Genomic DNA, 72089 nt, shown 5'->3' with positions numbered 1-72089 from the left:
ATGTGATAGTTTGCACTTGGGAGACTGATCTGACAATATTTATATGTCATAAACACCACACTTGTGTTAAAGATTTCAGTTTCCACTTCAACAAATGCTAGTTGTTTGCTCTTAATATACTTACTTAAACTGATGATGCTGGTAAATGTAAAATAATTAAATGTATTAAGAGAAGAAAATTTTTGCAGGAATAGATAATGTTTTCTTTTCTTAAAGAAACACTGTAAGCCATGGATGGATTAACATAGAGGCTAATGAAGCTGAAGCTCCAGGCCCATACCCATGGAACAGGCCCATGGATTTACTACTCTTTACGTGCTCATGCTTTGTGCAGAGGGAATTAAGTATTAGAACTTAGGAGGGATCTAGGGTAACAAAACTTGTGCTAAGGTAAATGCTCTTGCTGCTTCGATCACTCTAACTGTGTGGCATATCCCCTTCATTCTACATTTACTACATCTACTTTTTCATTTATCCGTGGCTGCATACCAGGGGCTTCTGCCTGCTAGTAAGAAGGGAAGGAGACATTGTGGGGGCATTAGTGTCAACCTTCTCACCGTGACATCCAGGCGGCCAGAGGTCTCCCCAGAAGTACCCAACAGGGGATTTGTGGTTCTAAGCCTGTGTCCCTGTCTCTGAGCCACTTCAGTTCTTGTTTTAGCCTGAAGCTTATCCTTACCATTTCTCCAGCACTGGGGGCTGGACTTTACCTGTGACTGCTCATGTAGCTTATATCTAATTAGCCAGATAAAAGACACTGCCTCTCCCTGAGGGCAGTGTCAGTTCATTGACTCTGGTTCAAGTTTGTGGTTCCTGTTTCTGCGTATCTAGATCGTGTGTTCTCCATTTTATTCCTGCCTCATGTCCTTGGTTCTTCTTATCGGCTTCCCCTGACTTTGGCTTTCCACGACTACTCTTCTGCTTGTCCTTGCCTGTACTGCGACTTGGAGTATATCCCTGCACAGCCCCCGTGCACAGAAGCGTAGAGCAAGCTCATCATCAGACGCGTTCATGCCAAGCTCTGGCTGCTGAAACAGCACTGTCTGCAAAGTCCAATGCATTCACAGTAGGCTGATCTTCCAAATATTTGGGCATACCTGCCCCCTTTTTGGGTTAGTCCACCCCTTTGGGCGGTGCCAGTGAAGTGCTTTATGTCCCTTGCCCACCTCCTGCTTCACAGGATACCAATTTTGGGAGATATGGGTTTGGTTGAGAGATGAAAGCGAGAGATTAGCATAATGTGCATTCTTATAAATTCATCATTTGAGTTTCCTCCTGCAATACCTTCACTTGGGATAGTGTTTTCTGTCGATAAGTTTCTATAATTAGGCCCATCACAATTGTCAGCACCAGGCCCAATGTGCTCTTAATCATAACCACTCAATTTCTCTGCAGAGGCTATAGTCAGTGCCATTAGAACCCTGGCAACCCTTCATTGTAAGTAGTAAGCCTGTTTTTGAATAATTTAACATCTTACTTCTTGTCTGATAGACATCGCTTTCCTTCTCCACTAATGCTGGAGAGCCAGAGCTTCCTAAGAACTTACATTAGCTCTCCTGAACCAAACTCTGCAATACAGGGCTTAGCTTATTGGCCGAGAGAGGTTAGCCGACACTCTCAGTTTCATGGCTTAGCTCAGAGGATTTAATGGAATTTACTTCCTCTGGCTAATCCCACATAAGAAATCAAACCATTCAAAAACGGTTTGACTCCTTACATTATGGGGTGCAAGGGCGCTCCTGGCACCATAGCCACTACAGACAGCTGTCAGCTAAAAATAGAATTAAACATAAAGTACAAACACCTCCAGCCACATTGTCCAATTTGACAGCCAGTTCCTTGTTAAGTAAATTGATGTAAAATCAACAGTACTTATATGATGGATTAAGGGTGTAAAAAGCAATTTAGACATCTGTGATCAGGAAAAGATGGTGTGAAAGGCAGCTAGTGGGAGGTGTGAGGAAGCCTTTGGAAACCAGTTCTGAACAGATTTTTTCTCTCTCTCTTTTTAATAAATTAAATATTTGTTCTCTAAGAGTAATGTAAATTAATTTGCTGTGTATAGAGATGTTTTCTCTGTTACATCGGTTTAACCGCAAGAGTGATGTGTAGACTACAGCATCCTGGCAATCTGTCATCAAATGTGATCTGTCATCAAAATCCGACTTTAAAACATAGTCTGATTCCAGGGTTATACCTCAAATAAACAGATCAAATCAAGCACTGTAATAGGCACACAATACGATCCATGTTACATTTAATTATAGATTGATTAATGGCATATTATGGATTTTTAACTAATTACATAACTGAAGTGAATTGAAACCCGAATTGCGTAATTTTATGCATTTTGAACAAAAAGTGCTGATTTAGAAAAAAAAAAATCTCCAAATCACGTGAATTTCTAGCTTTGTTGTTTTAGCCTAAATTTTGTAATACGGTTTCCAATCCACTACAATTAGCTGTTAACTAATTAAATTCTTTATGTTATGAATATTAGAAGTTATCCATGCGGAGACAGTCTTCATATATATTAAATTATTACAGTGAGTTATACTGTATTTATTCATTATATGGTGAACCAAGAAATCAATTGCACAGTATAACCCAAAACAGCCCAGTTTAAAATATCCAAACAGGCCGAGTCTGAAATTTTATTTTATAATATGACTATTTAGAAAATTGGTTTTCTTGACTAATTATGGCAGCATCACTTATGAGTAGCTCCACCCCCAGCAGAAACCATACGGGAGATAGTTAAACAATTAACGAGACTGTAGGCATAACAGGTCCCTCCTCCTTCCATACCACAATGTTTTTGTCTGTCCTCAGTCGGAAAGGCAGGAATTTTCCTACAAGGTTTTATTTTCCTGGGCCCAATTCCCATGTGTACAATGGGTATACCAGACAAAGTTCAGCCTTTCTTTGTCTGAAGAAAGTCTGCCGGAGTAGGACTAACTGAGTCTATTAAATCTATTAAGCATCTGACTGGATTTCTTCACAGGATCTTGTGGTTTGCTTTAAGTTTAAGCTAATTTTGTTACTTAAGAATTTCTCCCAATGAGGCCATGGGAGGATTAAGGAGAGCTAAAGCAATTATACCTTCGATAATTAATAAAAGGGTCAGCTTAGCCTTAAAAATCTCTGCTCTAGTCCCCCTCAGCAATATGTACAAACGTTCTACTGGTATAAAGAAGTATAAAATATACATAGAGTAGTATAGTTAAAAACACCAAAGGGTTTTAATTTACTGGTTTAACTCACAATGTATTAGTGAAAACAGGCACTTCAAAATTTCCACCAGGATGGTCTTCTCTTAATTCCAGTAGCAGACAAGGATATGCAAGAAAAATATAAAGACTATGGTGCAATACATCAGGAATAACACAAAATGTAATGGTTAAAAACACTTACAAGAAGACAAAAAAATTCAAACCTATCAAAAAACATGCAGCTGGGATGCCCAATTCCAAAGAAAAAGTGCTGGTGCAGAATGAGGTAATCCAACGTCAGAAAAATAATGTTGGGAATAAAATAGTCCTCTAGGGGGTAATAAACTAAAATTAATTAATGTAGAACACCCCACGCATTTCGTCTGTGTAGCCAGACTTCTTCAGGGGTTAACTGTTCAGAGTCTATTGACATTAACAACCTAGAAATGCAGTCTGTTATTAAAGGCTTCTATGACCTCCCCCTAGATCATCTTCATCCAATCTGGGGTTAGGTGGTGCAGCCGTAGAAAATCCTTGGTGATTGCACTTTGTGTCCGAAGTCTATGGTGGAATGCATATGCGTTCCACCTTCGTCATCCCCGGGCATTCCACTTCTTTATAACGTCATTCGGTTGCCGAGTGTCACGGGTGGCGGTATGGAGACCGGGACCTCTGAGTGCCTGATGATGGGAGTCTTCAGCATGGAAGTGGATAATCAGGGCCTGGTGCAGGGTAACCACACGCCCCCTGGTGTTGAGCACCAGCGTTTGTGCGGCCACATACCAGGGCCCTGATGCAGCTACTGCGGATCCCAAGAGCTAGGGGCTAGATGATATGCAGACCTCCCAGGAACTGGATAGGGAGGTTCTGCAGAAGATATGTATCCAGTACAGAAACAAGGCAAGACTAGAATAGACACCAAACAAGAACAGGACAGGACTGTACATGAACTGGGAATACAATACAAAATAAAACAAGACCAGAGATGCAAGGCAAAACAAGAGGAGACAAACTAAGTACTATATATGTAAAACATTGGAGATTTAGACATACATAAATGGCCAAGATGTATGCAGCCCACCAACTGCGGCAAAGTACTCCAATTACAGTGGGAAACTACCTAGATATGCATGACTAAATAAACAATAATAAAACACACACAGCACTTACCTGCATGAAAGGGCAGAGGACTTAAAGCAACTGCCTGCAGGAACCAACTGAAACAAAAGGATTAATGGAAAAGGAACGAGTGTGGCAACATAAAACAAACATTTAAAGGAATCCAAGAGACTGGGAATTCCAGGAACGGAATTAAAGAATTAACTCAGAACACCCAACATAAAGAAAACCAGACATGGAATAGAAAACCAGAAAAAATAAGAAAACTAAACAAGAATTGTAAAAAGGATACATGATACCAGAAGCCAAGGCCAGACATCTCCGCAGAACAGGACAGGATGTAACAAAAGCTCCCCTCTTAAGGAGCGACCTCCGGGCACGACAAGTAGCTCTCAGGCAGAGACCAGGAAAGAAGCGAGGATCCAGCAACTAAGTCCTCAAGACTTACCGGAGGCAAGGATTCCCCGACACAGCAGGAAAGTAGTTTGCGGCTTACAGTGCCATTCCGAACTACTTTAATTCCTTTGGAAAGGTCTCCTGCAAAGGAACCACCAACCAGGACCGCGATCGACTACAGAATATGAGCACTGCCACAAAACAGGAACCAGAACAAGGAACCAGGAACCAAGCATCACAAGAGAACACCTGAAGCGACCACTGTACTGGTTAGCAGATCAACCTCCTCCAAGACAAAAATAAGGAAGCCATCTCCAGCAGACTGGTCCAGATACAGGATCTCTTGCATGCCAACCAGGCAGGACAGGAACAAAAGCAGGACAGGAAAGCGGCAAAGTCCACTCCACGAACTCCAAGTGCCTACGGCCATCTGTCAAGACCGGGACCCCTGAGTGCCTGATGATGGGAGCCTTCAGCGTGGAAGTGGATAATCAAGGCCTGGGGCAGGGAAACCACACGCCCCTGGTGTGGAGCACCAGCGTTTGTGCGGCCACATACCAGGGCCCTGATGCAGCTACTGCGGATCCTAAGAGCTAGGAGCTAGATGATATGCAGACCTCCTAGGAACTGGATAGGGAGGCTCTGCAGCAGATATGTATCCAGTACAGAAACAAGGCAAGACTAGAATAGACAACAAACAAGAAAACTAGACAAAACTAGAAGAACCCAGAACTGGAGCAGGACAAAAAGCAGAACCCAGAACATGTACACAAGACATGGGACAAACATGAGCAGGGCAGGACAGGACTGTACATGAACTGGTAATACAAGACAAAATAAAACAAGACCAGAGATGCCAGGCAAAACAAGAGGAGACAAGCTAAGTACTATATATGTAATAAGCATTGGAGATTTAGACATACATAAATGGCCAAGATGTATGTAGCCTACCAACTGTGGCAAAGACTCCAATTACGGTGGGAAACTACCTAGATATGCATGACTAAATAAACAATAATAAAACACACACAGCACTTACCTGCAAGAAAGGGGCAGAGAACTTGTAGCAACTGCCTGCAGGAACCTACTGAAACAAAAGGATTAATGGAAAAGGAATGGGTGTGGCAACATAAAACAAACATTTAAAGGAATCCAAGAGACTGGGAATTTCAGAAACGGAATACAGGAATAAACCCAGAAAACCCAGCATAAAGAAAATAAGACATGGAATAGAAAACCAGAAAAACCAAGAAAACTAAACAATAATTGTAAAAAGAGTACTGGATACCAGAAGCCAAGGTCAGACATCTCCGCAGAACAGGACAGGATGTGACACCAAGCCAGTTTCTTGGAACGCACGTGCATTCCACCATAATCTGTTCTCCACTGTGCTAGCGCTGAGATAGGTTGGAATGCAAGCTGGGTTCCACTTCCACACTGGGGGTTTTCATAAAGAATATCCCGAGAGATGTTGAGTTCATATTCATGTCCATATAAACAAAAAGTCCCTTAAAACAATAGCATAAAGGTAAGAAGAAAACATGTATTATCAATTAAACATAAGTTTTAAAATTTGAAGAATGCTTAATAAAACCATTATACATCAGATGACATATCTCAATAAACAAAATGTAAAATATTTAAACAATTAATGTTAAAATTGTGATTGATAATAGAGAAGATAAAATATCAAGCCAAAGAGGAGGAAAAGAAAAAATGCAGATTTGTAAATATTCAAATATAAAAAAAATATAAAATCTATATAATCTAAAAACTATATAATCTCTCAAGTAGAGACTTGACGGGCTTTGGAGTAATGAATTGGATTTGTGCTAAGCGCTGGCATGCAGCCGGAAAGCTGAAACTGATACATGAACTGAATCCGGAGGGGGACGTCACGAGCCTTCACAGATACCAATACCATCAGATTAAGGACTCTCTGGAAGTTCTCCTGGGAAAACACCTACTTCATAAAGAACTAACACCCTTTGAGAAACTATGTGAAGACAGGACAAGGCTTCTACGAGGGATCACCATCCTATATTCCATGTTGCTGACCGACGTTGCAAGAGCACCCCCAAAGTACATGGCCCAATGGGAACAGGCTATGAACACAACCCTCACAGACCATCAATGGGAAAAGATACATATCCTGGCACACCAGGGCACGACCAACGCCAAGCTCCAAGAACTTAACTAAGCTCATAACAGGCTGGTACATTACACAGCGAGACTCCACCAAATGAACCCTAACATTTCCGACATCTGCTGGAGATGCAAAACTGAGATAGAACAATCTTGCACATATGGTGGACCTGCCCCAAGATAACACCATATTGGGAACAGATCCATAGGTTGATCACAGAAACCATGGAGGGCCCTCCCCGTTCCAGACCCTCTCGAGCCTACTTCATCATTCAACACTCCTATTATCTGTATACAAGAAATTATTGACTAGACACCTCCTGAACACAGCCAAGTCTCTCATACCACTAAAGTGATGCTCGGTGGAACCACCCACAACCAGGCAATGGAGAAAGTGAAAACACACGAAATAGAGTCGCTCATGGCTGCCCTCCGGGGTACCACAGAGAAGAGTCTGCAGAAGTGGTTCCCATGGCTGAAATTCATCTCCATACGTAACGCTAACAGGTCTTAAGACACACAGCCATAAGGTGGATGCCCTTGGATACTGTGCCGATACACCACCACAGAGCTGATAGTCGCTGAGCCCCCACAAGCTGCCCCCGGGAGAGGGGGTGGGAGACCCAAAGGGACACCCTGAGGGGGAGGTGCCCCAGGCAGGGGCATAGTGGCAAACCGGTTGCGGCGGCAGTACCCACTCAGATTATTAGAGGAACCTCCCCACCCTCTTTTTTTTCTCTCTCTCTTCTTCCTTGCCCTGTCTTCTTCTTTCCCTCTCTCTCCCCTGCATCCTCTCTTTCTCCTTCTTTCATCCTCTCTCGTCCCCCCCAGTCCTTCTCCCCCCTTCCCTTTTCCGCTTGCCAACAACCCATTCCCCTCCTACCATTCTCACCCAAAATATACCACCTCCACATAATCGGGTGAAACCTGCTCTGCACTACTAGGGGGAGGGGGAGAGCAACTGGCTTAGAGGGGACCATCTTTCAACACCCACTAAATTTTCAGGTCTACACCTAGCCAGTCACGGCGGATGACAACCAGATGCCAGTGAACATAGACCGACTGCACGACCCAATTCCCACACACACGTCTGAACGACTCTCCCCTTCGACATGTCATGGGCACCAAACTGACAAGTTACCCACCACAACGAACAAAACTGGACATGCCTAACTCAACCCCACCCTGATGGTATAGGTGTCTAACGTTCCCCTGAACAGGGTCCCGATGGCACCACTACCTAAAACCAACACTAACAGACGCAGTATATCCTCTCTGCGGAACTGCCATAGCAAGGAATGCAGCCCGATGCAATGTAACGCTATCAGAGGCACACTGAGCTCAATAACCTGACACTTTATCTGGTTTAGAAATGTGATGTTTAAGTTATTGTATATATTTCTTAATTATCTCTGCTAGGATTGGAGTGATGATACACAAAATACAGATAAATATTGTCAAAGGAAAAGAAAAGGGGCAAAAAAGAAAAGGAAGGAATGAAAAAAAAGGGGGGGGGGAAAGAGAGGAAAAATATATGCATACTCTAGGCCTGGTACATCACACAGTGGTATGCCATCACTCACATATATGCTAGTGTAGATATGTTTGTGCTAATGCTTACCTCCTGGACCGACTTTTCTAATACCTAAAATACAGTTTTCCATTCAGTATAGACAGGTACACCTACCTGGTTCAATTTTATCTTTACTTCTATTCTGTAACTTAAACAGATTAGGTATGTTTATCCAATGTATTTTTATGCACAATGTATGCTTCTCTTTAATGCCTAACTATATTGATTCACTGTACTCATGTTGCATTTACCACAATAAAAAACAGATTGACAGAAAAAACAAAAAAAAATATTATATAGTAATTAAAGATAACAAACCAAATCAAAATCAACATTTAAACTATTTGGTTGCAATGTTTGAAGTTTGGGTATCCAAAAACCTTCCCTCCTCCTCAGCTTCATCAACAGATCGCCACACCTATCATCCAATTTCACCTATTCTATGACTATAAAAGAGAGATTATTAAAACTAAAACTATGGCATTTATTACAATGATATACTACTGTGGCAGACCCATGGTCTGTTCGTGTGTTTCGCGCTTGTAATATGTGTGTCCTCCCTGTGTTTCGCCTATTGTACCTTGATCCCCGTTCAGGAGCGTTCATGCAAAGGAGCTCATCCATCTTTCGAATGGATACCACCCCAATAGTCCCTTTAAAACCCTAGTTAGAACGTCAATTAGAACCTTGACTTAGTGCCAAAACTGCAAGGGAAGCCATAGGCACGTGCCTTCCCCTGCGTGGTCGCCATTTTGTATAGACGAATGCCATCCAGGAGGAGCCTTTGTGGATCGCTTCATGACTTGTATATTTCCCAAACGAGGACCTCCCTGGTGCCCCATTAGAACGTTTACACGAATCAATTAGAACATTCGCACTCGCAACATAAGTAATTAATGAGTGCTCCCCTGGGTGGCTGCCCTTTCGTATAGACGAACGGCACCCAGGGGGAGCGTTCGTATCCTGCAAGAGATGCTTCCCTAGCCTGGTTTCCACACAGGGATCCCGCGACAGGGGCCGTTGTGAGGGTCCCTGAGGTTGCTGTAGGCACTTTTGGGGCACTGGCTAGTTTGGCTGACTTTTCTGTGCCTGGGAGACAAAGGGACGATCCCTTTTCCTGCGCTTTGGCTCCCAGGCACAGAGGCTCCCCCCCTGTCGTCTGATGTGGGAAACCCTGTGCTTGGGTGGTGGGCTTTGAGAACAAAGAGAACAAAGTCCCTTTCCCACGCTGGTACGCCAGGGAAGGGGATGAGCCTGGGATGTGTCCCTGTATGTGTGTGTCAGAAACCCCTTGCATAGGGTTATGCATAAAAGCAGAGTGTAGCACAATAAAATTGTGTTGTACCTCCAGAACTAGGTCTTTTCCAGTTACTGGGGGGGGAATGGGTTTCTTTGTACGTTATGTGGTTCCAGAGCGGTGGATGAAATGGGTTTCTTTGTACGTTAAGTGGTTCCAGAGAGGCGGAAGGAAGGCAATAGCAGAGGTAATCGGTCGGTTTACCTGGAGTCCGCTACAACTACTCTATGTATGTTTTATATTTCTTTACACCTGTATACCTGTAGAACTTTTGTGTTGTGCATTTCTAATTTTGGAACATTGAGGAGTTGCTATTTCCTACGGTATCATAAAGGAAAGAAAAAGGCTAATACCATTTTTTATTAAGGCTTGAGGGTCATAGAAGAAGTCCCTCAAAAGATTCCAAGGTCTATACTCTACAGCAGGCCTGCACAACCTGCGGCCCCCGGATGTGTTGAACTACGATTCCCATGATTCCATGGCTATCTGTTTCATTCAAAGAATCATGGGCATTGTAGTTCAAAACATCTGGGAGGGCAGCAGGTTGTACAGGCCTGCTCTACAATGTTGATGGAATTAATTTTTTCTCTCCTTCCAGACATCTAAAAAGGAGATTGGATAACATCAATAGACCTGAAGGATGCTTATTACCAGACTCCAATGTACAAGAATCGTGTCCAGATTCTGTAATTTTGGATATGATTCTGCCATAGATAATAGACAGGAAAAGAAAATTACGGCAAGTATGGTAACAATTTTCCTTAATCTCACTAATGATCCCTGTTTAGTCAATAAATCTTAAATAAAGTAAAAAAAAAAATTCTGTGACACACTTTTATAATAATAGATACCTAGGGCTATAGAGGGGCTATCACTTCCAACACCCAAGTTAAAATTATTTTTTTAAATCAATTTTTTTATTTAATTTTAATGTCTTAATAACATAAATCAATGCAACTATAATAAAACATCTGAAAACATAACAGCAGATGGGCACAAAGGCCCAGTATTTCCACCCCCAGACCAATTGTCTAGACCTAAAACACACATGCAACATAAAAAAGTAAAGCGATGGTTGATGCAAAATTTTGTTTAGAGGGGTGTGTAGAAATATTTATGGAGTAATAAAATATAAAAAAATATTTCATAAAAAAATAATTTTATTAATATCAAAAATTGATATTTTGTCATTGTAATTCCCCAATTTAATAAGCACTAACCCCATTATCCACCAACCAGACAATAGATTCTAAGCAGTTTAAAATCAAATTTTTGGCTATGCAATAACCACATAACAACATTTAGCATTACAAAATTATGATATCTATCTTTGTAAAAAATGCTGTCTGTTATACAACTACAGATAATTATTAGATAAATTTTTAATATATCTGGACAATTAATTAACATGCTAATATAATATTATAGGCAATTAATATGAATGAATCAATAATCAGGGCCGGCGCACTGGCTGTGGGGGCGCCAGATTTCAGTGACCGGCAGGAGGGAAGCGCTTCCTCCTGCCAGGTCACCTTCTGGATCCCCGGCGGGCGGCAGCATTCTAATGAGAGGCAGCGAGGGAGCTCTAACCTGTCTGCTCTGCTCCCTCGCACGCCCTGTGCTGATTCTGCGGGAGCCGGAATATGACGTCATATTCCGGCTCCCGGCATCAGCAGACAGCCTGCGAGGGAGCAGAGCAGACAGGTTAGAGCTCCCTCGCCGCCTCTCATTAGAACGCTGCCGCCCGCCGCACTGAAGCCCCACTGGACCCCAGGGACACATCCACACCAGCTCTCTCCAGGTAGGGAGGCTGGGTGGATATTATTATTAATTTGTGTGTGTCTGAAAGTGTATGTGTCAGAGTGTGTGTGTCTGTGAGTGTGTGTGTCTGAAAGTGTATGTGTGACTGTGTGTGTCTGAAAGTGTGTGTGTCTGAAAGTGTATGTGTGAGTGTGTGTGTGTCTGTGTATGTGTTTGTGAGTGTGTGTCTGTGAGTGTGTGTCTGAAAGTGTATGTGTGAGTGTGTGTTTGTCTGTGAGTGTGTGTCTGTGTATGTGTTTGTGAGTGTGTGTCTGAAAGTGTATGTGTGAGTGTGTGTTTGTCTGTGAGTGTGTGTGTCTGTGTATGTGTTTGTCTGTGAGTGTGAGTGTGTGTGTGTGTGTGTGTCTGTGAGTGTGTGTGTGTTTGTCTGTGTATGTGTTTGTCTGTGAGTGTAAGTGTGTGTGTATGTGTCTGTGAGTGTGTGTCTGAAAGTGTATGTGTGAGTGTGTGTTTGTCTGTGAGTGTGTGTGTCTGTGTATGTGTTTGTCTGTGAGTGTGTGTCTGGGAGTGTGTGTGTATGTGTTTGTCAGTGTGTGTGTGTTTGTCAGTGTGAGTGTGTTTGTCAGTGTGTGTGTATGTGTTTGTCTTTGTGTGTCTGTATGTGTTTGTCTGTGAGTGTGTGTCTGTATGTGTTTGTCTGTGTGTGTGTGTATGTGTTTGTCTGTGTGTGTATGTGTTTGGTTTCAAACAATATTGCACTACGTTTTCTATTTTTCAATATAGGCAATTCAGCGACATCCCAAAACCCTATCTTCTGAGATATCTATATTATATGGTTACCAACTGGGAGGCAACCGTGGGATGCTGTTTGTACCTATAAGTTAAGTTATTTTAATATCTTTGTGTTTGCATTAACCTTAATTTTTTGGTGGTTTGCAATTGTTCTCCTTATACTAGTGTGTATGTGTTTGTCTGTGAGTGTGTATGTGTGTGTCTGTGTATGTGTGTATGTGTGTGTCTGTGTATGTGTGTATGTGTCTGTGTGTGTCTGTGAATGATTGTATGAATGTGTGTGTCTGTCAGTGTATGAGTGTGTGTTTGTGAGTGTCTGTCAAATCAGTGAGATTATGTTTGTGATTGAGTGTGTGTCTGTCAATGAATGAGTGTGTGTCATATCAGTGAGTATGTGTCTGTCAGTGACGTCTGTGTGTTTGTCATTGAGTGTGTGTGGCTGTTAGTGTGTATACACCACTGAGTGTAGCGTGGCGGAGCGGAGCGCAGTACAGGAGCTTCTGTTTCCTGTACCTGGCCAGACTGAGAGGAGGTGCTCACTGAGAGAGCACTTCCTGTCGGTCCAGCCAGGTACAGAAAACTGAAGCTCCTGTAGAGGGTCTGCTCCGCAACGCTACAAGACAGGTAGGAGGCACACCAGGAAGGGGAGTGTGACCGCTAAGAGGGTGGGGGGTGCACCAAGGGACAGAGAGGGGAGGGGAGAGAAAAACCAAGGGACAGGGAAAGGAGGGGGGAGGGGAGAGGAACACTAAGGGTCAGGGAAGAGGGAGGGGCTGGTTAGGAGGCACATAGGTGAAGATGTTAATTTTAGAGGGGGGGGGTGGAAAAATGCATCTTCGCCTATGTACCCAAAAATCCCTGCACCGGCCCTGATTACTGAACATACATCTGAGCGTCCGGCAGACCGATACAACAGTTCTGTTATTAGTAGGTTTCCCAGTTGACATATTGCTGTACAGGGTATTTCAATATTATATGGTGGTAATTATATTTCGCCTCGGGCGGGCACTGTTCATTTTCTTGTTGCACCGTTTCAATAGCATAGGGGTACAGAAAAAAAAGGGTTGGGGTGCAGTTAAGTTAGCGTTGTTCATATTTTTATAGCGCTATTGTATTTAGGTTTCCCAATGTGATGTTACTTGGTGAAATTCTATTATATCACAGATTAATTTCTTAACGGGAGACTCGGGACTGGAGGGCTGGTGCATGGGTCATGGGCTCCTTGTGTTTGATAGCAATGGGCTAATAGCGAGTTAAATTTATAAAAGTGGCAATTTCTATAATGACCCTCACCAAGGGCCGGCCTAAGGGGTGTGTGAGATGTGCAGCCACACAGGGTACCATGGAGCAGGGGGCGCCATGCCAAACACAGGATCCGCCCCGGGTGCCAAATGCTCTAGGTACGCCCCTGTTAACATGTGAGGGAAAGCTTTTATTAATAAGGGCTATATTAAAATGAATACATGTGTTAGCAATTGCGCCAGCGCAATGTATACATGTAATTGTATGTTCTTTAATTATGACATGTATTTCTATGACATGTACACTTTAAGTTTAACTCTTAAATTGGTTGCTGGAAGGCTCTGTACTAAATATTGACCTTTTGATTCATCACATCTGGTTTTGATTCATCTCATCTGGTATTCACACTTTGGTACTGTATAATGTAACATTGGGATTATCCATACATTTGATGAACTCATAAAGTTTATTATTATTATTTTTTTGTATATTGCTGGAAGGGGCAACCAGTGTTTCAGCATATCTATGGGAGATATCAACCATTGAGGGCTCATTACATAACAGAGTTACAGGGCTTAAAGTGCAAATTCAAAGGGAACCTTAAATCCAAGGAAAAAACTGTCAAACTGGTAGCATAACTGACTTACAAAATATTTCCAATTGGGTTACCTTAACCCCAAACTTGACATTTACCTAGAAATGACTTTGAATTCCTACTTCTTTGATCAGACCTATTAGTGTTGTGGACGTACTTTGTGTTGGTTGACAGGTTCTGAAGAATGTAAAATTAGTGCTTTGCATTCTTTGGGCAGCGACAGCACAAATATTTTTTTTATGATTAATATTCTTTGAAAGGGGGAGAAGTTATTATTCCTCTTTATTTTATCTTTTTTTACATTCTTTATTTTATTTGGGTTACATCATATCATCAATGACAGAAAACAGTAGCTAAAGTTACTGTAACGGACACCTTCCGTTCATGGACGCTTCCTAGCTTGCGCCGAGGACCACAAGCACCCCACTGGACACCACAACCACCGCAGACTCCACAACCGCCGTAGCTTAACTGGAGCCGTGCCGTCTTCCGTCCACCATGGAATTAGCCTCTGTCCTCCAGGACCGTGTGGGGAAGACCTCTCCTCCAGGAGAGCGTATCAGGAACAAGAGCTAAGTGATTAATGCTCAAGGGAGTATGCAGAGCACAGCAATCCCCACTGTGATATAGCAGTTCCCTCCTATAACGAGACAAGGCTACGTATTGAGGGTCAAGAAGATCTGATGTTTAATGGCAGGTACTCTGCTTTTATGCAGTGCTCCCCTGCAAGGGAGACGCCCACAGGCAATTAGGCATTAACCAACGGTTACATCCCACAGATTCCCTCCCCTCTGCTTGGGAGATAATTGAGTTTCTTACTGTATCTCCTCAATTATCTCCAAGCTAAAACGTATACATTTTTATACAATTTTATAACTTTCTCATTTTACATCGTACATGAATATTTTTTTATGAACAACACAACTTGTGGAACAACATATTATAAATTCGTGAAAATCCATTCAGTGGTTCCAGAAATATTAAAAAGTAGACATTTTGGTCCGAAATAAAATTCGTCCGAATTTCAGGTAATTCGGACATTCGGGTACTTCCTAATGTCCGAATAGTTGAAGTGCCGAAGTGCTGAATTGTTGAAGTCCCGAAGTGTCGAAATTACCGAATTTCCGAAGTGTAGTAGTGCCGAAGTGCCGAATTGCTGAAGTGCCGAAGTTCCGAAGTTGCCGAAGTTGCGAGGTGTCAAAGTGCCGAAGTTCCGAAGTTGCCGAAGTTCCGAGGTGTCAAAGTGCCGAAGTTCTGAGGTGTCAAAGTACCGAAGTTCCGAAGTTCCGAAGCACAGTATTGCCTAAGTATGAATACACTTACCCAGTGAAAGAAGAAGAATGTTACACAATTTCAAATAAAAAGTATACAAACATAGACAGGATTCAGCTGTAAGCATTTGCAACACTTACAACAATCAAGTAGCATACATTTATATAAAATGTAAGTTACTAAGCCAGTCAGTGTAATGACAGGAATGAATAAGTAGATAACTCCCTAATTCCCACGGTATTAGGGAGCTATCTACTAAAAGGCTGAAAGACCTAAATTGGTCTTTCAGCTAAATTTACTAATACTAAGTAAAGATTACTTAGTATTAGTAAATTTTATAACATGACAGGAGGCTTCGTATTTGCTTAAGTCTCTCTTTACTAGAACTCCACAGCAGCACAGAAAAAACAACCAATCAGAAAAAAAGTTAGGTACTATAAAACTCCCCTCCCCATGCATCATTTCCTCTTTCTTTGCTGCTCTGCAGTCAGTACAGGTCAGAGAACCACTGCCTCCTGCTTATAGTGGGTGGCTTTAGGTTTTTATTGCTTATATTCAGTCTTTTAGCCTTATAAATGCAGTATTGTTGTAATCCTTAGGGGATTTTATTCTTATATGCAGTATGTTATATCCTTGTGGGATTCTATTCTTATTATGCAGTATGTTCTATCCATGTGGGATTGTATTCATGTAAATGCAATATTTTTATCCTTATGGCATTCTATGTTTATAATGCAGTATGTTTTATCCTTATGGCATTTTATTTTATAATGCAGTATGTTTTATCCTTATGGCATTTTATTTTTATATACAGTAGGTTTTTATCCTTATGGCATTTTATTTTTATATACAGTAGGTTTTTATCCTTATGGCATTTTAGTTTTATATACAGTAGGTTTTATCCTTATGGCATTTTATTTTTATATACAGTAGGTTTTATCCTTATGGCATTTTATTTTTATAATGCAGTATGTTTTATCCTTATGGCATTTTATTTTTATATACAGTGTTTTATCCTTGTGGCATTTTATTTTTATATACAGTAGGTTTTATCCTTATGGCATTTTATCTTTATAATGCAGTATGTTTTATCCTTATGGCATTTTATTTTTATATACAGTAGGTTTTATCCTTGTGGCATTTTATTTTTTATAATGCAGTGTGTTTTGTGCTTATGGGATTTTTTCCTGTAAATGCAGTAGGTTATAGGCCTTGTGGCATTTTATTTGTTATAATGCAGTGTGTTTTGTGCTTATGGGATTTTTTCCTGTAAATGCAGTAGGTTATAAGCTTTTTGGCATTTTATTTTTTATAATGCAGTGTGTTTTGTGCTTATGGGATTTTTTCCTGTAAATGCAGTAGGTTATAGGCCTTGTGGCATTTTATTTTTTATAATGCAGTGTGTTTTGTGCTTATGGGATTTTTTCCTGTAAATGCAGTAGGTTATAGGCCTTGTGGCATTTTATTTTTATAATGCAGTGTGTTTTGTGCTTATGGGATTTTTTCCTGTAAATGCAGTAGGTTATAGGCCTTGTGGCATTTTATTTTTTATAATGCAGTGTGTTTTGTGCTTATGGGATTTTTTTCCTGTAAATGCAGTAGGTTATAGGCCTTGTGGGATTTTTCTTCGGTGTCTGTACTTCGGATCATCGCTGCTTCTACCTCCAAAGCATTTGCCTCCTCTGTCCCCCGAGATCTGGGACCGCGGAGTTAATCTCCGCCAGCCCAGTGTGTTTTTTCCAGCTGCCGGTATGCTCGCGAGTGAGCACGACCACCCGGCGGACGGATTTTCTTTCCCACGTGGCTGCTTCGCTGCAGCCGTCCCCCCCCCCCGTGGGTCCCGTGTGTTTTACCCGGTCGCAGGGGTACTCGCGAGTGAGCACGAGTACCCGGCGACCGGATCTTCTTTCCCACATGGCTGCTTCGCGACAGCCGTCTCCGCCGCGGACCACGTGGGTCCTGTGTGTTCTACGCGGTCGCAGGGGTACTCGCGAGTGAGCGCGAGTACCCGGTGGTCGGATCGTTTCCTCCACGTAGAGGCTTCACTGCGGCCGCCTCCGCCCGCGGACCGCGTGTGTGCGGGGGTGCGGGGGTGTGCCCACGCGCAGCTCCTTCCCCGCCAGTACCGTTCTTGGCGGAGGTCTGTGGAGGGGCTTTCTCCTCCCCCATCTATAGGCAGGGTGTATTCAGACCCCATCCTAATTCGCTGGCAGTCTGGGAGGACCACCTCCCACCCTGCTCAGGGTGCATATCCATATAGAGACATATAGCAATTATGTGACCAAACATATATATTATATATTTTTACTTCTATATTTCTTCAAGGGCTGGAGATCAGCCTGTAGGCAATACACCCTATACTTCTGAGTTTTCCTGCAACAGGATATCCTTATTTTTGGCCACAAGCATTAAGGTCTAACAGTTTCCTGTATATCTGTAGACACATTACCTCTGCCTAGGGGGGTTTGCATATTGGAGTTATTTCACCCTAGGTTCCCTGGTTTTCATTACACATATAGGGGGCTCTACACAGATTGACCCCCTGCTATTGTCGGAATACAACACCGGGGTATGCCCTGCTATGTCTGTGCCCCATTGATTGGCCTGCTATGTCTGTGCCCATAAGAACGGCCTGCTATGTCTGTGCCCATAAGAACGGCCTGCTATGTCTGTGCCCATAAGATTGGCCTGCTGTGTCTGTGCCCATAAGATTGGCCTGCTATGTCTGTGCCCATAAGATTGGCCTGCTGTGTCTGTGCCCATAAGATTGGCCTGCTGTGTCTGTGCCCATAAGATTGGCCCGCTATGTCTGTGCCCATAAGATTGGCCTGCTATGTCTGTGCCCATAAGATTGGCCTGCTATGTCTGTGCCCATAAGATTGGCCTGCTATGTCTGTGCCCATAAGATTGGCCTGCTATGTCTGTGCCCATAAGATTGGCCTGCAATACCTGTGCCCAATAAAATGGCCTGCTATGTCTGTGCCCCATTGGATAGCCTGCTATGTCGGTGCCTACTTGGATGGCCGGCTATGCCTGTGACTATTTGCTTGGCTAACCTTTCTGTGTCCATTCGTTTGACCTGCTGAGACTATGCCCTAAGGACGGGCCTACGCTATTGGTACCGAACCCCTTTTGGCCGCAGGCCTGGGGTAATATCACTGAGGAAAACCCAGTGCACACCAGTGACATGGAGATAGGCAGGTGTCCGGGCAAACACCATTGCCATAGTGTTCGAGAGGACACCAGTATACGGCCATCTGAATATGGCGGGAAGGGTGAAGGCCCTAAACCTCATGCCTGAAGGGCAAAGTTTCTTATGAAGACCCCGGACACATCCACGGTTTACTCCAAACCGGCGACTGCACGTCTCCAAGGAGAACTTCGCACCGGCAGGGACCGGTATTCAGACTCCTTCAGGAGAAAGCTGTGTTTTTCCCTTGTCTTTACCATCTACTCTGTATATGCCTCCCGGAGGCCCTATAGGTTCGGTAGTTTTTTCCTGCGTTAGGTTAGCTCCTGGCCCTGTCCAGTGGGATTTACTTTTCTTACCTTCCGGCCTGCTGTTTACATTCTATCCGAGATAGAATGGGTGTATTTTCTCTTATCTTCGTTTATTGTTGCTTTTTTGTTTTGTTTTGTTTTTTTCATGACTTCCTTTTCCTATTCGCTCGGGTCGTCGTGAGGCCTGACTTGGTCTCCTCCGACCTCCCGGGCACTCGTGGATTGCGGAGAACGTCTCCAGCTTTCCTCGGACTACCAACAGCCTACCAGGACCCCGCGCGCGCGCACGGGATCCGGATAGTCGGTTGATAGTTTTCCATTCCTTGTTTCCCAGATTGCTCTCAGCCTTATGCTGACATTTGTAATTGGTGCGCCCTACGGTTTTGGTCACCCTGAATCTCTAGGGACTCTAGTTTGCACCACAGGAGGGTGTGGCCCTCCATCACCTCGATCCGAGTATATTTATTTTCAGGAGCAGTAGGCGAATCCTCTCATACGGAACCGGATACTGATTTGTTATTAGAGGGCGCAGTCCCTCACTCGTCATCAACCAGATACTGGGCTGGATACAAAGTACAAGTTGGGTGGACCCATTCTCATAGAGAGAACCGGTCTCGGATGTAGACTCTGCTGTTGGTTACTAATGGGTGCGGCCCGCTCAGGCTAGCACCCGGACGCTCTCACGGTATGCGATCACAGTAGTAGAGAGCGCGGCTCTTTCATGCACTCGACGCTCTACAGTACCGGCCATTTGTTCATCACACAGGCTTGTGCCTGTGCAAGACATTGATGACTACATAGAGGGGCGTCCCTCCGGAATTCAATTAGAGCTGCCATCCACGCTACTGGCTTCGTCCTAGAGGACTGCCTGGTCATGCAAGTATTACATGTTTGGACTAGATCCCTCTATTCTATCTCCCGTGATGGATCTACTGGATCCGGGCTGCTGTAAAACACGTGAGAAATACTCAGAGGTATAACGGGGGGAGTCTCCCATTTATTTACACACACTCCTGGAGATGGTACACTAACGGATGGTCCTCCGGTATTTTGAGAGTGCAGGTTTTTGGCATATTCGGCACCATATAATACAGAGTTTGCTTTCTGTTTTAGATATCCAGACCATTACTAGCAAACTGAGCAGAAAGTTTCCCCCATGTCAAGATGTCGGGAGATACGGAGACCTTCATGGAGCAAACAGGCACCACCTTGCTCGGGTAACAACATTAAGGAAGGACTATTGCCCGGTCTGAAGGTAAAACCGTACGTATGGGTCATATGGTAAATCAGGAATCCTCGTTTGTCTTGACTTCTCCGGTCTTTACGATCTTGGGATAAAATCGGAGCGCATACCTGGTGAACATGGTTCGGAGATGGAGGACCCTTCGTCTATACTCTATTCATCCCTCACGGGAGCCGTCTGTTTTTGGATTCGCGCTACCCCCTTTTTTTCAACTACCGTCGAGGGGATCTATGAGACTTTACGGAGGTACCTGGTGTACCCCGACTCCTACAGACATCTTTCACTCTTTGACGAGGGCATTGCTGGATGGAAATCTGCGTTCCGGTTGGCTTTTCCCTTCCTTTGAAGGTTTCCAGGATTCGCTATTCCCAGTATAGTCGACCACCGTCCTTCCACACAAGTTCAGTTCGGAACCCTGAATGGACGTCCTTTGGAGTCTTTCTCTACTGCGTCCAAGGTTTACTCAGTCCATTTGGAATCTTAGAATCACTTAGAATACGGCTAGTTTGGCCACGCTCTTGCCTGCATTATGAAATTATTCTCGGATGAGACATATCACCGGGTAGGACAGGAAGGAACGAAAGTTCCTCCTCGGTTTCTAATACGATTTTGGTAGTGGACTTGGGCGCATTCCTTGAAATTGGAGATCTACCTGCGAGACCGCATCGCCGAATATCCCTGGCACGATCGGAGGAACCGCCTTACGGATCATGAGTTGAGACGGTGACAGTTTCTTCTCGCGTCCCCAAGTCCGAACTTGACCTTTGATATTAAAACTACAGGAAGGTGGCTGATAGGTCAGCTTGCCAGCTCATGGACCGGCTGCTAGGAAACAAGTCGCGACCACATACAATGGATTTACCAGCGGATGGTACTTTTTTCCGTAATTGAGATGCTTCGTCGGCTGGCATTTTCTTTTATCCGTCTACTGTCAATTATTGAACTTGGAATGTCCAATTAGGATTACTCTGATATTTCCTGCAATAGATACCAGCGACACAAACAGCGTTGGATTGGTGAATTGAGCGTTGAAACAGCAAATACGAAGCCTCCTGTCATGTTATAAAATTGTAGATTATGCTAGCTTTAGTGTACCTATAATCTTAATTTTATTAATGACAGGAGGCGAGTATTTCCCACCCATTCTTGTCCCTCCCTTGTTTAATGTTATAGTTTAGATTATCAGGTACGTATACAACTCTGTTTGTTGTCTCTGATACCTGTCGCTTGTTCATTATGTCTGTGTTTCTTTTCAGAAGTAGGGTTGGGATATCTACATATTAAGGTTAATTTTGGTTGCTACATTGGGTACCTACATGTTTATTCTGAGTACATTTAATTGGATAATCAACCTGTTCGATTCTGTTTTTTCTCTCGTTTCAGCTTACAGTCCATCAACACTATCTAGTTTGATGGTTACTCTCGGATGGTGGACGTCATTATATTCATCGTGTCTAGGACTTCGTTTCTTCCCCATGATGTTCTCTGCCTTTTATTCTGTTTTGTCGCAGCTTGAAAGAGGAAATGATGCATGGGGAGGGGAGTTTTATAGTACCTAACTTTTTTCTGATTGGTTGTTTTTTCTGTGCTGCTGTGGAGTTCTAGTAAAGAGAGACTTAAGCAAATACTCGCCTCCTGTCATTAATAAAATTAAGATTATAGGTACACTAAAGCTAGCATAATCTACAATTATGCCCCTACTCGCTATACCGCGAGTAGGGGCATGTCTATTAAACAGTGAGCAGTCTGTGGCTGCTCACTGTTAAAGAAAAAAAATACAAAAAAAGGGTCCCCCCTCCCTGAGTGGGTGGGGGCCCTAAAGTAAAAAAAGGGGGGAAGACCTATTGTCCTCCCCACCGGCCCCCACCCCTGAGCGGCGGGTGGGGGCCCTAAAGTAAAAAATGGGGGGAGGACCTATTGTCCGCCCCACCGGCCCCCACCCCTGAGTGGTGGGTGGGGGCCCTAAACAAGAATAAGGGGGGGACCTAATGTCCTCCCCCCTGGCCCCCACCCCTGAGCGGTGGGTGGGAGCCCTAAATACAAATTGGGGGGACCTAATGTCCTCACCCCTGGCCCCCACCCCTGAGCAGTGGGTGGGGGCCCTAAACAAAAGTAAGGGGGGGAGGACCTAATGTCCTCCCCCATGGCCCCCACCCCTGAGCGGCGGGTGGGGGCCCTAAATACAAATTGGGGGGGACCTAATGTCCTCCCCCCTGGCCCCCACCCCTGAGCGGTGGGTGGGGGCCCTAAACAAAAGTAAGGGGGGAGGACCTAATGTCCTCCCCCATGGCCCCCACCCCTGAGCGGTGGGTGGGGGCCCTAAACACAAATGGGGGGGACCTAATGTCCTCCCCCCGGCCCCCACCCCTGAGCGGTGGGTGGGGGCCCTAAACAAAAATAAGGGGGGGGACTTAATGTCCTCCCCCTTGCCCCCACCCCTGAGCGGCGGGTGGAGGCCCTAAATACATATTTAACCCCCCTCCCCCAGGTGACTAGGGGTCCCCAATCCCCTAATCACCCCCTCCCCCCAAAAAATAAACTCCTACCTACCCCCCTCACCCTAAAAATAATGAGGGGGGACCCTGTGATATTGTCAGGGTACCTGAAGTCTCTACCTCCGAGAGAGGTAGAGACTTAGACGTTCATCCGTCCGGACGCCATGTTTCCTCTGTTCCTCGCGGTCGACCCGGTCACACAAACGCCGGCCGCGAGGGAGTCTCTTCCTTTTGTAGCATGGTGCCCGGAGGCCGACGTCATCACGCCAATCCGGAACGACCTGTCACTCAGTCCGAGACAGACTAATCAGGTTTCGTCGGAGGCGTGTCTATCCTCTCTAGCCAGGGTATTTAAACATACTTCGCCCTGTTGCTCATTGCCCTGTCGTGGTTCTAGCCTGTCTAGTCACACAGTGCTCTGGTGTTTCTCAGTTATCCTTTTGGTTTCGACCCGGCTTGTTTCCTTACTCTGTTTACCTCCGTTATCCTTGACCCGGCTTGTTCCTCGCTTACCTGTCTTCTCGTTCCCTCGACCTCGGCTTGTCTCTGACCATTCTCTATACTCTCTGTACGTTAGCCCGGCCATTCTAAGGACCGGTATACGTATCCTGTACCTGTTTGTACTTTGCGTGTTGGATCCCTGTCCCGATCCTGACATTACGACAGGGCCAATGGATCCTGCAGGTACAAACAGTCAGGTTGGTTCCTCTGATTCCAGGTTTGACGCCATGGAACACAGAATGGACCAAATGGCCTTAGCACTACAGGCATTGTTGTCTCGTGCTAATAATCCTCCAGAGGAGACGCGTCCTACTCCTATTTCCTCTGTAGGTTCAGGCCTAGAGGTAGCTACTGTAGGTGCCTCTTCCCGTGTTACTCCACCTGTACGTTATGGTGGGTCACCTGAGAAGTGTCGTGGTTTTTTAAACCAGATCAGCATTCACTTTGAATTGCAACCTCGCTCCTATCCTACCGATAGGGCAAAGGTTGGGTTTATTATCACCTTACTCATTGAGAAAGCTCTGAGATGGGCTAACCCATTATGGGAGAACGATAACCCGTTGGTATACAATTATACTGCCTTTGTAGCTGCTTTTAGAAGAACTTTTGACCCCCCTGGTAGAAAGGTCAATGCAGCCAGATTACTGTTGCGCCTGAGACAGGAGAACCGAACATTAGTGGATTATGCACTAGAGTTCAGGTCTCTGGCGTCAGAAGTTAAGTGGAATGAACAGGCTTATATGGATGTATTCTTGAACGGGTTATCAGATGTTATCCTTGACGAAATTGCTACTAGGGAGCTACCAGAGAATTTAGAGGACTTAATTTCGTTCATTTCTCGTATTGATGAACGTATAAGAGAAAGACAGAACACTCGAGAGAGGAACCTAAGACCTGCCTTTAAATTAGCACCTGCATTTCTAAGTCCTGAGTCCAATACCTCACTAATTCCTGAACCTATGCAGATAGGCAATACTCATCTCTCAGAAGAGGAGAGACTGTACAGGAGAAGGGAGGGATTGTGTATGTATTGTGGAGTCAGAGGTCATTTACGCCTGAATTGTCCTGTTCGCTCGGGAAACGCCCGCACCTAAGTTTCTCTAGAGGACAGGCCTTGGGTGTTTCTATTTTGTCCTCTACGCATAATTACAAAAATCACAGGCTTTTACTACCAGTTTCTTTGACATGGAAGAAGGAGGTACTTAAGACCGTGGCATTGATAGATTCCGGCGCTGCTGAGAATTTTATCGATCAAGCCTTTGCCACTAAGCACACTATTCCTTCCCAGTTAAGAGAGACCCCCTTGGCCGTTGAGGCCATTGATGGTAGACCACTACTCGAGCCTGTTATTACTCGTGAGACTATATCCATGAGCCTGTCTGTTGGTATCTTACACGAGGAGAGTATATCTCTTATGCTTATTTCGTCCCCTTCCGTTCCCATAGTCCTGGGGTATCCATGGTTAAAGAGACATAACCCTACTATCGATTGGGAGTTAGGGGAGATACTCTCGTGGGGTCAGGGTTGTCAGGAGAGGTGTTTACAGAAGGTATCCCCTTTGGCTGTAATTTACACACCTGACACTACTACCCAGCCTAAAGAGAGACAGATACCTCCTTTGTACATGGACTTAAAGGCAGTATTCGATAAAAAGAACGCTGATACTCTACCTCCACACAGGTCCTTTGATTGTAAAATTAACCTATTACCTGGTACCATGCCTCCTAGGGGCAATGTATACCCTCTATCCACTAAAGAGAATGCTGTTTTAGAGGAGTATATTCAGGAGAATTTAGACAAGGGATTTATCAGGAGATCCTCATCTCCTGCCGGGGCTGGGTTCTTTTTTGTTAAGAAGAAGGATGGGTCACTCAGACCTTGTATCGATTATCGAGGGTTGAATAAAATAACCATCAGGAATGCCTATCCTATCCCCTTGATTACAGAACTCTTTGATCGGTTAAAGGGCTCTAAGATTTTCACCAAGTTGGACCTCAGAGGGGCGTACAACTTGGTGAGAATTCAGCAAGGCCATGAGTGGAAGACAGCGTTTAATACCCGCTATGGTCATTATGAGTATACGGTCATGCCTTTTGGTCTCTGTAACGCACCTGCAGTTTTCCAAGATTTGATTAACGAAGTTCTTAGGGAATTTCAACATGATTGTGTTATTGTCTACCTGGATGACATACTCATACACTCTAAAGAGATTGAGACCCACCATCGACAAGTCAGACAGGTATTACACAAACTTTTACAACATGGTTTGTACTGTAAACTTGAGAAATGCAGTTTTGACCAGACCCAGATAGACTTTCTTGGATACGTGATTTCTGGGGAGGGCTTTAAGATGGATCCTGACAAACTCCAGTCTATTTTAGATTGGCCATTGCCTCAGGGACTCAAAGCTATTCAGAGATTTATTGGCTTCTCTAATTATTATAGACGCTTCATTAAGGGCTACTCGTCTATTATTGCGCCCATCACCAATATGACCAAACAAGGGGCGGATACTAAGACATGGTCTACTGATGCTCTAGCTGCTTTCAAGAGTCTCAAAGAACTTTTTGCTTCGGCTCCAATACTAGTCCATCCGGATACGACCTTACCGTTCCTGCTCGAGGTCGATGCCTCTGAGACAGGAGTAGGGGCGGTTCTGTCACAAAGATTGGGGGTAGATAAACCATTGCACCCATGTGGTTTTTTTTCTAAGAAACTTTCGGGCCCTGAGAGCAGATATGACATCGGCGACAGAGAACTCTTAGCGGTCATTAAAGCCTTAAAGGAATGGAGACATTTATTAGAGGGAACCTTACACCCTATTACTATCCTGACGGACCACAAGAACTTGTCCTACATTGGGGAGGCTAAGCGCCTGTCCTCTAGGCAGGCTCGTTGGTCCTTATTCCTGACTCACTTCAACTATGTGCTGACTTATAGACCTGGTTCAAAAAATTCTAAAGCCGATGCCTTATCTCGCCAGTATGAACCTTCTACTGTACCTGAGCCGGTCCTTTCCTCTATAGTTCCGAAATGCAATATTGTTGCTAATACGAATCTCAGGATTCATTCTCCGTTGCTGGCCGAGATCGTTAAGCTACAACATTTAGCACCTAGACAGACTCCTGTGGGTCGACATTTCGTTCCTCCTGCTCTTCAACTGGAACTGTTGCAGTGTTTCCATAACAGCAAGATGGCGGGACATCCTGGTATTCGCAAGACTTTTGCGTTGATCTCTAAGGATTTCTGGTGGCCTGCTTTACGTAGGGATACTAAAGATTTCATCGCTGCATGTGAGGTTTGTACTAAGACCAAACAACCTCATACGCTTCCTTGTGGATTCCTGCACCCCTTAGAAGTTCCAGAGAAGCCGTGGTCCTGCTTGGCCATGGACTTTATTGTCGATCTACCTATCTCTAAAAAACAGACTGTTATCCTCACCGTGGTTGACAGATTCACTAAGATGGCACACTTCATTCCTCTGCCTAAACTTCCATCTTCTCCCGAATTGGCCGAGATATTCGCTAGGGAGATTTTTCGCCTACATGGGATACCCTCTCAAATTGTGTCTGACAGAGGTTCCCAATTTATTTCCCGTTTTTGGAGGTCCTTCTGTTCGCAACTTGGTATCAAATTGAACTTTTCTTCTGCCTATCACCCTCAGTCTAATGGAGCTGCTGAACGTACCAACCAGAAAATTGAACAATATTTGCGATGTTTTGTTTCCGAACACCAGGATGATTGGGTCGGTTTGATTCCTTGGGCAGAGTTTGCACACAACAATCTCGTTTGCGATTCTACTCATTCAAGCCCCTTCTTCATGAATTATGGCTTTCACCCGTCTATTCTTCCTTCGGCTTCTCCTTCCCAGGGGGTGCCGTCGGTTGATGTTCATGTTGCTAATTTGAGGAAGTTGTGGGATCAAACTCGGCAAATCCTTACGCACAATTCTATGCTGGTTAAGAAACATGCTGATAAACGTAGAAGGGCGGCTCCGCTCTTTGTTCCGGGTGATAGGGTATGGTTGAGCACGAGGAACATCCGTTTAAAGGTGCCCTCCATGAAGTTCGCTCCCCGTTATATTGGACCTTACAGGGTGTTGTCTCGTATCAATCCAGTTGCGTATCGTCTAGCTCTTCCTGATACCTTACGCATCCCTAACTCGTTTCATGTGTCGTTGCTGAAACCTCTTATTTGTAACAGGTTCTCCTCCACAACAGCCCCTCCTTGTCCTGTTCAGGTGGAGGGTCAGGAGGAGTATGAGGTTAACTCTATTATTGATTCTCGTATCTCCCGGGGGAAAGTACAATATCTGGTCGATTGGAAGGGATACGGTCCTGAGGAGAGGAGTTGGGTACCTCAGGAGGATGTTCATGCTCCTCGTCTCCGCAGGGCGTATCACTCTCGCTTTCCATCTCGTCCCGGTTCTTTCCGCCCGGTGGGCGTATCTGAGGGGGGGGGTACTGTCAGGGTACCTGAAGTCTCTACCTCCGAGAGAGGTAGAGACTTAGACGTTCATCCGTCCGGACGCCATGTTTCCTCTGTTCCTCGCGGTCGACCCGGTCACACAAACGCCGGCCGCGAGGGAGTCTCTTCCTTTTGTAGCATGGTGCCCGGAGGCCGACGTCATCACGCCAATCCGGAACGACCTGTCACTCAGTCCGAGACAGACTAATCAGGTTTCGTCGGAGGCGTGTCTATCCTCTCTAGCCAGGGTATTTAAACATACTTCGCCCTGTTGCTCATTGCCCTGTCGTGGTTCTAGCCTGTCTAGTCACACAGTGCTCTGGTGTTTCTCAGTTATCCTTTTGGTTTCGACCCGGCTTGTTTCCTTACTCTGTTTACCTCCGTTATCCTTGACCCGGCTTGTTCCTCGCTTACCTGTCTTCTCGTTCCCTCGACCTCGGCTTGTCTCTGACCATTCTCTATACTCTCTGTACGTTAGCCCGGCCATTCTAAGGACCGGTATACGTATCCTGTACCTGTTTGTACTTTGCGTGTTGGATCCCTGTCCCGATCCTGACAGATATGTTTTATAAAACTGTATTTCTCTGTCTGTGATAATTATATTTCCCATTGTGTTCAGTAATCATATCACAGGCAGAGGGGAGGATTTTGTGTGGGAGTGTTTGTGTGTATTATACGTATTGATTGGTTGTTCTGTAAAACCCTGTGGGCAGTACTATGTTTGTGGATTGGGAATAAAAGAGGCTGTATATGCCAGTACAGTCAGTTCTGCTTGACCTCAAAAAGAAGTGTCGTCTCGTTATTGGGGGAATTGGATTGTATGCTGATTGCCAGGAGTGTAAGCTGATTTGTATGCTTTTCCTGTTCAGCCGTTTACAGCATTCATATGCTTGAGAGCATTCATATGTTTCTCCGGTTCGGTGATTGTGGTGTCTGCTGCAGTGCTTGGAGTCCTCAGGAAGCTCTAGGAGCTTCCTTCAACGGAGGTACCCAGCCGGGGTGCCCGTTGATCCGTTAAATTTTGTAATCACAGTCTATGTACAGTCCTGTCCTGCCCCTGTTTAGTTAATGTTCCCTTATGTATTGTGTATATGTTCTGGGTTTTTCTTTCTATCCTTCTCTGGTTCTGGGTTCTACTAGTTTTGTCTTGTTTTCTTGTTTGGTGTCTATCCTAGTCTTTTCCTGTTTCGCGTACTTAGATACATCTCCGCATTCATCTGCTCTGGCTTCCACTAAGCTGCAACAGGGTCTTGGTTTGTGGCTGCACAAACGCTGGTGCTCAACACCAGGGGGCGTGCGGTTACCCTGCACCAGGCCCTACCTATCCACTACCACTTGGGGTCAAGACTGATGGCCATCAGTTCGTTGTTTGGGTTAACAATCACTTATATTGGGAGGTTACATCCCTTGCGAAAGGTACAGGAGGATGCTGGATCATTGTTGGTTAGGATTAGTGACCATTATTTCTCTCTGGTAGGCTTACAGTTGGATTTCAATGAATCTCTGGTCGCTCTCTACAATTCAGGGTACAAGTGGTCACCAACCAAAAGTGTACAAGTGCTTTTCACCAGAAGAAGTGCAGAAACTCTTCAAAAGTGAATGTAAACAAACTCATCACTTCTGAGTGTACAGACTTTATCCACAGGTTAATGTATATGTGCTGTACTGTAGTAAAAGTACCGAAACTCTCCTCTAACAAGAGGACATGATTTCTCCACAACCTTTTGGAAAGTCACTGTTTGTTTCTCAATAAATTTAAGCTTACTTCTGTAATGTAACTTACTTAGATATTTTATATATTCTGTGTCTTTGATGTTGCAAAACATTGCTATTAAAAAGAGATTTATTTAGAGGCATCAGGAAATCTATTGCAATCTGCTCCCATCATCCCTCTTCCCCTGCACAAATCCCCTTTCTGGACCAAATCCCAATCAGGCTGTACTAGGCACATGGCTGTTAAGCTGTCATCGTAAGTATGAATCATGAATGAGATGAGTAGCTGACGAGCATTTAAAACAAAAGTGTGCATATGATTTACATAAATGGGTTTATTCCAGCTAACATTATTAGTCAATTCTAAAACATGTAAGTAATGACGCAGACAGCTCTAGGAGAGGTGTACAAAATATTTTACACAAAATCCTTTTTTTGCAAACAGAATCCTAACATTTTGTGCGGATATATTTTTGACTAATTATCTACTGTTTTTAAATTATTGTAATCAATTAATTAGATGTATGGGGGGAAAAAAACAGAAATTAGGCAATGGATATTATTCTCATCCACCCAAATACATAAACAATACCAAAAAAGTTACCTGCACCCTTTACCAATTCCCTGTGCAGATTAAAATAATATAACTTTATTGAATCTTCAGGTATCTTCTCAAATAAACTGTTAAAAAAATTAAAAAAAATTGGTTTTAGGAACCATTTCAATGACACAGTAACTAACACAGTAAAGGAGTTTAAGCATGTGTGGGATGTGCATAAGGCTATATAAGGCCAATAGAATATTAGGCAGACTAGATGGGCCGAATGGTTCTTATCTGCCATCACATTCTATGTTTCTATGACACTGAAATCAAAAATCCTCACTTTTTAAACGTACATAGGGATATGTGATGTATGTAAAATGTGAATCTTACATTTAATTTACAGAACAACCATATATTTTTTTATAATTATCCTGCTGCTACAGATGCAATGTATTAAGTGTGCTTATGTGAGCTGTCCTGTCTCACTTTAACCTTCAGCAGTATGGAATGACAATGAATAGGCAGATACTCAGAGGCGGCTCTCTAATTAGGCGGTTTAGGCGGCCGCCTAAGGCCTCGCGCTGTGTGGGGCCTCGCGGCCGCCTAAACCGCCATAGGGCAGACTGACATGTCGGGTCCTTAAGGACCCGACACAGGAGGGGGCCCGGCGGCTTCCCCTGTATGCCGCCGGGTGCGAGGCCCCTCCTGTCAGTCTGACCGGGAGAGCCAGCCTTCAGTCTGCAGCTCCGCCGGGTGTGAGCTGCAGACTGAAGTGTCTCGCGATCTCTAGCCAATCAGAGCGTTGCCGCGGGTTACCACGGCAACGCTCTGACTGAAGATCGCGAGACTTTCACCATGTGGTCTGCAGCTCTGCATCCGGCAGAGCTGCAGATCGCAGAGCCCACTGGACCACCAGGGAGTCTGACTGCCACCACTGGACCACCAGGGAGTCTGCCACCACTGGACCACCAGGGAAAAAGGTACCTGCCACCCACCCTGTCACCCTGCCACCCACCCTGTCACCCCCCTCACCCAGTCACCCCATCTGCCGCCCTGCCACCCCACCTGTCACCCCCCTCACCCAGTCACCCCATCTGCCACCCCACCTGTCACCCCCTCACCCAGTCACCCCATCTGCCACCCTGCCACTCCACCTGTCACCCCCCTCACCCAGTCACCCCATCTGCCACCCCACCTGTCACCCAGTCACCCCATCTGCCACCCCCTCACCCAGTCACCCCATCTGCCACCCTGCCACCCCACCTGTAACCCCCCTCACCCAGTCACCCCATCTGTCACCCCCTCACCCTGCCACCCCATCTGCCACCCAGTCACCCCATGCCACCCTGTCACCCCCTCACCCTGTCACCCCATCTTCCACCCCCTCACCCTGTCACCCCATCTGTCACCCCATCTGCCACCCCCTCACCCAGTCACCCCATCTGTCACCCTGTCACCTCACCAGTCACCCTGCCATCCCATCTGCCACCCCCTCACCCAGTCACACCATCTGTCACCATGCCACCCCATCTGCCACCCCACCTGTCACCCCCTCACCCTGTCACCCCATTTGCCACCACCCTCACCCAGTCACCCCATCTGTCACCCTGCCACCCCACCTGTCACCCCCCTCACCCTGTCACCCCATCTGCCACCCGCTCACCCAGTCACCCCATCTGTAACCCAGCCACCCCACCTGTCACCCCACCTATCACCCCATCTGCCACCCCACCTGTCACCCCCTCACCCAGTCACCCCATCTGCCACCCTGCCACTCCACCTGTCACCCCCCTCACCCAGTCACCCCATCTGCCACCCCACCTGTCACCCCCCCTCACCCAGTCACCCCATCTGCCACCCCCTCACCCAGTCACCCCATCTGCCACCCTGCCACCCCACCTGTAACCCCCCTCACCCAGTCACCCCATCTGTCACCCCCTCACCCTGCCACCCCATCTGCCACCCAGTCACCCCATGCCACTCTGTCACCCCCTCACCCTGTCACCCCATCTTCCACCCCCTCACCCTGTCACCCCATCTGTCACCCTGTCACCCCATCTGCCACCCCCTCACCCAGTCACCCCATCTGTCACCCTGTCACCTCACCAGTCACCCTGCCATCCCATCTGCCACCCCCTCACCCAGTCACACCATCTGTCACCATGCCACCCCATCTGCCACCCCACCTGTCACCCCCTCACCCTGTCACCCCATTTGCCACCACCCTCACCCAGTCACCCCATCTGTCACCCTGCCACCCCACCTGTCACCCCCCTCACCCTGTCACCCCATCTGCCACCCCCTCACCCAGTCACCCCATCTGTAACCCAGCCACCCCACCTGTCACCCCACCTATCACCCCTTCACCCTGTCACCCCATCTGCCACCCCCTCACCCTGTCGCCCCATCTGCCACATCTCTCACCCAGTCACCCCATCTGTCACCCAGACACCCCACCTGTCACCGCCCCTCACTCAGCCACCCCACCTGTCACCCCCCTCACTCAGCCACCCCACTTGTCACTCTCCCCACCCAGCCAACCCACCTGTCACCCTCCTAAACCAGTCACACCACCTCACACTGTCACCTCCCTCACCCTGCCACCCCACCTGTCACCCCCTCACTTTGTCACCCCCTCACCCTGCCACCCCCCTGTCACCCCCTCTCACCATGCCAACCCCCTGTCACCTCCTCTCACCATGTCACCCCCTCTTACTCTGTCACTCACCCTGTAACCCCCCCACTGTCACCCCCCTTACGCTGTCACCTCACCCTGTCACCCCCCCTCACCCTACCACCCCACCTGTCACCCCCCCTCACCTTGTCACACCACTCACCCTGCAACCACCCCACCTGTCACCCCATCTGCCACTCCCTCACCCAGTCACCCCATCTGTAACCCTGTCACCCCCCTCACTCAGCCACCCCACCTATCACCCACTCACCCTGTCACCCCATCTGCCACCCCCTCACCCTTTTCCCGATCTGCCACCCCCCTCACCCAGTCACCCCATCTGTCACCCAGACACCCCACCTGTCACCCCCCTCACTCAACCACCCCACCTGTCACCCCCTCACCCAACCACCCCACCTGTCACCCTCCTAAACCAGTCACACCACCTCACACTGTCAACTCCCTCCCCCTGCCACCCACCTGTCACACCTCACTTTGTCACCCCCCTCACCCTGCCCCCTCACTTTGTCACCCCCTCTCACCATGCCAACCCCCTGTCACCTCCTCTCACCATGTCACCCCCTCTTACTCTGTCACCCACCCTGTGACCCTCCCACTGTCACCCCCTTATGCGGTCACCTCACCCTACCACCCCACCTGTCACCCCCTCACCCTGCAACCACCCCACCTGTCACCCCATCTGCCACCCCCTCACCCAGTCACCCCGTCTGTAACTCTGTCACACCCCTTACTCAGCCACCCCACCTATCACCCCCTCACCCTGTCACCCCATCTGCCACCCTGCCACCCCCTCACCCTGTTGCCCCATCTGCCACCCAGTCACCCCATCTGTCACTCAGCCACCCCACCTGTCACCCCTCCTCACTTAGCCACCCCACCTGCCACTCTCCCCACCCAGCCACCCTACCTGTCACCCTCCTAACCCAGTCACACCACCTCACACTGTCACCTCCCTCCCCCTGCCACCCACCTGTCACTCCTCTCTCACCCTGCCACCCCACCTGTCACCCCCTCACTTTGTCACCCCCCTCACCCTCCCACCCCACCTGTCACCCCCTCTCACCATGTCACCCCCTCTTACTCTGTCACCCACCCTGTGACCCCCCCACTGTCACCCCCCTTACGCTGTCATCTCATCCTGTCACCCTACCTCACCCTACCACCCCACCTGTCACCCCCTCACCCTGTCACCTCCCTCACCCTATCACCCCACCTGTCACCCCTCTCACTCTGCCACCCCACCTATCACCCAGCAAACCCACCTGTCACCCCCTCTCACCCTGCCACCCCACCTGTCACCTTCCTCACCCATTCTCACCATGCCACCCCACCTGTCACCTTCCTCACCCATTCTCACCATGCCACCCACCTGTCACCTCCCTCTCATCCCCTCTCACCTTGTAACCCCCTCACCCTGTTACCTCCCTGTCACCCCTTCTCACCCAACCTGTCACCCCCTCACCCTGTCACACCACCTCTTACTCTGTCACCCACCCTGTGACCCCCCACACTATATCACCCCCTTTACTCTGTCACCTCACCCTGCCACTCCCCAAACAATATGTCACCCCCTCTCAGCCTGTCACCCCACCTCACATTGTCAGCCCCTGTCATCCCCTCTCACCCTGTCACTCCACCTCACATTGTCAGCCCCTAACACTATGTCATCCCCTCTCACCATGTCACTCCACCTCAAATTGTCAGCCCCTAACACTGTCACCCCACCTCACATTATGTCACCCCACCTCACATTATGTCACCCCACCACACACTGTCACCCCACCTCACATTCTGTCAGCCCATCACACTCTGTCACCCCCCTTTCAGTCTGTCCCCTCCCTCTCACAGTAATGTCACCCCCCTCTTACTCTGTCACCCCCTACACAATGTCACCCTCCCTCTCACACTAGGTCTCCCACCTCTCACAGTAGGTCTCCCTCTCACACACTAAGTCTCTCACCTCTCACATTATGCCACCCCTTCACACTGTCACCCCCCCTACACAATGTCACCCTCCCTCTCACACTAGGTCTCCCCCCCTCACACACTAGGTCACCCTCCTGTCACCCCCTCTTACTCTGTCACCCACCCTGTGACCCCCCCACACTGTCACCCACCCGTACTCTGTCACCTCACCCTGTCGCTCCCCACACACTGTCACCCCACCTCACACGTTCACCCCCTCACACTAAGTCACCCACCCTCTTATTCTGTCACCCACCCTCTTATTCTGTCACCCACCCTCTTATTCTGTCACCCACCCTCTTATTCTGTCACCCACCCTCTTACTCTGACACCCCCCTCTTACTCTGTTACCCACCTTCACTATGTCACCCTCCCTCTCACTCTGTCAACCCCTCTCACTCTGTCACACCCCTTTACTAATGTAACCCCCTCATACTATGTCATTTCCCCCACACACTCTGTCACCACTCTCTAGGCACACTGACACCCCTCCATACACACGGTCTCTCCCTCCGCACACACGGGCACCACTCTCTGCACTCGGGCACCTCCCTTCATTCTTACTGTCAACCCTCAACACTCTGGCACCCACCTCCATACACTTTGGCACCCTCCTGCTCATTTACACTCACCCTGCCACAGTTACCCCTTTACTCACCCTGTCACCCCCTGAAGGCAATAATTATACACACTGTCATAAAATAGCTCCGCCATAAACTCAGTGCCAAAGGCCACAGGCAGTACACAAACATACACATGCTCAGAGAAACATACATACATACATATACAAGGATACTCACTGTCAGACACACATTCTCAGGCACACAAAGGTAGACAATGCAACAATGTATACATCAACTGCTATTTTTTCAATAATGGTGTTAGTGGGGGCCTCATGTATGAGTCTCGCCTAAGGTCTCGCCAAGTCTAGAGCCGCCACTGCAGATACTGGCTTGGTTTTTTTATCACAGCTCTATGATTTTATGCCTATGGGACACAATACATACTATATAGACAATGCTGCATCTTTCTTTGTGTGAATGGGTTGTCCTTATAATTATTTTATTACCCTTTTCTTTGAGCTAAAAAACGTGGGGACATTTATCAATGCAAACTGCTAAATATTGAGAGAGTAAGGTTAATCTATTCTCCCTTAATTAACACAGTACCCTACAAAGGTTTCAGTTGTCATACAATGTATATATGACAATCATGCATTGCCTTTTGTGGGTTATACTACGTGACTTTGGTTTTCTATTTCAAATCATATGATACTATAAAGAACAATTATGGTCTTATTAACATCTGGCTTAACTCAACATCTGTTTTTTGCCTAATTCTCACTTAGGGTCAGCACCTCACAGCAATATGGATATTCTGGCTTGTCAAACTTCTTTTGACTGCTCACAGAAAAACACAAGTTATCTTTCCAAGATGCAACCAAGCTCTTGGATGAGTGACTATTTAGTAGGGGTAGTTGTTCTACCAATGCCATTCTAATCCTGGCAGCCTTGTTTGTTGGACAACATCTTTGTATTCTGTTTATCAACATCGTAGAAGCTTTAAACCTATGTATGTAGATTTAATGGCTATTACAGGCATTGAACCAGGCGATCTAGTTTCCATTTCCAGAATGAAGTGGAGGACTATGTTGAAAATCCAAATGGTATATAAACAGGAAGCAAGATAAGGGGGTGAGACAGTACTTTCAATGTTAGGAAATTCACCTGACATATTGAGAGGTTTGACATGGCAATGATTAGGCTGCTGACTCTTAAAGGGTTACTGTACCCATTTTTACCATATGTTTTTTTTTTTCTTTCAGTAGGAATGTCTTATTGGGCATTCCCACCTATGTCCCCGTGTTGAAACCTGAAAAAGAAGGTTTTAAACCCCAGCTCCGGGCATTGATCTTCACAACCTATCTGACATCATCAAGGTCCTCACATGCGGAGGCATACCTAGGGTTTCCAGCACCCTTGGCGAGGAACCATATCGGTGCCTCCCCCCTCCCACCTTCCCCCCATATCGTGAAAAAACAAAACTGAATTTTTTTAGATCAAAGTTTTCCACCATGTAAAGGGAAGCTAAATAAATAAATCTAGCATTCTATTTTGTTTCCTCATCCTCCCTGTCCTATGAAAATGTTAATAAAGAGGAATTGAAAGTTCCTGAGTCCTGCCAGTCACCCAAAGCCCCCCCTCTCTATATGAAACCACTACAAGGAGAACTCCATCAGCTAGTGCACATGAAATCGCAAATCTTCTTATACAATGCTTTCCCAATAATGCCAATGATAGGGTGTGCTCTAATGCTGCGTTTCCCAAACCAGTCCTCGAGACCCACCAACAGTCCAGGTTTTGTTAGTATCACCATTGGAATAAAACAGCGAGATACATAAATCCTGGACTGTTGGTGGGCCATGAGGACTGGTTTGGGAACCACTGCTCTGATGAATCTGTTATCAGCTTTAAATCATAAATATATATTTACACTTTGGTGGTGATGGTGATGTGCCAGTGGAATGCTTGTCACCATATTTGTGTGTGATATATTTGGCTGTCTGAGTGTAATGGGGACTGGATGTGATGTTGTGGTGGAATCTCGATAAAAATAAATTTAGTAGGCCGAGATTGCCACGTGGTATGTTTAGTGCATATGCTGATGTGTCGGTCGGTTGGTTGCACGTGGCAACGATACAATCAGTAGTGTATGGAGCATGTGCAGGAATACAGGATATACGAGTATTCCCCTCCTCCATTGTGCTGGGCAAGCCATGTGGTCAAACAGGAATTTAGTCTCTATTCTGTTGATTGGGTAAGAGTACGTATTGGTTGAACTGATTATAGGAGGAGCTATATGTCTATATAAGGTGCCTACACTGTACGATCAGGGATCAGATTTTAGCTGTTTTTGGTGACATTAGTCCCTCTGAGTCCCGGTCGGTGAATCGAATAAAGATCTCTTCCTTCCTGAAGAAACCTGTGTCCATCTCTCTGTGCTTGGCTTCCATCAGATTCTCCGGTATCATTTGGTGCATTGGCCGGGAATCTCATCGTTCAACGGTAGCTGAGAGCAGAGGCGTGAGACGGTCTATCTTTGCCCATGCTCCCTACGGCTGCACCCCTGAACTTTTGCGTGGACCTCCCTTTGTCTCGGCGCCACTGGTCTGTTGTCCAGGAGATCATCAGCCTCTATGTAGTAAGTGCTGGGGTGCCCCCGTCGATGAGTGTGAACTCAGGTTCAGGAACGAGGAGGTAAGACGACTATTGTTTTAGACGGTGGACCCACTAGGGGTATTGGATACCGATTGTGCGGTAGGCCCATAAGGGGTTTGTATTGTGTATGGAATTGGCCCCCTCAGTAGAGGGAAGGAGTGAAGGCGCACCGCTCGTAATGAAACGTCCTGTAGTCAGCCCGTTTAATCTTGGTTTGGAGTCAGGCTGGGTCCTGTGTAAATAGCCCAAGCCGGACACCGGTGTCTTGTCTAGACTAGCGTATCTAGGGTGTATATTTCGTTCGCTAGGTCGGAGGGACCGGGAGACTAAGCGGAGCCTGTTCTTTCATAATCTTTCATGATCGACACTGGTGCTGAACATTCTGTGGTGACTAACCTAGTCGCTCCTCCTTCAGGAAGAACTATCACTATAATAGGAGCAACTGGGAGGAGTGCTGCTAAACCGGTTCTTAAAAGTCGACTCTGTACACTGGGAGGCCACGTAGTAAAACATCAGTTCCTTTATATGCCTGAATGTCCAGTCCAACTTCTAGGACGATATTTGTTGTCGAAGTTACAAGTACAGATAACATTTCTGCCTAACGGAACGACATCCTTGAAGTTTAATGGACCCTCAGGTATAATGACATTATCAATACCGAAGGAAGAAGAGTGGCGACTTTATACAGTGTTGACCAGCCAAAACCCTAAGAGTGATGAATCCTTGTTTAATATACCAGGAGTGTGGGCAGAGAGTAACCCACCAGGACTTGCTCGCAATATCCCACCTATACGGATTGAACTAAAACTTGGGGTTTATCCAATGAGCCTAAGACAATACCATATTCCCCAAAAGGCAAAGAAGAACATACAGCCTTATTTGGATAAGTTCATAAGGTATGGTATCCTAAAATTCTGTACTTCCCCCTGGAACACCCCATTGTTGCCTGTTCAAAAGCCTGGGACAGATGAGTATCGCCCTGTGCAGGACTTGAGAGCAGTCAATGATGCGGTAGTACGTATACATCCAGTTGTGCCCAATCCATATAACCTGCTTGCCTTAATTCCGGGCGGGGCTACTTACTTTACAGTTTTGGACCTTAAAGATGCCTTCTTTTGCCTACGAATTGCTACAGAAAGCCAGTGTATCTTTGCATTCCAATGGGAAAATGCTGTAATGGGCTCGAAACGCCAGATGACTTGGACAAGATTGCCCCAAGGGTTTAAAAATTCACCTACCCTATTTGGATCAGCATTAAGTCAGGACTTACTAGACTTCAAGTCCATCCCAGATGATTTGTTGATAGCGGCAGTTACAAAAGAGATATGTCAGCAAGCAACATATGATTTACTGCACATTCTTTGGAAGGCAGGATACAAGGTAGAAAAACTAAGATATTGTGTGTTCAGGCGCTTAAATCGAATTTAAGTGGAAAAGATAGTGCTGCTACCACCAATATGCAATCCTCTCACGACTTAGCACGAGTATAACGTATTTGGTGTTAGACTGTGTGGTTAATAGATCAACCCCAGTCAATAGGAGGATACAAGGTGGAAGAAAGCTCAGTTGTGTCAGCCAACTGTCAAGTATCTGGGATTCCATATCTCTGAAGGTCAAAGGATAATGGGGCCAGAGAGAAAAGAAGCTGTATGCCAAATACCAACACCCAAGAATAGAAGACAAGTGCGAGAGTTCTTGGGGGCAGCAGGCTTCTGCAGGATATGGATTCCCAGTTATGCGATATTGGCAAAACCCCTTTATGCAGCTATAAAAGGCACAGAACACGATCCCTTCCTGTGGACCATCGAACAGCAGAAGGCATTTGAGGATGTTAAGAAGGCATTAATGAGCGCCCCAGCATTAGGTCTACCTGATCATACACGTCCATTCTACTTATATGTACACGAGCAAAGAAGGATGGCTGTGGGAGTACTGACACAGTACTTGGGATCATGGCAACGACCTGTTGCATATTTGTCTAAACAACTGGATGCAGTGGCCAGTGGTCTTCCACCTTGTCTAAGAGCCGTAGCTGCCGTCGCCCTGCTGGTAGCCGAAGCTGATAAGTAATGGTCCAGCTTTTGTTCACCAGTGCCTACAACAACTGACTCATATGCTTGGTATTAAGTGGAAACTTCATACGGCATATAGGCCTCAAAGTTCTGGGAAAGTGGAAAGGATGAACAGAACTATTAAGTGCCAATTGGCAAAAATGTGTCAAGAAACTCAACTCAAGTGGAATGTTCTTTTGCCAATAGCTCTGTTGCGCATTCGTAGTACACCTACCAGAAGGATGGGTCTCTCACATTTTGAAATTATGTATGAGCATCCACCTCCCATACTTAGTAATTTAAGGGGGGATTTGAGTCAGTTGGGAGAAGGAATTGCCCGGCAGCAGATTGTAGAATTGGGTAAAACTATGGAGGAGGTACAGAAATGGGTACAAGATAGGTTACCTGTGAATATTTATCCACCTGTCCATTCTTATCATCCAGGAGACCAAGTTTGGATAAAGGAGTGGAACAGTGTACCGTTGGGACCAAAGTGGAGAGGTCCTTATGTTGTTCTTTTGTCTACCCCAACAGCTATAAAAGTGGCTGAAGTGACTCAGTGGATTCATCACTCCAGGGTTAAACCAGCAGCAGCAGATTCTTGGCAAGCTACACCAGATCCTGAGAATCCCTGCAAGATCCGGTTGAAGCGTGCAACTCAGTCGGAGTTACGAGGAGATATTGGGACATCTAGAGTAATTATAGCAAGTAGGTGTTTTGACAGCCATAATAAAGCCTGACCACCTGCCAACGTTACATAGTCAGAGTGTCTTGAAGGGATCTCTGTGACGGAAAGTGAGGATCAGAAGGACTCCATTCCCTGCAGCCCTCACATTCCTGGAAGCTGAGGTGCCATCGCACGGTCGAAGAGTTGGAAAGAAGATGTCAGGAGGAATGTGTTTAATAATGTATATATGTGTGTTTTTAATTATTCAGGAAGGTAGAGGTACCGACACACCAGGCTGTGAGGTTTGCATTAAGACTACGAAAACAGGCAATCACATTTCCCAGACCCTTATTTGGCATTCCCAGTATGAGTGTAAAGGACATGTATCTAAGTGTAGATACTTAGGCATAGATTATAGTGTATGCCATTTAGGAGCAGGAGAACCTAAGTGTTTTAGCCCTGAGTATCAACCCCGTACAATTTGGTTGACTATTCGGAATGGAGACTCACAGGGGACCCTGATAAATAAGACCATACTAGGAACAGTACATTCTCCAGGGTCTAATGATAAGTATATTTGCCCCAGTAGTAAGTACAAATATATAGATCCAAAATGCCCAAATAAAGAATACAATCATTGTCTGTATTGGTCCTGTGTGGGGTGGGCAACCTGGGGACAGACAGTAGATAAGGATATGATCGTCACTAAGTTGCCAACCAAGCCATATTGTAAGTCTAGGGAGTGTAACCCAGTCCATATACTTATCAATGACCCAGAACGATTTATAGATAGGTTTGGGAACTTATTTGGGTTCCAGATATATGGAACAGGTTTGGATCCTGGGACAATATTATTTATAGGAATAGAGACCGATACTGTGGCAACCTAGACTCATCAGGTCTTTCATTCCTTCTATGAGGAGATGAGTGTGGAAAATAAGATCCCCCATAATGCGAAAAACTTATTTATAGATCTAGCCGAGAGCATTGCTGGTAGTCTTAATGTAACCAACTGCCATGTGTGTGGAGGTACTAATATGGGAGACCAATGGCCATGGGAAGCAAAGGAGGTAATGTATTCCGGTTCTGAGACAGTTGAACAGTTAATATCTTCTCAAACTGATTATCAAGTGAGTGTTAGAGGTAAATCTGAGTGGTGATTAAAGACCTCCATTATAGGTTATGTTTGCATAGCAAGGAAAGGAATAATGTTTAATACATCTGTAGGAGAATTGACTTGTCTAGGGCAAGAAGCTTATAATGATAGTACAAAAGATATAACTTGGTGGTCAGCTTCAAATGTCTCAGAACCACATAATCCGTTTGCAATTTATACCAGTTTAAAGGATGTGTGGTTTGACCTATCTGCTACATCTAGTTGGAAAGCCCCAGCAAATGTGTACTGGATCTGTGGTAAGAAAGCCTATTCGGAGTTACCACAGGACTGGGAAGGGGCATGTGTATTAGGTATGCTCAAACCATCCTTCTTCTTGTTGCCAATTGAAACAGGAGAGACTTTGGGAGTTAAAGTGTATGATGTCAATCATAGAAAGAAAAGGGGACACCTAGAGATAGATACCTGGGAAGATAATGAGTGGCCTCCCCAGCATATTATAGATTATTATGGGCTAGCTACGTGGGCAGAGGATGGTACTTATGTATACAGAACCCCAATATACATGCTCAACCGTATCATAAGATTACAGGCAGTGGTTGAGATAATTACCAATGAAACATCACAAGCGCTTAATCTCCTAGCAAAGCATAACACTAGGATGAGGACAGCCTTCTACCAGAATAGATTAGCCTTGGATTACCTATTGACAGTAGAGGGAGGTGTATGTGGGAAGTTTAATCTAAGCAATTGTTGTCTTCAAATAGATGATGAAGGGCAAGCAATAGCTGAGCTTACTAGCCATATGGTTAAACTAGCACATGTGCCTACTCAAGTATGGAAAGGGTATAATCCGAGTAGTTGGTTTGGTAATTGGTACGAGCAGCTTGGAGGACTCAAGGCACTGGTAGGTGGAGTCATGCTAATCTTGATGCTGTGCCTCCTCCTGCCGTGTCTGATTCCTTTGGTAGTTAGGTCTGTGCAGAGCATTATAGAGAATATAGCAGAGAGAAAGGCCGCTGCACAGATAATGGCTGTTTGCAGGTACAAGGCTTTAAATCAAGGAGAACACGTACAGGAAGAGGAATGCTGAGGGGTTTGTATCTCTAGAGAGTCGCAAAGTCTAGTCTGGTTTATGGCAACTTGAGGTGTAAGCAAACCCCGATTAAGTGATGCATCTGGAATTATGAAATATCAGAAGCATCAAAGGGGGGAATGTGGTGGAATCTCGGTAAAAATAAATTTAGTAGGCCGAGATTGCCACGTGGTAATGATACATGCACGTGGCAACGATACAATCAGTAGTGTATGGAGCATGTGCAGGAATACAGGATATACGAGTATTCCCCTCCTCCATTGTGCTGGGCAAGCCATGTGGTCAAACAGGAATTTAGTCTCTATTCTGTTGATTGGGTAAGAGTACGTGTAGGTTGAACTGATTATAGGAGGAGCTATATGTCTATATAAGGTGCCTACACTGTACGATCAGGGCTCAGATTTGAGCTGTTTTTGGTGACATTAGTCCCTCTGACTCCCGGTCGGTGAATCGAATAAAGATATCTTCCTTCCTGAAGAAACCTGTGTCCATCTCTCTGTGCTTGGCTTCCGTCAGTTTCTCCGGTATCAATGTATTGGGTTGTCTGTGTGTGATAATATTGTGCTGTGTTCATGTGATGGAAACTGTGTGTTAGCACTGAGCTGGCTGTGTGATGAGAATGTGTGTAATCATTTTGTGCTGTCAATGTGTGATGATTTTGTGCTGGCTGTGTATGGTGCTACTGTGTTTCTTAGTAATAACCTGATGAGTAGATAGAATAATGTAACTGGTTATCTGTGCTGCCTGTGACCTGTATGAAAGTTGGTGAAGCCTAGAGCAAAACAAACTAAAATCACGTGTTTCATTCTCATACAATATGTAATCTGGGGACATACATTTAATCTATCTAAAAGTTTCACTTCAAGTTACTTACTGTCTCAGTAGTAATGCCACTGTCCAGAGTGTCCGTTCGCTCCCTAGTCCCTCTGCAATTTCCACCCAGGGTAAGGTGTTGCTGCACTCTCCGCTTTGCTCGCTTCTATCCCCCTTCCTTCCAGGTGTTTTCCTTCCCTTCCATGTCTCTCCCCATTTCCATCTCTCTGTTCCCCTTCCATCTATATTTTTCTGCACCCTTCATCCATATCTTGTTCCCTCCTTCATCTATGTCTCTCCCCAAATTCCATCTCTCTTTTCCTCTTCCATGTCTCTCCCCTTCCATCCATGTCCTTCCCCCATTTCATTCATATCTCGCTCCCATGTCCCTTACCTCCTATCTATGTCCCCTTCGTGTCTCTCTCCCGCCTCATGTCCCCCACCCATCCGTGTCACTTTCCCCAACCCATCAGTGTCTCTCTCCCCCCACCCATCCGTGTCTCTCTCCTGCCTCATGTCCCCCACCCATCCTTGTCACTCTCCCCCCACCCATCCGTGTCCCTTTCCCCAACCCATCAGTGTCTCTCTCCCCCCACCCATCTGTGTCTCTCTCCTGCCTCATGTCCCTCACCCATCCTTGTCACTCTCCCCCCACCCATCCGTGTCACTTTCCCCAACCCATCAGTGTCTCTCTCCCCCCCACCCATCCGTGTCTCTCTCCTGCCTCATGTCCCTCACCCATCCTTGTCACTCTCCCCCCACCCATCCGTGTCACTTTCCCCAACCCATCAGTGTCTCTCTCTCCCCCCATCCATCCATGTCTCTCTCCTGCCTCATGTCCCTCATCCATGTCTCTCTCCCCCCACATGTCTCCCATTCATCCATGTCTCTCTGCCCCCTCCCATGTCTCTCTCTTCCCCTGTGTCTCTGACCCCACCCATGTCTCTGTCTCCCCGTGTCCCCCTCCCATGTCTCTCTCTTCCCCGTGTCCCCCTCCCATGTCTCTCTCCCCATGTCCCCTCCCATGTCTCTCCCTCCCCCGTGCCCCCCTCCCATGTCTCTCTATCCCCATGTCCCCTCCCATGTCTGTCTCTCATTCCCCCATGTCTTTATCTCTTACTGCCTCCCCATATCCCCATCTCTCTTTCTCCCATGTCTCTCTCTCTGTCCCCCATGCCCCATCCCAAGTCCCCTCCCATGCCCCCCTCCCATGTCTTTCTGTCCCCCATGCTCCCCTCCCATGTATTTCTGTCCCCCGTGCCCCCCTCCCCAGTCTCTCTCTGAAGGCCGCCCTCCCAGCCATTTTACTTGTTAGAGCAGGGAAGGGGGGGGCGCCTCTTGCTGGCGGCGCACTCTCACACTGAGCGCCGGGTAGTAACGTGACACCTGGCGCTCCTACGCAGAACGGAAGGAGGGGGAGGAGCTTCCCCCTCCTAGTGAGTACTGTAAGTGCGGTTCCCTTATGGAGCCGCACGCTTCTCTGGCGTGCTGGGGGCGCAAGCCGAGCAGGAGGCGCAAAAATCACCTGTCACACTGACACTTGATTTTTGCGCCCTCCCCCCCTCGGCCAGTGCCCCTGGCGGGCGCCCCTTTTGCCAACCCCACGGTACGCCCCTTCTCACATGGTCCAGTCAAATGCTTCTCATATGAGAGGTAACTAATTAGACTATTTTGTGGAGATTTTTATGTTTGTTACCAGCACATTCTGTGCACTGACGATAGACATAAAATATGCACTGATTTGATATTAGTCACATATATTGTAGGTGTACACAAAAGGTCTTTGAATGTGCAGCATTTCCAACAGAAACGCAGTGCATGCACACTCCAACCACCATGACCACTTCAAATCATGCCATGGTCATGGTGGTTGGAGTAACCCTTTAAACACATCCATTGCAGTAGTGAGAAGAATTTGATGGCTGGTCCCCCAATTATACCTGTGAGCAGATGAAGGGCCTATGTCTATAAAATAAATTTTGACATTAACGACTGCAAAAGCTTATTTTATTGGCGCTTATAAAGCTGTTTTAATATTTGAGTCTATTGTACTTGGCTAAAGCTTTTAGATGTAAATTGTATTCTGCTATTATTAAGAATTAATGAGAGCACATTCAGATTAGTATGCATTCAAGGGGCTTAAGCCAAATATTTAAAGGCTGGGCATGGATAATTTGTTAATCATTTTCTGGGCATCTCTCAAAATAGATCATAATTAAGGATAAACGATGGAATTTGAATGCAGCAACGATGGTCCGTATTTGTCGGCAGTCTCTTTAGAAATTAGGAATATGCAAAAGTGATTATCTCAGATAAAAACAGAAGCTTTGGAATTTGTGAAAGCAAAGGTTTTCCATTATTTGCGATATTATATATTTTTTTCCTACTAACCATGAAAATTTAATGAATCCTCACAGAACCATAGATAACAAATGTTCTTATTGATTATTCTACAACTATTAATTTTTACACTGCCAATGCAAAGCTGATCTAAATCAAGAGCAGTCATCGGGGCTGATGTCAATGCAGTAACAGGATTTATCTTGGAAATACAGTAATGAAATTCACGGTTCCTTTCTGCAATCACATCCATAATCGCATGCTTGGATAAGCTTTTTCTTTTTAAAGTTAAACTATATTCACCTTTGATTAACGATCAACCTTTGCATATTTGTTTTAGTAGTGTTAAAGGAACAATGAAAGCACCATAACCACTACAGCCCACTGTAGTGGTTATGGTGCCAGGATCGCCCTGGTGACCTCCTAGTATAAGCAGTCAAAATGTTTGTGAATGGTTTGACAATTTACCTGGGTTAGGCAGGATGTCAGCCATCTCTTGTTCTAAAGACTGGAGGCTCATGCATTGAACTTCCGTTAGCTCCCCAGAGCTGAGAGTTCCAGTGCAGGGCTGGCTCATCGGCTGAGTGCTTGGCTCTGTGCTGTAGCTTCTTGGCTGCAGAGGATGAGGTTACTTGTGTCCGGTGGACCCCAGGTAAGCTGTCAGACTATTTGCAGTTTGACTACTAACAGTAAGCAGAGCACTCCTTGCACTCTAACCACTGCAGTGGGCTGTAGTGGTTTTTGAATATTCCTTTAATGGAAAGTGGCCGCCATTTTTTATTTAATATAAAATACATGTATGTACAAAATTAAACTTGCAAATTCTACACTACTAGACAGGCCTAAAAGTTACTCACTACTGCACACCAGAATGGTCCATTGCACCAGAGTGAAGCTCTACTCAACAGAGCTAAATTGTTACGTATCAATGGCTAGTGGGCGAGTGGACATTAGCCCTGTTATAGATATTGTATATATTATATTGTAAGTTATTTTTTTTTTTTGTATGTGTGTGTGTAGGGAGGGATGGTTTCATAGTGAGGTCCACCCAGCCTCCTTCTTCTCCTGATAGGGAGACCTAGAGTAGAATCTCTTCCATGTGGTCCAGTGGTTTGCTGCTGGGATCTCTCTACTGATTGTCCAGCTCTCTGCAGCTCTGTACTGCTACTGAGGCTGTGGTGATGTTACATCCCGGCTACCAGCATCAGTACAGGGTGTGTGAGGGAGCTCAGTATAAAGAAATCCTAACAGACCCCTCCACAGGCACCAACAACAACCGCAGAGAAAGCATCTGCCACATGACACCCCCAACATCAACCAACCAGTAGCACCACATGTCACCTATGACTGGGACTGGACCGTTCCATCTCCTCTCCACTAGAATGCAACTATATACAATATGTAATGTATAATAAAATCTAGCATTGACAAGTCCTTTACTATCCCGTGACACTTATAAGGTTAAATCCAGAAAAAAAAAAGAAAGAAAAACAAAAGATTGTTATTTTCTGCTGTGGATATCTGTAGTACCTACAAATGAGTTCAAAACAAGAACACACAACTTAAACTTTAAATTAAAATTTAATAAAGAATCCACTGGTGTGCACAATCTATTTTTTCTTTTTTTTCCTACCAAAATTACAATATTCCTTCAATTGGCAACTTTTATATATAAATGTAAAGATCCATTTTGAATGTTTATCAACACTTCCGCTGGGGGTTTGCTAGATGATATGAATAACACTCATCTGTTAGTAGTTGATAGTGAACTTAATGTTCTTAAGTAGTCAGTAAGATTTGTAAATAAGCAAATATCTATCTACCCCTGCCTGATTCATAGTGACCCGGTATATATTATTGGCAGCAACTTATCTGTTTTTGAAAATGAATTGTCATGCAAAGCTTTAATCTATTGTTTTCTTCACTTATTTTTAATGTTACTATGAATATGTCAACATGAAGACACAATTATGTCCTAGATTTTGCAGTTGCTGTAAGTAAACCCATTGGGAAGACAAAATTAGTTGTTGTTTTTTTTAAGAACGAAAGACAAGATCTAGAAATTAGGAGGAAAAGATGTGTTTTTGAACAGATTTGCTTTTAATGCATTCATCAGAGATAATTAACCCCAGAATACAAAATTATATCTTCATTATGCCAACAGCTGTGTTAAAGTATGTACTAAGTACTTTCTCCTTCAGGTGAAATATAGCCCTCTATAAGTAGTTAATATTAATAAAAAGTTATATGTAAATTTAAAAAAGTGAATGACACTGGACACTGTTTAAGGACCCCTTAAGGACACATGACATGTGTGACATGTCATGATTCCCTTTTATTCCAGAAGTTTGGTCCTTAAGGGGTTAAATGCATAGTATTTATTTAATTATGTAATGTATGTATTTATTACAGGTATTTATAAAGCACCAACATGTTCCGCAGTGCTGTAAAATTTGGGAAAATAAACATGAAGAGGGCCCAGTCTGTGAAATCTAGCCATTGAAGCTCCTTTCTTCAAAGTGCCTAGTTATACAGCCATGAGCTTACAATCCTTATGTTAATTAGATCATAAAAAATAATGTTGGAATAGGATACAATATTATCGTTAAGGTTTTACAAGGTCTTCAATGGCTGAATTATCGACACATGCTTAATTGTACTACAAATCTTTGATTTGAGCTGCTTGTGGGGCTACACAGACTAATTGCACCCAGTAACAACGTGTTCCTTTATTCTGGTAGGTTTTAAAAAAAAAAAAAAAAAGTGTCTTCCCTAGTCCGTCTTCAACCTGATTACTCATAGAATTTGCTTATTTTTAAGTTGAGTTCATGATAATAACTCATAGGTCCCATTCTTCATCTGTTGATGTCAATTAAATCTCAATAGATTATCAATTTAGGTTTTGATTCCACCTACTTAACAATTCCAATGGTTTCCTAAAGCCCTTAGGACCAATGATGATCTATGCCATCTTGTCATAATTGTTTTTGGAGGCTGCTGCTAAAGAATGGAATCACCCACTCAATCATTGTCTGCAGAGGCCTATAGTGCTACAAAAGTTGATTGATTTAATTGCATACAATTGTAGAGACCAGAATGATTATTTATTGTTATCCGACCAAGGAACATCAAATTTGATGCCACTTTTTATTTAATCTGCAAAAACGCTTACTTTATCCTCCAAAATATCTATGTTACCACTAGTAAACATGTTCAGAAGGCCTGTAGGATTCATTGACTGGGTTTTGGGATTTTCATCATATGTGCTGGACTGATCTTTTACCATGAACAATATAAGACTAGATGGGCGGAATGGTTCTTATATGCCGTCACAATCTATGTTTCTAGATATACTGTCCCACCTAAATGTGGGGCCTGACTTCTTCGGAACATTGAAGCTGCAACCTGGACTGGCTATTTCTCATATACTTGTACATAATTCTGCATCACCTCATTGAATACAGAGGTAATCTTGCACCTTGCTCTCAAATTCCAGTTCTCACTTGTTTCCTACTGGATCATTCGAACACTAAATGCAACACTAACATACCTGTGACAAACTGCCCTTTGCCACTGGGCATTGGAGAGGACTGATCGCTAGCCTTCTGCCCTGCGACTATGGCCCTGGAATGTATTGCCCTTTAGGAATTACATTTGGGCATAATGGATTTTTGTATGCTGTCCCTGGCCCTTTAAATACTGTGGAGCAGTGTTACAACTTTTATACTGGCACTTTGAATGCAGTCGAAGTGCCGAAGTCGTCGAAGTGCCGAAGTCGTCGAAGTAGCCGCCATTCGACAAACGAACACGTATTCGAACGCGGTCAGCGGTGTGTGCAGCCAAATCTATGGAACTGTTTGCGGCTACCCAATTGCACGAACATCGCTGACCCGTACCTTCTTCGACACCGCGGCTGGAGACTAAGTCCCGTTCGAAGATTCGAACTCCCATTCGTATGGGATTTAGCCAATTTCTCGGTGTAAAATAGACCGACTGCACAGCCCAAATCCATGGAACTGTTTTGGGCATGAAAATGTGCTTGCAGTCGGTCAAAAGAGACTTTTTAATATTTCTGGAACCACTGAACGGATTTTCACGAATTTTGAATATGTTGTTCCACAAGTTGTGTTGTTCATAAAAAGTTTATTCATATACTATGTAAAATGAGAAAGTTATACAAATGTATAAAAAGTATAAATTTTCAGCTTGGAGATAATTGAGTAGATACAGTAAGAAACTCAATTATCTCCCAGGCAGAGGGGAGGGAATATGTGGGATGTAACCGTTATCTTATTGGTTAATGCCTAATTGCCTGTGGGCGTCTCCCTTGCAGGGGAGCACTGCATAAAAGCAGAGTACCTGCCATTAAACATCAGAGATCTTCTTGACCCTCAATTCGTAGCCTTGTCTCGTTATTGGAGGGAACTGCTATGCTCTGCATACTCCCTTGAGCTTTAATCACTTAGCTCTTGTTCCTGATACGCTCTCCTGGAGAGGTCCAGTTAAGCTATGGCGGTTGTGGAGTCTGCGGTTGTTGTGGTGTACAGTGCGGTGCTTGTGGTCCTCGGCGCAAGCTAGGAAGCGTCCATCAACGGAAGGTGTCTGTTACAATACCAAATCCCAAAGTGAAATTGAAATCCCAAAGTGAAATTTTAGAACATCCACCTTCAGACTTCTACCCTTCTTCCTCCTTGTATTGTAATCATACACAATTACAACCAAACGTGTTGCATTATTATGACCAAAATGTGATGCCAAACTTGCTAACATTAAAGCTTCCATAGATGGTGCTTGTCGGGATCCCGCGGGCGGCTGCGAGGGGAGGCTGCACTCCGCTCGCAGTACTCACCCTCCAGCCGTCCGCGGTCCCCTCCTCCACGTGGGCTCGGCGAGTGGCATCCCTCCAGCCTCGGATGCCGCCCGTGTCTTCCTCCACGTCCCCCAGCGGCAGCATGCATGACGCTGCACGCTGGGAGACCGCCCAATATATTACATGCCGGGGTCAGTCACCTGACCCGACGTTAAAGGCACAGTGCCTCAATCACAGTGGGAGGTTTAGATATCTCCCACGTGTGATTGCTAATTCTGATTGGAAATTATCCAATCAGAATTAACCTTATGGTTTAAATACTTACCTTTCCTGTTCCTCCCTGCCCTGTTGTGGTCTTTGCTTGCTAGTATTGCTTCTGAACTTGTGTTTCTGGTTACGTACTCTCTGGCTTGTTAATCTGACTTTGTGACTTTCTCCTACCCTTTGACCTCGGCTTGTCTCTCGTTATTCTGTCTTCTGGTTCCCCTTACTCGGCTTGTCTCCTGACTATTCTTTGTGTGCTTAGCCCGGCCACTCTAAGGTCCGGTACTGCACCTTTTCTGTGTGTGTGTGTGTGTGTGTTAGCGTGTTGGGTTCCTCGAATCGTGACAGTGCTGTGGCTTAATTTACTAATACCACAAACACCATAACCCCTCTAAGACAAAAACAGCTGCAGGTAGAAATTCAATCTAAATGTTTTCACAATAACTCCAGAAGGTTGATGACACAGGAGTCACAGAAACAACCCAGAATCTATCAAACTGCAGACACTATTGCCAATATTTGAAAGACAATTAGCCTTTAATGATTTCCTGCAGACATCACATTGGAAGAAAGGGGCTAATTCTGCACTTACGCTGACATGGATAATTGCATATCGACCCCTATATCAAAATGAGTCTAATGGTCTGGTCATTCTGGTCCATATCTCCCTCACTATCCAAATTTATACCAGATATTTGACTGAGAAGGTAGATATCTGTTTTAGATGTATCTATATCTGATATTTGGTCCTTATTGGTGAATGAACTTGGTTCCAACTTTGCTAAATGGTGTTATTTTTGGTTGGTTATTGTTGCAGCTGGCTGTCGGGAACACAGTTTAGTGGATGGAGCCCAAGATGCAGATAGGTGCTGAAGGCAATGAACCAAGTTCGCAAAGGATTAGATGAAGAGAATAGCCAAAGGTCAGGATAGGCAGCATAGGTTCAGAAGCAATGAGACAGGCAAGGGTCAAAATCAGGAACATGATCAGGATACAACAGGAGAGTCTCTGAAGGTCTTTACACAATCAGGAGCACAGTACAACTGAGCGAAGACGTTCTCACGAACAGACTTCTGTTCTTGCTGTGTCTCTAAAAACTTTCTGTCTGCAGTATAGGTGAGTAGCACGAAGGTGCACGAGGCAAATTGAACTACAATGGGAGAGAAAATTTTCTTAATACGAAATGGACCTATTGTATTTTGGGCCCAACTTCCTGAAAGGACAGGGTAATTGTAGGTGTCGGGTGGATAACCAGATGAGTTGATCAACTTGGTATGAAGGTGGTTTTCTTCTGTTATGATCTGCATATGATTTGTAAAGACGTTGACTATCTTGTAGTGTCTTTTGAGCACAAATAAATCCTTGTGTTAAATGGTTAATGTGAGTAGAGGCATCTGGAACAGTGGAAGAAATAGACAGTCCTTGTAGAGATGTGGGTTGGAATCCCTAATTGAGCATGAAGGGAGAGGCATGTGTAGAGTCATGTATATGCATATTATAGGCAAATTCTGCAGTAGTAAGGAGTTCTTTCCAATCAGTTTGCAGATGTGTTACGTAACACTGAAGATACGTTTCCAAGGTTTGATTTGTTTGTTCGATTTGCCCATTAGTATGTGGGTGGAAGGCACTGGAAAGGTCTACTGAGATATTGAGAGATTGACAGAAGGCTTTCCAGAAGTTGGATGTGAATTGTGTTCCCCTGTCGGAGAGGATGGAGTCAGAGATTCTATGTAACCTGACGACATGGTTATGAAAAAGAGTAGCTCTCTTTTTGGCAGTGAGGAGGCCTTTTACTGGGATGTAATGGGAAGATCAATGATGAAGTTGATGGTAATATGACTACAGGGTCTGGAAGGGTTCGGTAGATGTTGTAAAAGACCTGCTGCTTTCATGGTTAGTGTCTGTGCTCTTGCACAGGTGGTACACATACTCATTTAGTCTATTACATCTTTAATAGCAGGCCACCAGAGATATTGTTGGATGGTAAGTATAGTCTTTCGTTGTCCGCTATGAACAGATATCGGAGTGTCATGGAAATGTTGCAATATGCGGAGACGAAAGGGCTCATCAAAATAAATCTTTCCATGCTCCCTTCTGGAGATCTTAGCCAATGGATCTTCTTGGATCTTAGCCAATAGCTGACATAGGTTATGGAGAAAAATAATGCCCAGCTAGCTTGTCGTGGATTGAGCTGTTTGGCTGATTGGTATTTCAGGTGTAACGGGGCGCTTCGGTAACCCGACTGGTTACCCCCGCTAGTTTCCTTCCTTCAGCCGATCAGGAACTCTTACATAATTAGGGAACTTAGCTCTATGCGCTCCCAGGCAGAGACGACACTCAGCCCTGGAAGCTCTTAGTCCTTACAAGGACTTTTCCCTGTTGAATCCCCGCAAGCTGGAACAGCAGACATAGGGGTTAAATCTTCCTTCCCTCCAATAACCGGGTGACACACAGTTTTGGAGGTTAAAACACTGAACTCTGACAATCTTTATTGAAAACAGGCTTCTTTTATGCACAGACCCCTGCAGGGGGTCTCCATTCCACACAATACACTTCTCTTAGTCCCAGGCAGATGGGGGCTGGGTTACAGATAGCCATGTCCCACTCTGGGAGATAACAACAGTACACAGGGATACACATTAAAACACATTACATTCAGGGGGGTACACTTTGGGACTTGGTGCCCCAGGAAGTGGTTACAGGGTTGAACCCTACATCACTAGATAGCCACGGGTCCATCTGAGATCCCTGCAAAAAGCGGTGTGATCGGATGCACAGAGACAGAGATATCAGCGTCGAAGGTCTGCGGTTTGAAGCTCTGTACATCCCCAAAATTAGTTTCATGGCATTGCTTGGTTTAGTTCGGCAAATTCAAACTTCACGCCTAAACCAAGCAACAACCAATCAGATGAAAAAGGCGCAAACCAAATCACGCCAATCAGCATTCAGGGAAGGAAAGGGCGCAAATCTTGTCTGCACCAATCGGTGCTCGGGCAGGAGAGTAGTTTCGCCACCTAATCAGAAAAAAGGCGCAAAACCCAGTTGCACCAATCGACGCTCGGGGAAAAGAAATAGCGCAAAACCCAGTTTGAACGGGTGCTCCTTCTCCCATTGGTTGGAACGAACTTCCATGCGGCCAGCGGGACTCTGCGGCCGTGAGACCGACTCACAGCTCCAGAGATTCCCTGCTGGCGTGCGTCCCTCTCTCCGGTGGATATCCCCACTCAGGTATCCACCGAATAGATCCCTCTCCTGGGCAGCCACAAGCCTTGTCTCGTATCCCCCAGGTGGGGGGGTGATTATAACTCCATTGGGAGCGGGTAGGACGATCCCCGACACGGAGACCTGAGACTGTGTGTACGCAGGCCGGTTCGGGATACTAATGCTACCCATGGTGGGCGTTCAGTAATACGAACTGGCGGCCACCCAGGGGAAGGATGCGCCGCTTGCTTCCCTTACGGTCTGTGGTTTTCACACCTCGTTAGCAAGGTGTGAACATTCTAACTAAACATTCTAAATGGGGTATCAGGGTGGTCCGGTTATTCTTGGTTCTCACAAACAGACTTCTGTTCTTGCTGTGTTCGGAAGCCGGCGTCCGTACAAACGGAGTTCTGTCTGGAGGCTTCTTGTTATACTATTTACGCATAGATCCACTGATAAGATTATGTAAAATGGCAACGTATATAAAGCGCAATGAATGTGGTGGCAAACAAATGAAGATTCCAATTTTTGGTGCCTGTGCCGGGAGGCCCAATCCCTCTTCCAATGGCTCACTAGTACCATGAAGAAAATAAGACTCCAGCACTCAGCAAACACTGTGTAATAGTGGTTTGTTAAGCCATCTAGAAGAGTAGGCAACGTTTCAACACTATACGTGTCTTTATCAAGTCATTTCTTTAATTATAAAGGATCCCTGAGTGGGCCCTGATTTTTTTTTAATGTTTTTTTTTTTTTATCATTAATTATAAAACTGCTGTTCTAGATCGCATCCATTATATTTACATTCTTATTAAGAAACATGGATAGTTTCAACATTTGTCAAGTAAATTATTATTATATTATTATTATTATTATGAGTCCTGAGAAGCATTTAAATCCATAGCATTACTGATAGTAAGTAGGTCCACAAGCCCAGATCTACATTGTGTGCCAACCTTGGACAATATAAGTACCAGTCAATTTTGAGCCCTATATTTCTCTTCCTTCCATAAGTATACTAGACACTGTCACTTTAAATGCGTACCCACTGTCCATTTTGTTATTGTGTGATATCTCTCTTGTCATCATTTGTGGCATAATGGCAGCCATTAAATCCTGTAAAATGTCCAAAACCAAAAACATTTTGTGGAGGTGTTCCATCTGTCTTTGACAATTGTCATCTCTCTTGCAGTCATTACATTATTAACACATATTTCTAGCATTTAAATACTTGTTAAGGACATATGCTTTCTTACATTTGTGAGATGTAATCATTTTGTGATCAAAACGAGTGATTATATGCAAAATGTGTACAGGTGTGAAAAGACTTATTTATGTAGATGAGGACAGTTAAGTTGTAAAATCTAAATTCTCAGAGTAATTATTTCAGATAATTACTAACAAAATATGTTTTATTCAAATGAGCCAAAAGCAAGAGTTTATTATAACACTGAGCCAGTCTCAAATCAGACTGATGCCACCAATAACGGCAGGGCAGGTCTGCACGAGAGATACAGCAACCTCAGACAATGTTTCCTTAAATATTGGAATGTTTCTTGTGTTGCTGTTATCCGCAGGTATTTAAAAACTGTACATTTATACCAATTTATCTTCTGTGGATGTGGTGATGGTGTGGTGGATGTGCTAAGCCTTAATAATAAAAGGACCATGAAATGCCCAGTCTATTTGTCCTAAGTTTGGTTTCAGTTCCCTATTTTAAAGGGACCCTCCAAGCACCATAATAAGGTAATCAAAGTTAGTTTTTTATGGTGTCAGGAGGTCCTTGGTGCTGCCTTACCTTCAGGGGGTTATATCATAATAACTTTAACACAACTTCATCATAATTAAGTTATGTGTCAGGAGGTTCCTGGCGCTGGTTTACCTTTAGGGGTTAACCTGTTCATGAATGGTTAAACCCCCAAATCTGCTCTTCAATGATCACTCTGCCCACTTCAACATCCGCTTGCTTAAAAGCTTCAAAATGGAAACCTTGCAATGCCATGAGCAGGTGTGCAGCTGATTGGCTTAGAGCTGTCTGCTAATGCTCTTAGCAAATCAGTGGCTCCCAATTTACAAAATGGTTTGAGAAGCGTATGTACTTTTCTCAAGCTGTTTTTTTGAATGGGGAGTTAAAGGGAATCTCCAGTGCCCTTCAACAAGGTCCATTCATTCTTGTGCTTAGTGTTAAATGAGAGCTTTTGTTAATACGGTATTACAATATCCCGGGCAGCGAGAACCTTATTTACTAACACTGAAGTTGCAGTGACGGTTATAGGTACTCTTTCATTTCTAAAGCTTTTCTGAACCCAGATCAATCTCTATAACAACACAAAGATAAATACGCAAGGCTCAGTTTTAAAGTAGCTCTGCGACATGTAGGTAGAATCTTTTTAAAATTTATTTTTGACTGTGTTGGAATTTCAATAAATTGCCATTTTCTTTTTAACTTGAAATCAATCAGTAATCAATGTGATCTGCCTACATTCACTAACGTGACCACTCAGAAAGGCTAGAATAAAGCAGCACCCAAAGAAATGTATACCTTAGGTCTATAAATACTATGATCATAGACCAACATTTAAAGGGACTGGACACTGTAACGGATACTCCTGGCACCCCGACTGGGTACGTTCCATTGACGGATGCTCCTAGAGCTTCCCGAGGACTCCAAGCACTCCACTAGACTACATAAGCACCACAGATCCCATGAACCACCGCCGCTTGGTTGGGGTCTCGCCGTCTTCCACCTACTCTGGACCGAAGACCAGGATCCAGCTTCCAGTAAGTAGACCTCTCTTAATCCAGTGAGCAGGAACAAGCTCTTACAAGAGCTTAGTGATTATACTCTAGCAATCCTCAGAGTGTAGGTAGTTCTCCAATTCCCCAAACATGAGCCAAGACTTCATGAAGGGTAGAACAAGTCCAAGGTTTTATTGATACACACTGGCTTATATACAATTCCTCAGGCCAGAGGAACACCCCCTGGACCCGATGGAACACCGCATTTCAAACTGTACAGACTAATAAGAACAAACATACAGTCTGTGACACTCCCATGTACAGCAAACAATCCCTCCCCTCTGCCTGTGATATAATTACAGTAACTAATACAATAACCTAATTATCCACAGGCAGAAAAACACACAATTTCCCCAAAGTACAGAAAATACCCCAAAACATAACATATCTCCATAAAATTTCTGGATAGCCCCGATCTGAGGGAACAACATACTAAAAATCACCCAGATCAGAGCAGGGGTTCAAAAGTTAGCTGGAAGTCTCTTTTGACCGACCGCACGCATATTTTCATGCCCAAAACAGTTCCAGAGAATTAAGCTGTGTGGCCGGTCTATTTCCAATAGTTCAAATACCATTCGAATTGTCGAATGAACTGGTGAATGGCCATAGTCTATGTGTGTCCCTGGTTCGTGGGCATTCAATGTACCGAACGCCGCTGCGTTCGTATGAAAAATAAACAAATGGCTGGAAGTCTGGAAGTCCCAGCTGTGTTCGTGTAAAATAGTGTCCGAAAACAGTTCCAAGCGTTCGACGACAAAACACCGCTGGCTATTCGACAGTTTAAGATGGCCGCCGTCAAATGAATGGCAACCACCCAGCCATTCGTCAATTAAGCTGCGGTTAACCACAGCTTCTGGGCGGTTAACAGGCTGCACACTCCACTTGTGGGTGGTCCGGCTGTTCGGCAGTTTGTTCAGTAAACGAACACCATAAGCCTGTTGAACTGTAGAAGGGAAAAAGGCACGAATAAAGCCTTTCCCCAGTCCTGAATCCAGGTCTCATACATGGGCCATAGTCACAGGGCAAGAGGCTGGCAAGCAGGCCTCTCCAAATCCCAGTGAAGAAGGTGCTTTCGTCACAAACAAGTTGACCTAACAAGAGAAGAACCCACAGGAGATAACGACAATTGCTGTGTATTTTTCCAGCCAGCAATGACAGTCCAGAGCAGAGTAGTGGTGTAAGAGGACTCGTCGCTGGAAAAAATCGGTAAGTACATTCAATTTTCATTCATAGAGATACATTAAAACCAAATACTAGTTCACACATTGGAGTTTTCCTTTAAAGATGCACACAGGGTTATTCACTAAGGTGAGATATCAAAGGGAATTAAATAAAAGGCCAAATTAACCGAACCGGAAGTGTAGCTGGCTTAGAGAATGTTTCCAGTTCACTTTGTATTCACCTTGATTGATCACTTTAGTAAATAAGCATGGCAGTCAATGCTATGCATTTAAAAAAAACTAAACTTTTTAGACTGTAATATAATAGCAGTTAGTTTCCTTCACGAGTGTGCGTTTCAGGGCCTGCCCAGTGCCACCACTCACTCATATCTGGTGTCCCAATAGCTTGCATTTGAAAAAAAAACGAAACTTTTTGGACTGTAATATAATAGCAGTCAGTTTCCTTCACGCGTGTGCGTTTCAGGGCCTGCCAGGGCACAGTGTCACACCAGTGCAACTCATATCTGGTGTACATTTAAAAAAAAGAAATACAATTTTGACTGTAATAGATTGAATAGCAGTTAGTTGTCTGCAAGCGTGTGTGTCAGGCCTACAGCGTTTACTCTGCCAACTTCTGCCACAGCACAGTGCCACTCATATCTATTGTCACAGTAGCTTGCACGCATAGTACCACTAATCGGAAAAAAATGACAGGCAGAGGCAGGCCACCCCACAGGGGCCGTCGTGGTCGTGGTGCTGTGATTCCCTTTGGCCTTAGAATAATGCCCAGTGTTCAGAGGCCACGTACCCTGAACTTGAAAAGTTCTGAGGACATAGTTGACTGGCTAACACAGGACACCCAATCTTCTACAGCTTCCGCTCGGAACCTTGACGCACCATCCTCCTCCAGCTTAGCTTCGGGCACCTCTCAAGTTACCACTCGTCCGCCTGCCGCCACCACCAACACTAGCACCACAGCCGCTTCACTTGGTATGTCAGAGGAGTTATTTACACATCAGTTGGAAGAAATGAGTAATGCGCAACCATTATTGCCAGAGGATGTAGATAACAGGGATATGTCTCAGTCAGGCAGCATTACACACATGGACGTACGGTGTGATGATGATGATGTTGTACCCGCTGCTGCTTCCTTTGCTGAGTTCTCAGATACAAGTGAAGCGGTTGATGATGACGATGCGTCCGTGGATGTCACGTGGGTGCCCGCTAGAAGAGAAGAAGAACAAGGGGAACGTTCAGATGGGGAGACAGAGAGGAGGAGGTCGTCGCAAGGAGCTAGTGGCACAGTCAGACAGCATGCATCGGCATCTGGGGTCAGCCAGACAGCACGCCAATCAACGCACGCTGTTGCCACCACCAGAATGCCGTCATTGCAGAGCTCAGCAGTGTGGCATTTTTTTTGTGTGTCTGCCTCTGACAACAGCGATGTCATTTGCAACCTGTGCCAAAAGAAACTGAGTTGTGGGAAGTCCAACACCCACCTAGGTACAACTGCTTTGCGAAGGCACATGATCGCACATCACAAACGCCTATGGGGTCAACACATGAGTACAAGCAGCACATAAACTCAAAGCCGCCATCCTCCTCCTGGTCCAGCATCTTCAGCCACGTTAACCACTGCTGGCCCCCTCTTAACCATCCACCCCTCCATCTCTCGCCTTGAGCAGTTCCTGCTCATCTGCCCACAGTCAGGTGTCTGTCAAGGACATGTTTGAGCGTAAGAAGCCAATGTCACAAAGTCACCCCCTTGCCCGGCGTCTGACAGCTGGCTTGACTGAACTCTTAGCCTGCCAGCTTTTACCATACAAGTTGGTGGAGTCTGAGGCGTTCAAAAAATTTGTAGCTATTGGAACACCGCAGTGGAAGGTACCTGGCCGAAATTTCTTTGCACAAAAGGCAATCCCCAACCTGTACTCGATTGTGCAAAAGGAAGTAATGGCATGTCTGGCACACAGTGTTGGGGCAAGGGTCCATCTGACCACTGATACCTGGTCTGCAAAGCATGGTCAGGGCAGGTATATCACCTACACTGCGCATTGAGTAAACCTGCTGACGGCTGCCAAGCATGGAATGCGTGGCTCTGCAGAGGAGTTGGTGACACCGCCATGCCTTTGTCAGGGTACCTGTGGTCTCTACCTCCGAAAGAGGTAGAGACTTAGCTGTTCCTCCATCCAGACGGCCTGATGGCTCCCTTCCCCACGGTCTATCCGGTCATGCAAGGCCGGCCGCGAGGGAGTGACTGCCTTTTACAGCATCTAGGCAGGAAGTTGTCATCAGGACACTCCTCCGGAACGACCTGTCACTCAATTGCTGCAGGACCAATCAGGACGCCTCGGAGGCGTGGTTACTGCTCTGAACAGGGTATTTAACAGAGCTTCTTTCATTAGCTCATTGCCCTGTCGTGGTTCTAGCTTGTTCTAGTCACTCAGTGCTTGTGTATTCTATTATCCCTTTTGGTTTTGACCCGGCTTGTTTACCTTACTCTGCTTATCTCTGTTACCCTTGATTCGGCTTGTCTCTCGCTTACCTGTCTTCTGTTACCCTCGACCTCGGCTTGTCTTTGACCATTCTATACTGTACTACTTACGTTAGTCCGGCCATTCTAAGGTCCGGTATACGTATCTGGCTACTGTTTGTACTCTGCGTGTTGGATCCCTGTCCCGATCCTGACATTACGACAGGGCCAATGGATCCTGCAAGTACAAACAGTCAGCTGGCTTCTCCTGATCCTAGGTTTGAAGCCATGGATCACAGAATGGATCAGATGGCGCTTGCGCTACAGGCTCTATTATCTCGTGCCAATAACCCACCAGAGGAGATACGTAATACCCCTGTTTCTCCTGTCGGTTCAGGTCTAGAGGTAGCCACAGTGGGTGCTTCTTCTCGCATTACCCCCCCCAGTACGCTATGGTGGGGCTCCTGAGAAGTGTCGTGGTTTCTTAAACCAAATTAGTATCCACTTTGAATTGCAACCTCGCTCTTATCCTACAGATAGGGCAAAGGTAGGATTTATTATCACCCTACTTATTGAGAAAGCTCTGAGATGGGCCAACCCATTATGGGAGAACGATAACCCATTAGTTTATAACTATAACGCCTTTGTAGCTGCTTTTAGAAGAACATTTGACCCTCCAGGTAGAAAGGTTAATGCAGCCTGATTACTGTTGCGTCTGAAACAGGAGAACCAAACACTGGTGGATTATGCACTAGAGTTCAGGTCTCTGGCGTCAGAAGTCAAGTGGAATGAGCAGGCGTATATGGATGTATTTTTTAATGGCTTATCTGAAGTAATCCTTGATGAGGTTGCTACCAGAGAACTCCCTGAGAATTTAGAGGATTTAATTTCGTTCATCTCTCGTATAGATGAACGTTTAAGAGAGAGACAGAACACTCGAGAGAGGAACCGGAGACCTTCTTTTAGGTTAGCCCCCGCTTTTCCAAGTCCTGACTCCATGGTATCTTTGCTTCCTGAACCTATGCAGATAGGGTATACCCGCCTCTCTGAGGAGGAAAGACAGTACAGGAGAAGAGAGGGTTTGTGTATGTATTGTGGAGCTAAGGGTCATTTACTCTCGAACTGTTCTAACCGCCCGGGAAACACTTGCACCTAAGTCTCTCTAGAGGACAGGCCTTGGGTGTTTCTATTTTGTCCTCTACTCCTAATTCTAAAGATCACAGGCTTGTGCTACCAGTTTCCTTAACTTGCGGGAGGGAAGTAGTAAGGGCTATGGCTTTGATAGATTCCGGTGCTGCTGAGAATTTTATCGACCAAGCCTTTGCTAGTAAAAACAATTTCCCATCCCAGCTAAGGGAGACACCCTTGGCCGTTGAGGCCATAGATGGTAGACCACTACTAGACCCTGTTATCTTTCGTGAGACCATACCCATTGATTTAAATGTTGGTATCCTACACGTGGAGAATTTATCTCTTCTGCTCATTTCGTCTCCTTCCGTTCCCATAGTTCTGGGGTACCCATGGTTGAAAGAACATAACCCTATTATCGATTGGGAGTTAGGGGAGATACTCTCGTGGGGCCAGGGCTGCCAGGATCGGTGTTTGTGCAAGGTTTCTCCATTAGCTAATATTAACATACAGGAGAATCCTACTCAGTCCACAGAAAGACAAATACCAGACCTTTACCTAGACTTAAGGGCAGTGTTTGACAAGAAGAATGCCGATTCATTGCCGCCACACAGGTCATTTGACTGTAAAATTAAGCTTCTACCCGGGACTATGCCTCCGAGGGGCCATGTATATCCTTTGTCTGTTCAGGAAAACTCGGTTCTAGAGGAGTATATTCAGGAGAATTTAGAAAAGGGATTCATCAGGAGGTCTTCTTCTCCGGCTGGGGCGGGGTTCTTTTTCATTAAGAAGAAGGATGGCACGCTGAGACCTTGTATCGATTACCGAGGCTTGAATAAAATAACTGTCAGAAATGCCTATCCTATCCCACTGATTACCGAGTTATTTGATCGTCTTAAGGGCTCCAAAATCTTCACCAAGTTAGATCTCAGAGGGGCTTACAATTTGGTGAGAATCCAGCAAGGTCACGAGTGGATGACGGCATTCAATACCCGGTATGGCCATTACGAATACACTGTTATGCCATTTGGACTATGCAATGCTCCTGCAGTATTTCAAGATTTGATTAATGAGGTACTTAGGGAGTTTCAGCATGATTGTGTTATTGTTTACCTGGACGACATACTAATACACTCTAAGGAGATTGAGACTCACCATAGACAGGTCAGAAAGGTGTTACACAAACTTCTGCAACATGGTCTATACTGCAAATTGGAGAAGTGCAGTTTTGATCAGTCTCAGGTAGACTTTCTTGGGTACGTGATTTCTGGGGAAGGTTTTAAAATGGATCCTGGTAAACTCCAATCTATTTTAGACTGGCCTTTGCCCAAAGGACTCAAGGCTATCCAAAGGTTTATTGGTTTTTCCAACTACTATAGGCGCTTCATTTTGGTTACTCCTCTATCATTGCGCCTATTACTAATATGACCAAACAAGGGGCTGATACTAAGTTCTGGTCTGAGGAAGCTCTTGGTGCTTTTAAGACTCTCAAGGAACTTTTTGCCTCAGCTCCCATTCTAGTTCATCCTGATACGACTCTGCCTTTCTTGCTCGAGGTCGATGCTTCGGAGACAGGAGTTGGGGCTGTTCTGTCTCAAAGGTTAGGGGTGGATAAACCGTTACACCCTTGTGGTTTCTTCTCTAAAAAATGTTCTGGGCCTGAGAGCAGATATGACATCGGGGAGAGGGAACTGTTAGCGGTCATTAAGGCTTTAAAGGAGTGGAGACATTTACTGGAAGGGACACTACACCCTGTTACTATTCTAACGGATCATAAGAACTTGTCTTATATTGGGGAGGCTAAGCGCTTGTCCGCCAGGCAGGCTCGCTGGGCCTTGTTCCTCACTCACTTTAATTATGTACTTACGTATAGACCTGGTTCTAAGAACTCTAAAGCCGATGCTTTGTCTCGTCAATATGAACCATCCACTATAACTGAACCACTTCTGTCCTCCATAGTTCCTAAGGGGAATATCGTCGCGAACACGAATCTCAGGATTCACTCTCCATTGCTTTCTGAGATCATGAAGTTTCAGCATTTGGCACCCAAACAGACTCCTGGGGATCGACACTTCGTTCCTGCCGCTCTCCAACTGGAGGTGCTACGCTGTCTCCATAACAGCAAGGTGGCTGGGCATCCTGGCATCCGCAAGACTTATGCGCTGGTCTCTAAAGATTTTTGGTGGCCTGACTTACGCAAAGATATTAAAGAATTCATCGGGGCATGTGAAGTTTGTACCAAGACCAAGCTACCCCATTCGCTTCCATGCGGATTTCTGCACCCTTTAGAGGTTCCTGAAAAGCCTTGGTCCTGCCTGGCAATGGACTTCATTGTTGATTTGCCTATCTCTAAAAAGCAGACTGTCATCCTCACTGTGGTAGACAGATTTACTAAAATGGCTCACTTCATTCCCTTACCTAAACTCCCATCTTCGCCCGAATTAGCGGAGATATTCGCCAGGGAGATTTTCCGTTTGCATGGGATACCTTCCCAAATTGTCTCTGACAGAGGCTCCCAATTTGTTTCCCGTTTTTGGAGATCATTCTGCTCCCAACTAGGCATCAAATTGAATTTCTCCTCTGCCTATCATCCTCAGTCCAATGGAGCTGCTGAACGCACTAACCAAAAAGTTGAACAATATTTACGTTGTTTCGTTTCAGAACACCAGGACGATTGGGTCGGTTTGATTCCTTGGGCGGAGTTTGCACATAACAATCTCATTTGTGATTCTACGCATTCTAGCCCTTTTTTCTTGAATTATGGCTTTCATCCTTCCATCCTTCCTTCGGAGTCTTCTTCTCAAGGGATACCGTCGGTGGATGTTCATGTTGCCAATTTAAGAAAGTTGTGGGATCAAACTCGACAAATCCTTCTGCACAATTCTACGCTGGTTAAAAAACACGCTGACAAACGTAGAAGGGCAGCACCGGTGTTTGTTCCAGGCGATAGAGTATGGTTAAGTACTAGAAACATTCGGTTAAAAGTGCCGTCCATGAAGTTTGCTCCTCGATATATTGGACCTTACAGGGTACTGTCTCAAATTAACCCAGTTGCGTATCGTTTAGCGTTGCCTAATGCCTTACGCATTCCTAATTCATTTCATGTTTCCTTGCTAAAACCATTAATATGTAACAGGTTCTCCTCCACGATCGCCCCTCCCCGCTCAGTTCAGGTGGAGGGTCAGGAGGAGTATGAGGTCAATTCCATCGTTGATTCTCGAATCTCCCGGGGGAAACTGCAATATCTGGTCAATTGGAAGGGTTATGGTCCTGAGGAGAGAAGTTGGGTACCTCAGGAGGAGGTGCATGCTCCCCGTCTCCGCAGGGCGTTTCACTCTCGATTCCCTTCTCGCCCTGGTGTATTCCGCCCGGTGGGCGTATCTGAGAGGGGGGGTACTGTCAGGGTACCTGTGGTCTCTACCTCGGAAAGAGGTAGAGACTTAGCTGTTCCTCCATCCAGACGGCCTGATGGCTCCCCTCCCCACGGTCTATCCGGTCATGCAAGGCCGGCCGCGAGGGAGTGACTGCCTTTTACAGCATCTAGGCAGGAAGTTGTCATCAGGACACTCCTCCGGAACGACCTGTCGCTCAATTGTTGCAGGACCAATCAGGACGCCTCGGAGGCGTGGTTACTGCTCTGAACAGGGTATTTAACAGAGCTTCTTTCATTAGCTCATTGCCCTGTCGTGGTTCTAGCTTGTTCTAGTCACTCAGTGCTTGTGTATTCTATTATCCCTTTTGGTTTTGACCCGGCTTGTTTACCTTACTCTGCTTATCTCTGTTACCCTTGATTCGGCTTGTCTCTCGCTTACCTGTCTTCTGTTACCCTCGACCTCGGCTTGTCTTTGACCATTCTATACTGTACTACTTACGTTAGTCCGGCCATTCTAAGGTCCGGTATACGTATCTGGCTACTGTTTGTACTCTGCGTGTTGGATCCCTGTCCCGATCCTGACAGCCTTGCAGGCAGGCCTGCTGCCACCTCCTCTACTCCTCCTACTCCATCCTCTTCCATAACCTCCTCGGCTGAGTCCTCTTCTGCTGCTGCGTCTTGCTCCACATCAACGGCACCCCCCCAGCTCCCCAGGTACTGTTCCACATCCCGGATACGGCAGTGTCACGCCGTCTTCGGGTTGACTTGCCTGAAAGTTAAACTTCTAGGTACCTGCAGGTAAATTATGTGCACAACGTTGGGGCCCTTAGGTGTAGGTAGCGCTACCCAGGTACAGTTATAAGGGAGAATCCTGAAGCAATCTCTGGAGACAGTACCTTTGCGTGACTTCTGTAACTGCAGATATTTCCAGAGAGATCCAGCAGAATGTAGGACAGCAGCAGAACAGCAATGGCAATCCTTTCTCTTCCTTCTGCTGGTAGGATGCAAGAGCTCATTCAAACTCCTGCAGAAAGTTCCAGAATCTGCAGGGAGTTGAACCTAAAATGACAGTCTTCTAATTCTCCTAGCAGAGCAGTAGACCGTCTCCAACTTCTTGTAGGTGCAGTGCATTAGCCTTCCCCTGTTATTATCTCACTGTCCCAGCAGTAATAGACCATATAAACAGGTAGGAACACACTTTCTTTATAGCAGACTCGGAGAACATGGCTTCTCCCCTGTCCTCTTCTTCCTGCCATCCTAGCCCCTCCTCCTCACAAGACAGGGCAAAGGGCAAAGTTCAATATCTCAAAACTTAAAGTAAAAATAGTAAAATATAGCAGTCTGTTACATCCTCCCCTCTGTAGAATCCTTGCCTTCCACTGGCAAGAGCAGTCCATCTGGTTTATAACCGTTTAACAAGATGGTACAATACAATCTAATACAGGGAAATTCTATCACTCAATATTTCAGTCAAAGTATGCAATACATTGATTAACTTAGTGCACGTGTGGGGGTTCTGAGAATATATGGGTTCCCCAATGTTGTCATAGGTCAAGAATCTCGGGGTCCTCCGATTTCTTCTGCCTCTACCTAGGTTGCTCGGTGGTTGTCCACTAATTTCTTCATTACAGGGTCTTTCACCCACACCATTGGGAAGGGATCTGGTAGACAGAGGTCCAGATCCTCGTATAGAGTTAGAGTCCCTAACTGGTGAATGAGGGACAAAGCTGGGACTTTCAGGATTCAATCCAGATGAGGGGGAAGAAGAAGGAGCAGAAGTAGAAGGGACCAACTGTGTTTCTGGCACTGTCCGCCAGTCTCTGTCAGGGCTGGAACCTGTAGCTTCTTCTTTATCATTAGTTGGTGAAGTCCCGCTGGGACCTTCTCCAGGGTTGTCTTCTGATAGGGGACATAACAGGGATTAAACTGATAGGAATAGTACTACTTAACACACCTTATAATAACGCAGAGAGAGGCAACGCAAAGAGAGAAGAGTCTGAAGAAGAGGAGTCAGAGGAGGAAGGTGGCTTTGAGGAGGTGGTCCCAGGGGGCTTGTTGTCACCTTTCGGGGACCCTTGGTGTTGTACGTGGCTGGGTGGAGGAAGAGACCTTCAATGACATCAGTGAGGACAAGGAACAGGACATGGCTAGCTTGGTATCCAACCTTGTGCAAATGGGGAGTTTGCGTTTGTGCAAATGGACTGTTTGCGTTTGTTTGCGGTGCGTTAAATGGGGAGTTTGGTCTGTCACTGTGAAGCGGGCGTAACCCTTACACTACCTGATCGATTAAAGCAGGTTATTGCAAACAATTTAGGAATGTTAGGTGATTTATGCCCTTTATGGATTAAAACCAGACTCTGCATCAACTATGTAATTTTCCATGGGAGTTTTGCCATGGATCCCCCTCCGGCATGCCACAGTCCAGGTGTTAGTCCCCTTGAAACAACTTTTCCATCACTATTGTGGCCAGAAAGAGTCCCTGTGGGTTTTAAAATTCGCCTGCCTATTGAAGTCTATGGCGGTTCGCGACAATTTTATGTTAGCGACATCACTACCAGAGAATCTCCTCAATTAATGCATTCACGTGGTCACCTCTAAAGGGGCAACTATAGTGGGTGGGTGGGGTGATCAACACAATAGGAATCTGGTCCAAATTTACACCGAAAATAGGGGAAATGTATATATTATAAGTGGTTGTGAGTATATTTGTGTATATTTTGAATGTAGTTTTATGCATACATAGTTACACTTAATTTGTTATTATTATTATTATTTAGCTGTTTTTAAATAATTGGCATAATTTATTTACATACAGCAAATCTGAAGAGAATGTGGATGATAGTAGGATTTATGATGATGAAAATAAAATTAAAAACACTAGCTGTTGAAGTTATTATGTGTATTTTGTTTTTAATTTTTATGTATATGTATTTTGAGGTAACTATTTGATATTCTTTGGTATAACATTTTGAAAGTGTCAGCTTAGTTAATTGTCTATGTCATTGTAATTTTTGCCTTTAAATTGAAGTGTCCATTAATATTCCCTTCACAATAGTCTTGAATAAGTCCAAATCTGACTTTCTTTATCTGAGAATTTTGGAATGTGGATGTATATTAAGGGAAATTACAGGCTTAAGAGTCCTTATAAGATCACATTTTAGCTAAAAATTTTAACAACATTGTGACAGAGCTCCTGTACTCTGACCGAGTACCTCCGCCCAGTTTGCTTCCTAGCTTCTTGACGGAAACCTGGAGCGCTTGACTCGGGCCTCTCTGGAGTTTTCCACCCGACCAGGCAGCAGCTCTCCAGGCAGGTATGGTCCCCTCTGCCTTTTCCACTGCAGCTTTCCTTCCAGGAAGGTATGCACCTCTGCCTGCAATGTGATTGCTCTTGTCTTTATACAGATACTTGCAGCTCTCAAGCCAAGCTCTTTTTGATTTGTCCCAAGACTATGTTACTGGAATGCTTAAAAATCCACACAGGAAATACAGTTCCAAAAGGAACTAACATACACATTTACTTGGGACTAGGCCATATGCTTCTTACATCAAGATTGATGTGACAAACTTAACAAAATACAAATAACTAAAATATGTCAGAAAACATACAGGGAATTATAATAATATAATAACATATTTATAAAGGTATGGGGAAGACAATGTTTAACATAAAGTATCTCTCCTGCTTGCAGAATCCGTAATATGCAAATTTACCTGAATATGCAACTTAACAAGCCTTGCTATTCAGGTAGTGCATATAGCTGCTGCTACCGACAGATAGCGCTATACAGGCTTCATAGCCAAATCCACCTGGTTGGTAGCATGTATTAACAGCACAGGAAAGCACACAAAACATTTAACCACAACCATATTATGCACACTCTGCACCTATAATCGGTACAGGGTGACTAAAACATAAGAACAAAACAGTAAAGTGTCCTTCTGCTCCCAGTGATAGTAACATTATAGTAATATTCTGTATAAAATAGTGGATTAAGGACCACGAGTGCTGTTGTCTTTCTGTTCTCTGACTTTGAAGGCTTCCAGCTCTCCCTTCCTGAGTCCATCAATTAATATCTGATGTTGAATACTCCTCATCCTGTAACATCCTTTGTAATTTTATTATATATTAGTAATTGAGAGAAGAACAAACCTACAGAAAATGTAAGTCTGATACATATTAATATTTCTAGCTAACATGCAGAAGAATTATAATATATATGTATATGAACATCACGGCGAGCCACCAAACAAGAATAAAGAATAGCAATATACATTATAAGAAGTGTTTTTTTATACAGTTTGTATTATGCATACAGCAAATCAGAGTCAGAGGAGGAAGGTGGCTTTGAGGAGGTGGTCCCAGGGGGCTTGTTGTCACCTTTCGGGGACCCTTGGTGTTGTACGTGGCTGGGAGGAGGAAGAGACCTTCAATGACATCAGTGAGGACAAGGAACGGGACATGGCTAGCTTATATATATTTATAATACAAATGATTCTTTCTTCATGTTTGTATTATTATGTTAATATATGTTTTAATAGTATGTTAATATATGTTTGTATATATTAAATTAATGTATTTTAGTTATGTCCCTTATGCAATACATTCATGGGTCTAGTCTGCTCCATCCTATATTGGCTAAATGTTCTGAGCCAAAATATTCAGATTTTGGTAAAATAAAATTCCCCACAACAGTGCAAGTGGCTGCCAAATGTCCACAGGGGAACATAGCTCAGAATCTGAGTAATCCTGGTCTACTGGGATCTCCATGAAAAATGTGTATTTAGGCTTTGTTATACAGCAACTGACTCCACCAGTGAAAATACTCTCTTTATTTCTGAATACTCGACTTCAATATTAAGTCAGCTAAACGTTTGCAAGATCTAACAAGGTAACAATGGCTGACCTAGTGTTGTTGATATTGGTAAATAAAAAACCTGCAAAACCCAGATTAGTCATCACTGCCACATTTTTTTGGATGCCATCACCATTTTTGGTTGTTTAGGAGCAGTGCATCGTGGATAATGTTGGTCAAATTACTCTGGAACAGATTAGTTCGTCAGATTTATTCGCTAAAGTGTGAATTGGCAAACATTCTCAGGGTTAATTGCTAAAAGTGAGAACTGAATGTAAAGTGAATTTCAAATTTAAGGCAAAAGTAGCTTAGCTGAAAACTTAGCTGACGTAAAGAATTTTCCCAGTTTAAGTGTTGTGGCCTTCAACTTGAGATTAACTCTGAATTCCGATAGTGAATTTTCACTTTTGTGAATTACCCTCTCCAAGTGAATTCTAAGTAAAATTCTAATTTTTGCCAAAATAAAAAATCTGTGACATAAAAATAAATAAAAAAGTTAACTTTCAATTCCTGGCAGTTAACACTTGAGTGAAAATCCCTGTCACTATATATTCATCTAAGCATTCATTATCTCTAATTCCAGAAAAGTATCCATGAGCATTCTGGAAGAATTCTACTTGGAGAAAATGTATGTATATTGGCTGTATATGTGCACGTACATCTCCGACAAACTGGACAACGTTAAACTAGCCTGAGCTTTATATCACAGCCGTGCAGAAGTAAATGAGGCTAGATAAGTCATGAATAAATTATAATACGCATAATAAACAAGTCTTGTGACAGATTGTTACACATTTCCATATGCATCTGCATAGTGAGAAACCGATTCACTCCTTAGAGTCTAATTACTGATGGTTTTGCTCACTAAGCAGTACTAAGCATTGTAGGGGACTGAAAACTGAAAAGCAAAATTCCAGTTAAAATAGTAAACATGTAACCAAAGTTGGATCAAATAATTTTTTTAAAGTCAGTTATTTTTGCCTAAATTTAGCAATTTACATAGTTACATAGTTACATAGCTGAAAAGAGACTTGCGTCCATCAAGTTCAGCCTTCCTCACATATGTTTTTTGCTGTTGATCCAAAAGAAGGCAAAAAAAAAACCAGTTTGAAGCACTTCCAATTTTGCAACAAGCTAGGAAAAAAAATCCTTCTTGACCCCAGAATGGCAGTCAGATTTATCCTTGGATCAAGCAGTTATTACCCTACATTGAAAGATTATATCCTTGAATATTCTGCTTTTGCAAGTATGCATCTAGTAGCTGTTTGAACATCTGTATGGACTCTGATAGAACCACTTATTCAGGCAGAGAATTCCACATCCTGATTGTTCTTACAGTAAAAAAAACCTTTCCTTTGCCTTAGACGAAATCTTCTTTCTTCTAGTCTAAACGCATGACCTCGTGTCCTATGTACAGGTTTTCAAGTCCCTACAATTTGGCGTTAAGTAAATTAATTCCTGGATCATGTGTGTAGGAAGTATGGCGAATGGTATAATAAACAGATGGGGTAATACCATAAACCGATGGGGGGTGCATATGATCCAGATAATCAGATGGGAGGGATAGGATTCCCCAAATCACAACTGTGTAGATTTTACGGGCATGTGTTTTACTGTTTTAAGAAAGATTAGAAAAGCAAAACAAGGAATTGGTTATCTTCTCCATATAGTTTTTAAAATAATTCACCAAACAAATAAAAAAATATTAGTGGAAACATTGAAATATACACTTTAACTTCCGTATTTTTTTATTTTTTTAAAGAGAAATGTCATATTTTTGAATATGAAACCAGTGTTAATTTTGTCGACTAACAATTTTAGTTGTCTAAAACTTTTTAGATTTAGTCGACAAAAACTAGACTAAAACGAAATCAATTCAGATGACTAAAATACGTCTAAAACTAAAATGGCGTTTTAGTCAAATAAGTACGACTAAAACTAAATTGAAGTTTGCCGCCAAAATTAACACTGCACAGAGAGGCTGTGGAAGGGGCAAAAGAGACAGACCAAGGCTTGGGAGAGAGACACCTAGAGAGGCTGGGAGGACACAAAGAAACACAGAAGGGCTGGGGAAGGGACAAAAGAGAGAGAGGCTTTTACTAAATTAGATTTTAGTTGTGTTGAAACTAAAATTAAAATGGCTTTTTAGTAAAAAGACTAGGACTAAAGCTAAATTGAAATGTGCCGCCAAAATAAATACT

This window comes from Pelobates fuscus, chromosome 8 (assembly GCF_036172605.1).
Source record: "Pelobates fuscus isolate aPelFus1 chromosome 8, aPelFus1.pri, whole genome shotgun sequence".
Lineage (NCBI taxonomy): Eukaryota > Metazoa > Chordata > Amphibia > Anura > Pelobatidae > Pelobates > Pelobates fuscus.
This window is presented reverse-complemented; position numbering follows the sequence as displayed.